Below are 65,569 nucleotides of genomic sequence, written 5' to 3'. Positions count from 1 at the left end.
CACCAAGTGTTCATTCTGAGACCTCACACAGGGACAACAGCCCTCGGTCCGCCAGGAGATGTGGAGTGTTCCTGGGCTCTGTCTGCTCTGAAGGAGACAGGAGGCCCCCTTAGCAGGACGAGGGTCAGGCACAGAGCAGGCCTGAATCATTCCAGCACGGATGAGCAAGGGGGTGCCTTCAGGTTCCACGGATTACTGGCGAGTCCAGGGTCTGGGGGGCAGGATGTTGGAGACCCCTAGGGAGGGGTCTAGGGGAGGATCTTTTCTTTTACTTTCTTGTAGCTTCTGGTGTTGCCATCGGTCCTTGGCTTACAGACACATCACTCCAACCTCTGTCTCTGTCATTGTGTGTCAATGTGGCCATCTCCCCCATCTGCATCTCTTCACAAGGACATCATCATATCGGACTGAGGACCCACTCTACTCCAGCAGATCTCCTCCTCACTTCCTTACTTCTGCAAAGATCCTATTTCCAAATGAGGTTAGGACTAGAGTCCATCTTTTTGGGAGACCCACACCAATAAGCTTCAAACAATAGGTTTGTCCCAGTATTGCCTGAGACAGACTTACTTCTGTCATAGCCCATCTGGGCTGTCCTAACAAAATACCATAGACTGGGGGGCTTAAACTGCAAATGTTTCTTTCTTGCAGCTCTGGGAGCTGGGAAGGCCAAGGCCAAGGCTCCAGCAGATCTGGGGTCTGGTGAGAGCCCACTTCCCGGTTCACAGATGGTTCTCGCTGTGTCCTCACATGGCAGAAGTGGCAAGGTCATCTCCTGAGATCCCTTTTACAAGAGTACTACTTCCATTCATGAGAGAGCCACCCTCACAACTTTAATCACCTCCCAAAGGACCCACCTCCAAATACTATCACCTTAGAGGTTCAGATTTCAACATAAAAATTGGGGGTGGGGAGAGACATAAACACTCAGTCTATTGTACCAACCAGAAATGTTCTATAATTTATCTGAAATTCAAATGTAACAGAGCCTCCTGTTATTTAATCTGGCAGCCTTATACCCAAGTCATATGATCTTGCCCCAAGTCCCACAACCTGGTCCTGGTTCTGCCCTCTAGAAAGCAAACTACTATAAAAGACAGAGGAATGGGGATAAAAATGAACCATTTATGAACAAAAGGTTAGTGTCCAAAAGCACTTTAAAATGACAGAGAGAGGAGAATGAGGTGGAAGGGGCGGGCATGCCTCTCCATGCCCCAGGTCTGTGCTGGGCGCTCAGGACAGACTATGACGGAGGAGCTGGGAGGTGGGGGGATGGGGGGTGCACCCTGGATCTCACATGGCCAGAAGCAGGATCAGAAGGGTGCTGTTGGCACTGCACCCGCCTGGGACCTGAGCACATGCTTGGACAGAACATCTCCCGTCCTGGCATCAGTGTCATGAACCCCTTAGACCCTCAACTCTGCCCTGACAGAGCACCCCTGAGCCCTGTTCCTCAGCCTGTGCCTTTCGTACTGCACCGCCTGTCCTGGCAAACACAGCCAGAGGTCCTCAGTCCCACGTGGTCCTCAAATCCAGTGGGGTAGCGTCTGTGAGCCACACTTATTAGGCTGCCACCTTCCAAGGCCTCCCCTGTAGGTCCCTGTTGAGGACTGAGGACTGGCAGACAGCAGGGGAGACATACCCAGATCCCTCCCCTGGAGGGTGGATGCATCTCAGCAAGGCAAGCCTCAACACGTGACATGAGCTGATTAAAACCTGTCTTAACCTCCCCACTCTGGGTTAGGGGACCACTGACCTCCCTGGTAGAGGTCTTGGGGCTCAGGGACTGAAATTGCTCATCTACTGAAAAGGTGAAACTGAACAGGGGAAAGAGCAGAGCTATGGGCCCAAAATGAAGATGTGAAAGTCAGAAAGGAACACAGAGTCAGCTAGAATCAGCTCACTGACCTCCAGCACCAACAACCTTTACTGAGGACCCACTAAGCGGATGCCAGGATAACTCGGAGCTTGCATTCTCTCTCTAAGGTGGAAGAGTTAGGAGAGGTAGGGGTGCCCAGAATATTGCTTTGCTAAATTAAATGACAATTATCTCAGTGCTAAGGGCGGGTCTTGGGCCAGATCCAGAACAGACTCACGAGACAGGTGGGCGTGGCCTGACTGGTGTGAGTGGGCTGGAGGGCCACCCTCTCAGCTTGGAATGTGCAGAGCAGAGGGGGCCTTTGTAGCTAGGCTCCTGGCAGAGGGACACTGCCTGGGCTTCCAAGCTCTCAGTGGAGACACTGAGACACCTTGCTTGAGACCAGGCAAGCAGGACAGACACAGGAAGTTGGCACTTCTGCCTCTTAGCGCGGACCTGGCAGCTCGTAGAAGCTGATGCTGATGGTTCATCCTGCATCATCTCTCCTCCTGGGTCTCCATCCAACCAGGCCGATTCTGGCTCCTTCCCTTGCCCGCCTCAGACCCAGCATCATGCATGGGCCACATACCCACATATGCACGCGCAATCATGTACTCAGTCCCACCTATCTGCACACACACACAGACACACAGGCCCACAAGGAGGTACACACACCCCTGCCACAGACAGATGCAGGCCTGTGTGCTTGCATAGCCCAGCCCACTACCATACACTGGAAGCTACGGGTTCGAATCTACAGGTTTACACACACACACGGAGCTCTCACACCATGACCGACTTCACAATCGCACCCACAGCACATATTTAAAGCATTTCCCTGGCTCTCTAGTGGAAAATAAATTTTTCTCACTTTCCAGATTTTCAAGCCTCAACGTGGTGCCAATTTCCATTTATGAAATGACACCCAAGAAAGACCAAGAACCTAGAAAGGGAAATGAATCTGAGCCCGACAGGTGCTGGCTTCCCTGCAACGCGGGTGATGCTGTGACAGCCCATCCTCAGAAGCACACGGGCAAAGGCGACTGAACGGGCACACTGACCTGCTTCTGAGGCCAGGCCTCCATGTGTGAGGGTGAAAGGCCCTACAGGAGTCGGGCACCGGGCAGGTGACGTGCCAGCAGGTGGGGGGGAGCAGAGGGAGAGCGGGGAGAGGGTGGCAGGAAAGCCCATGAACAAGCCCAAGGCCATGTGCTATGAGCACAGCCACACAGGTGGCGCCGAATCTGAACAACATAAGACGGGGGGAGGCGGGCTTGGGATGTTGAACAGTTTTCCAGACCGTAGCGTGGCAGCTTGAATTCAAATCAAGAAGTGATTTCTGCTCCTTTGTGGCAGCACAGGTAGTATGAAAAGAATGACATGGCTTGCCAAAACTCAGAGCACTAAAATGAGAGCAAACAGCACCCCAATAAAGTATTAGCGTTCTAGAGCTATGATACCGAAGCACCCCAAACTGGCTGGCTTAAATAACAGAAGGGGATTGACTCAGAGCCCCTGGGTGGCTCAGTCAGTTAAGCATTGCCTTCCGCTCAGATCATGATCCCAGGGTCCTGAGATCGAGTCCTGCGTGAGGCTCCCTGCTCAGCGGGGCGTCTGCCTCCCCCTCTCCTGCTGTCCCTCCCCACTGCTCGTATGCTCTTTCTCAAACGAAATAAAGTCTAAAAAAAAAAAAGAAAGAAGAAGAAGTGGGTTGTCTCACAGCTCTGGATTACAACTTTAAGTAAATAAGTAAATAAACACAGTTTTCTACGAACACTTTAACAAATTTAGTTTCCTACCACAAATATTCAGTCTCAAATGGTGAAGTTCACAGCCCCTTGGAGCTATTAAAATAAACTTTTCAGTATTTCCGGAATACCCTCTGTCCTCTTAGGAAGCACACTTGGACAGAATCAACATCGTGCTGAAAAGATACAGGATAAATACAGACTTCACTTGAATCTCATGGTAACTGTATGTAAATATTTTCTGCACTTCTCTACCTCAATAAAGACTAACGCTTAATCCAGGGTTTGGTGCTCTTGAAAGTGCTCTGCCCTCTCAGGACACCTGCTCCTAAAGCTTGAAGCCTCTGGCCTCCACTTAATTTTAATCACGTCTGATTTTAAAGTGTTTGGAGTTTATAATTTTTAATTCTATATAGCTCCCAGGAAGCGTTCCCAGGGCCCCTTCGTCAGAAGTCAGGGCCTTCAGGCAGTCTTGGGGTGACTTAAGTAAACAAAACCTGGTTCGTGAGTGACGACTTTGGGGCTGGCCTGCCTGGGCTGGGCTTCCTGCTCCGCCATGCACCAGCCACATGGCCTTGAGCAAGGCAGTAAATTCTCGGGCCCTCAATTTCCATTTGTAAAACGAGGAGGAGAATAATACCCATTTCATGAGATCAGGGTGAGAATTCAGTGAGGTCATATATGGGTGGTGGCTGCTGCGGGATGCCCCTGCTCAGAGATGCAAGCCCCACCCCCCAGCTGCAGGCCTTACTGCCGGGAGACACAGCCCTCAGCTGTCAGCCCTCTTGGGGGACTCCTTCAGCTACAGAGAACCGCTCAAGGTCAAGCCTCCTTCCAGGGACGACCTGCATTAATAACAGATCGATGCAGGGGTGTAAAGGCCTGGTGTCCGTGTGTCCACTCAGGCAACTGTGCAGGACCCTCCCAGCTCCCGAGTTCCCCGTGGGGCTGCCTGACCCCTGCCCAATCGTACTCTGTCCCTTCCCTTCCCAGGTATTGATGCCAACACCCTCTCCCCTCCTCCATCACCGTCCTGAGCTATCGTCTTTGACTCAGAGTCTGCTTCCCCAACAAAAACAGTATGTGACAATATGTGAAGTGCTCAGAAAGTTCCTGAGCATCCAGTAAGCCAGATCTAAGTGCCTGTCCAATAAAAAGCCAAAAGAACATAGTGACCACAAGGTGTCCTCTGTGCCTCAGAAGTCAAGAAATATCTGTTCCAAACCTGCCTTAGAAGCCAAGCTCTGGGGACAGGGACAGGGGTGTGTCATAGGACTGCGTGCCTCTGGGCCAGGGGAGTTTCTCACGGGACATCCTGGGAAAGGAGAGAAGGAAGACTTGGGGCTGCTCTACGCCTCCCTACCCTGACGCTGCCTGCCAGAGACCAGCAGAAAGGAAGGAGGTATGGAACTTTCTTCCCGAATTTCTCATATTCTTTTTTTTTTTTAAGATTTTATTTATTTATTTGTCAGAGAGAGAGGGAGAGAGAGCGAGCACAGGTGGACAGAATGGCAGGCAGAGGCAGAGGGAGAAGCAGGCTCCCTGCCGAGCAAGGAGCCCGATGTGGGACTCGATCCCAGGACACTGGGATCATGACCTGAGCCGAAGGCAGCTGCTTAACCAACTGAGCCACCCAGGCGTCCCCTGAATTTCTCATATTCTATTTTAATATAAGATCTCTATACACTTTCTACTATTGTAGCTTGACACTGTCCGAGAGCAAGAACATCTAGGACAACCAGAGAGGTAGAATTCTGACCAGAGTGGAATAGACATCTAGGACAGCCATTAATTAGCCAAAGCTGCCTGGGACGATGTGAATTTTTCATTTAAAACTTACAAATGCCCAGCTTTGAAAGGAGTGTCTCTCTCCCTTGTGATATAGGGCCCACTCCCAGCCAAGAGATAAAAGGACAGCCATGTAGACTCTTGCCACTGGTTGACTTGGACAAATGTCCATTATCATGCATCAAAAGCAGATATCAAGGGCATGAAACTGGTGCTATGCTAAGAAAGGGCTTTACGTGCAGTGGAAGCCCAGTAGGGGGAAGAGATTAACTCTGTCTGGAGCAGCGAAGGTAGGCTTCATGAAGGAGGTGATGTTCAAAGTGGCTTTTGAGAGATGAATAGAAGTTCTCCAATCACAGGAAGTCGGGGGGTGGGGGGGTTCTATCTAGGTAGAGGATACAGCATATCCACTAATACCTAGATACAAACAAGCAGAGAATGTTCAAGAACTGTTTACGGGATTTGGTTTGGCTGGAACTTGGCATGCTTGAGAACAGGCTGGAGTGGAGACTGAGCAATCACAGAGGAACCTAATCGTGGCTGGCTCAGAATCCCAGATCGAAGAACTTGGGTTTTATTCTGAATATGGTGGGGCACCCACAGGTGCTTCTGAGCAGGGGGCTGGCCAGGCCAGGCATGGTTTTTGGAAATAAGGTTCTCGCCGTGAGCATGGGAGCATGAGATGAAAGGCTCCCCTGGCCAAAAGGCACAACTTTCCAGGTTGCACTGCTCAAGCAAGAGGCAGCAACCTGGGGGCTGCACTTCTAAGTGAAAGCCAGAAGACAACCACAGGTCTGGAAAAGTCAGAAGGCCCAAAGTTGGGGAAAAAAACCAGACAGCTGGAGCAGTTCCTTTCTAAACAGCTGTGGTGTACAAGCATTTGGATTTGGCTTGATTATTTAAATGAAATGTACTTCTCACTGCCTCTCCTTGTTTTATATCAACATCTGAGGTGGCCATGACAGTATCCAAATGATCCAGGGACTTGCTCAGCACACAGCAGACACTCAGCCATGAGCCACAGCTGGAGAGCCCCTTTTGCTATGGAATTTCCAGCCATAAAAAGACCCAGATGTTCCAAGATGATTTTCTTGGTACTGAAAAAAATGCCAGGTCTTAGCAAAGAACTGTCAAGGAGATGGGTATCTTAGAGAGGATTCCCTGGAAACAAATTCTCAGGTGGATACTCACATACAGGTTTACTGGGAAGTGTTTCAGGGAGACAGCCCCATCAGGAAGAGAGGGAGACCAGGCTGAGCAGAGGGAGAGGCCCGCCCGCGGTACAGCAGCCGGTGAGGCCCCAGCCAAGGCTACGAGAGCTCTGGAGCTGCGAAGGCCCCAGACTGAGGCAAGGAGGCAGGCCTCGAGGTCAGTGGCCACAGGCTTATCAAGGGGGAGCAGAATGTTGTACAAAGAAGTTGCCACCACTCGAGGGGACTCGCAGTGAATGCTACCCCTGTGAAATGAGGTGCTCAGCAGCTGAGGGATGGGGGGATGAGCCCTGAAGTGGGGAACTGGGCTGAGCACTCGTGTCCTCCACAGCGGGGATCCAAGTCAGCCTCCTAGTTCATAAGCCCCCAAACAACAGACTGTGTACTTAAGAGCTGATTCAGGAACAAGCCACATTCAAAGGAGGGGACCCTCTGCCCAATTCAATGCACATGCTATGGCCTCCGCAGACCTCTGGGTCAGCAAAGCGACCTCCAAGTTCTGGGGCTGCCTTGCTGGACACTTATTCCGGGAACCTATGAGCAACCACAGAGCCCAGGTAGACACCCAGGATGATTGCAGACAGCTGACTCTGCTGTCGGTAATCCACACGGGGGCGGGGGTGGTCCGCCTAGACAAATATCACCAAGTTTTTGATACGGATGACGTGTCTATGAGGGTACCACCAGACTTCCTTAAAATGAAAACTTTTTTTAAAATGCACGCTCCACCCGCACTCAGTTCCTGCTTCTGAACGTCTGAGCCTGGGAACCCATCTATCGCAGAAGCTGCTTGGCGGATTCCAACGTGTAGGCCTCTTTGAGACCTCTCTCCTAGACCAGCCTGGACCAACCAGCGTACAGATCTGGGTCCACCTGGAGTCAGACTCAAAAGGCCCCCAGAGGGGCCTTATAACGAGGCCTCTTCATATAATAAGACAGCCTTACTATATGAAACGAGGTGAAAAAGGCATCACAAACACAACGTGGGAAGAGCCCCCACAGAAAGGGCAATCAGGGCTCCATTCCAACCGACAGTTGCTAAATGGGAACAGGGTCCCACGGAGGCCCCAGCTTTCTAGAGAAGCAAGAAAGCCCGATGTTTATGTGAAATCTGACTTTTAAAATGCTGGCAATTAATTCAAATGTTCTTAAACATTTTGTAAGTTATATAAAACCAATCCGCAGATCTATTCTTGGGGCACCAATCCATGACTTCTGGTGTAGATTAAGCAGGGTGAGGAACCCATATAGAAAAGTATAGACCAACTGTGATGACCGATACGGACAGTTGTGAGCTAGGCAGGGTAGCTGTCCTGGATTTGACAACAAGTGTACTTCTGGATTAAGTTGCATGGACCAGTGAGTGTGAAAACAGGGGTAGTGCTGGGTTGGAAAGCATAGACTATCCTGGATTTGACAGCATGGAGAGTCCTAGGTTGGGCGGTATCCAACCAGTGGTTTTCAGCTGGGGGTAATTTTACCCATTGGGGGACACTGTTAATGTCTGGAGACATTTTTAGCGTCACAACTTGGTTGTGAGGGGCACACTAGCATCCAGTGGAGAGAGGCCAGGGATGCTGCTGCGTTTCCTGTGCTGTACAGAAGAGCCAGCCGCCCCCAGCCCCAACAGAGAACGATCCATCCCAGAAGTCAGTAGTGCTACCGCTGAGAAACAGAACAGACATGCAGACCATCATGGGTGCACGAACGGGCAGTGCTGCGTAGAAATGACAGCCACTAGTCACATACATTTGAACATCTGCAATGTGGCTAGTGAAACGAAGGAACTGAATGTTCACTTTATTTTAATTCAATTTACATTTTATGAAATCTCAACACTAATCAAGTCTTCCCGGTGAAATATTACCACCTGAATTGAGATGTGCTATAAATATGAAATACACACCAAATTTCAAAGACATAACACACAAAAAGGTAAGGTTATCTCATTGATAATTTTATATTGATTATATGTTGGAAATTTTTTTTTATTCATTCAGTTAAGTAAATATTATTAAAATGGATTCCACCTGTTTCTTTTCACCTTTTTGAATGTGGCTACTAGAAAATTTTGCGTCGGTGGCACACACTAGATTTCTGTTGGACGGAGCTGGCGTAGAACATCTTGGATTCTCTTGCACAGAGGGTCCTCGGTTGGACAGAAGGGACCACCCTGACTTTGTCAGCAAGGACAGCTCCGGGCTGGATATGGGGGGGGGGGCGGTAGGTAAGGAGACGGCGTGAGGAGGGGGACGGGAGGGTGGGTCACAGGGCGGGACAGGCTCCCATGAGGAGTTTGTGTTTCCCCTGACCTAAGAGAACAGGGAGGCCCTGGAGGGCTGAAGCACATGATGTCATTGGATTTGTGTTTTAGGACAAGCCCTCTGGCAACAGGGTGAAGAGTGGCTAGAGAAAGACAAGTCTGGGGGTGCCTGGGTGGCTCAGTTGGTGAGGCACCTGCCTTCGGCTCAGGTCATGATCCTGGGGTCCTGGGACTGAGCTCCCCGTCAGGCTCTCGGCTCAGCAGGGAGTCTGCTTCTCTCTCTGCCTGCTGCTTTCCCTGCTTGTGCTCGCTCTCTTCCTTTCTCTCTCTCAAATAAGTAAATAAAATCTTAAAAAAATAAAAAGAAAGAAAGAAAGAAAGAAAGGAAGGAAGGAAGGAAGGAAGGAAGGAAGGAAAAGACAAGTCTGGCTTTTACACAGGAGATGCCGCGTCAGAGGCTCTGACTGCACCTTGTTCCCCATCACATCCCTCGGGTTACCTAGTACGTGGGTGACACTGGATAAATACTTGAATGAACCGAATGATCCCTCAATTTTAACTTTGGTATTCTGTTCCCTAGTTCAAGGTCAGGCAGACAGTGGAGTCTTTTTCTCACCTTCCCAGAGTACAAATTCACTCCTAGCTCCCGCACTCCTACATGAAAACGAGGAGAGCAAAGACAAGGATCATTTCTTGGAAAAAAGGGAAAAAAAAAAAACCTTTCTGTGGCTGTGTTCCCTCTTCAGATTCAGAGAGAGAGAAAGATAAAAAGCATAAAACCCAGCCTCCATGTCCCCTAAACAATCCGCTTCTCCTGTGTACAAAGGGAAGAGAGGGGAGAGTGTGGACAACCACAGTCTCCAGCAGCAGGGAGCGTGAAACTGCAGAGACACAGGGACGGGGTGGGGTGGGGGGTCCCCCAGCCAGGAGGAAACAGAGGCTACCTGGGGCTAGGACAGGGGATGGGGCGGAGCACTGCCCCTGGATCTCAACGCCAAGCCCAGAGCAGATATGCTCTAGGCTGTGTGGCGCAGGGCAAGTCAGCACAACCTCTCTGGGCTCTCCCTGCTCCCCAGGGAAGTTACTTCAGCACAGGGGGCAGGACTCAAGGTGCCCTGGCAGAGGTCACTAGATTCCACAAATGCGCTGATGGCAGGGCAGGGGACTGGGTCCAGGGACAGCAGACAAGAGCCCTGGCTGTGTCCTGGCTCGGGTGTGCAGCTCTGTGGCTCCCTGACTCACTGGGCTCCACGTGCCCCAAAGGAGGGGTGAAGGCAAATACCCCCGAGCTCCCGGCGAGGCCCCACAGACGGCAAGATCTCTGGGAGTGCCAGATGTCTGCAGCCCAGGGGGGCACGGAGAGCTGTGGCTGCCTCTGCTGGAAAGGGCCCTGGGCTCCTAGGAGGCCTGGAGGGACCCCTTTTTCCACAGGCAGACAGACAAGGTCTCCACCCCTTCCTCCATTAGGTCATCGACAGTCGAGGCTGGTGGAAAGAATTTGTCTCCGTTCCCCTTCCCGCAGCCTGGCACTGCCCACCTGCCCTCCACCTGCAAGCCTCCCTAACCAGCAGGCAGAACACGTGCTCCTAGAAGTCAAGGGGAAGGGAGAGCAGCCCCTCCTCCACACAACACAATCTGTGAGAACTCCCCCGGCCCCCGTGCCCCGCCTCCACATTCACAATCCGGGCCCCCACTGCCATCCAGCAGGGCAACAACAGGAAACTCCGCCCAGGGCTCGAGTCAGGAGCAAAGGGCACCTTAAAGTGGGGGGACAGAGAGGACAACATGATGAAGGGACAGGAGAGGCCAGACACATGGTGCCGCACTCAGGAGAAGGGGAAAGACACCCCACACCCGAACACAGAGTCTGGGAGATGCTAAAGGGATCCGAGAAGCCACACCAGCAGCATATGTGATCAGCGGGTGGTGTCCCATGAAACAGGAATGGAAAAAAATGATGTTCTTTCTCTGCCATTTTTGGTGTGCTGGGCCCCGCCCTCCCTTCCAGAGTAAGAGACAAGGCCCAGAGAACATAAACCAAAATATTTACTGAGCACTTCCCATGGGCAGCCCCAGCCAGATTCCACAACAAGGGTCCTCTGCTGTCCTCCTGAGACTGCTGCCTGGCCCCAGAGTCCCCTCCACTGACCTCTCTGCGACCCGCCCCTACCTTCGGCCTTCGCACCTTCCAGAGGCTGCAGCACCCTCTCCCCCGTGCCACGTTCCCACTGACCGATTCCCCACTTTGTAAGACATGTACACAGTGAAAATCCTGGGGATTTGGAGGTTGGTTTTTTTTTTTTTTTTTTTTTTTAAGATTTTACTTATTTGAGAGAGAGACAGAAAGAGCACGAGTAGGGGAGCGACAGAGGGAGAGGTCAAGGGACAAAGACTCCATGCTGAGTGTGGGCGGGGAAGGGGGGAGCGGGACAGGCAGCTTGACACAACCCTAAGATCATGACCTGAGCCCATGTCAGACACTTAACCACTGAGCCACTGAGGTGTCCCTGAAAATCCTGTTTCAATCTTCCTAACAAGCTTTTGAGGCTGACTGTAGCATTAGTCCCACTTTTCAGATGAGGACACCGAGACCCAGGACAGCGACGGCAAGCCTCAGGCTGTGAGTGGCAACCCACTCAGGCTGTGCACTCCTCCTCATTGACGCCAGCGTCTCTATCCCCACCGTCTGACAGGGAAAGGGCCCCCGCGGGCTGGCGTGCTAAGAGGAAAGAGCACAGACTTTGGAGTTAGACCTGTGTTCGAATCCTGACTGACTCACTAACACTGTGAGCTGGTAACTCGCCGCATCGGCCAGGGACTCCACAGTCTCAGCTGCAAACTGGGCTCCTGCCATCCTGGCCCCATCAGGGAGCTGAAAGGAGGTGAGGCTGCTCAGACAAGGCTCCTTGCCAGGACGGGAGAGGCAGCATTTTGTCCTCACCGCTGTGACGGTGGGTCATAGACAAAGAAACTGAGGCCCAGAGCTGCCAAGCAACTCTCCTAAGATACCACAGCAGGCAGCTGAGCAGGGCTTCAGACCTGAGTCTCCTGACTCCGCATTCCAGGTTATTCCTTCTCCCTCTGTTTCTTGCTGAACTTGGTTCCAGAACAAAGCAGGCGGGACAACCCAGAACCCAGCTCCTGCAGAGACCAACAAACAAGGCGCAAAGAAGACAAGGCTGCGCAGAGCCAGTTCTTCTGGCCCTGCTCCTGAGGGACGCCCGTTGGCCAAAGCAGGACTTTGTCAGGGGATTCAGGGAGCCACCCTGCACTGGGCACAGAGGAAGTGCGGGGCATTCTGTACCCACTGCTGCCCTCTAGTGTCCTTGTGAAGAAGGTCAGTAGCTCCCAGGCCTGGCATTCATTGGCCAAAAGAGAAAATTTAAAAAAGGAAGGGGGAGGTGGGAGGAGTAGGTAGGGGGTGGGCAGGGCAAGGAATAAGAGCAGCCCAGGCACTACAGTTTGTAAGAAATGGGGTTGTGCTCATTCCCCTGCCGGAAATCCTCTAGTGCTGCCCTCTGGTGGTGGTTCCCAATAGAGGAACCAGTACTCCCAGGGAGCTATCTGAATTTAAAATAATGAAAATGAAACAAAACTAACCACACTCCAAGTGCTCAGAAAACACACAGAGAAGGGGTGCTCTATTGCACAGCTCAGACACAGAATGTGTCCATCATCACGGCAAGTTCTATAGGGGTAGTGCTGCTCCAACAGTCCCCAGGGTTGGACCTGGGATGGAACTCCTGCTCCCATGAGGGCCTGCAGGTTCCTTCCTCTCCAGCTTCATCCTGGGTCATTCTCTGCCTCCTCATGCAGGTCTCATTAGCCCCATCTGGTAGATGAGAAACTGAGGCTCACAGAGGTACAGTCGTTTTCAGAAAATCAGCACAGCTAACAAATGCTGAAGCCTGAACTTGAACCCATGTCTGGCCCATAAGCCTTCACCATCTCTCAGGTTCCTTATTACCCCCACGACAATACGGAACAGCCCCTCATCCTGCTCTTCCAAGCCCAGCTTGACCACCTTCAGGCTTCTGTCCTGACAGCCGCTACATGGCAGAAGTGGAGATGCCCTTCTGCCCATGACCATGACCAGGTCAAAGGCAGAATACCCAGGATGTGGCCTGGGCTCTTCTCCACCAACAGGAGGAGATTTGCCCTAGCTGCTGGCTTTTATTGGCCAAGAGCCCAGAGTGGACAGAGCAGGGGCAGGAGGGATTCTTTTAAGATAAGAAAACAGCGTGGAAGACATTCCCTGATGGCAGCCCACGTGAACACATGTTCACACACAGGAGCACACATGCGGGCTGGCGCTCACCTGCGCAGTCACACTACATGCTGATGAATACAGATGTACACACTGGCACACGCGTGCGGACACGCGCATACACACACACATACACACACACACACACACACACACACACACGGTTGAGAACATTCAAGCTCGCAGGAGCTTCTTCATATAGATTGCAAGGTCCACACCTGAAGCACTTCAGAAACACAGATGAGAAAGTGTGCCCCAAGTTAACGCAGAGCTGTTTCTCCGAAGCAGCGGCCTTCCAGTTTTTTCTTGGATAAATCTCCAAGCTCCAAACACAAGCCTCCACAGACATGGTTCGGAAGCACACAGAAGGCCATAAAGACGGACTGCAAGTCAGAAACGCAGGGCACGGGGACAGTGACGGGGCAGGAACACCCAGGTGCTAACAGGGGACCCAAAGGTGCCGGTCTGGGTGGGGAAGGGCAATGACAGGACCCAGGGAAGCAAACACACGGCCTGTCCCGCGCCCTGGCCCGCCCAGCATCCCTCTGGGCCTCCCCGCGTTCTGCAGGGGGAAGAGGAGGGGCAGATGATCAGGCTGGGTATGAAACGGGAAGTTCCCAAAGCTCACGAACATTTGCAAAAATGCCCTGGGCGAACAAATGTCAAATGTTCTGACTTCCTATTAGAGTCCCAAACAGGAAAGAACCCAGAATGTCCAGCCACCGAAGAACAGATGGCATATTCCACGTGGAATGCGATGGAATAGTACTCAGTTCTTTCTTTTCTCACTGAGCTGTGCATTTCAGCTGTGTGGCCTTCAGTATACGTGTTATACTCCGACAACTGTTTGACGGGGGAGGGGACATGCGGGCCAGCAGCTGAGTCTGTCAGAGCCCAGGATGCTGGGGGTGGGGGACCCTCCCTGCATAGGAAGGCTGGTGTTACACCTCCGGACCCTGGCAGGGGGCGCTCTTCCCACCAATTTAGTCCTTTCATGCCTGCATCCCTGTGGGTGGGGCGACCCTGAGCCCCAGCGGAAATCACAAAACGGATCCTGTAGGAACCATTCTAAGGGAGGAGGGACCCCACCCCAGCGCCGAGGGGACCCTCAGTTGCTTGCGCTGCACGTGCACACAACACAGCCTGGCTGGGGCTGAACGGCAGGGCGTGCCTTTGGTCTTGAGGAGGGAGAGGATGGTGCATCAGGGTCAGGAAGAGAAACCCAGCCTCTCTGCCTCCGCCTCCTCCTCAAGGCATGCCGCCTGCGGTGTGGCCCCACTTTCCAGTACGGGTCTCGGCTCCACGACCCTGGACTCTACCTGCCCCCGCCTCAACCTCCATGGCTTCAGTTCTGCTGCTGCCTCCTGGGGCCTCTCAGCTTTTCCCACCTCTAAAATAAAGGGCATTACCCCCTTGGCTGTGAGGACACAGTGTGGCCATGCCTAGCCTGGCACCTGGCATAGAGAATGTGCTCAAGTCCACATGTCTGTCCCCTTCGGTCTGCCCCCTTCCCCTGCAAACTGACTAGCGTGGCAGGGCCCCTTGGACTGAGGAAAGAATCATGGGCCTTTATTAACCATGCAGCGTCCTCCCAGGCCCTCCCAAGAGACTGGGGCTCAGTGGGGCTGGGGCACTGTGTTTTCACAAGTTCCCTAGGGACTCCCACATCGGAGGCATCAGGGCAACTCTGCTGGGCAAGACAGAGTCACCAGGCTCTGGGTGGGATACTGGATTGGGATGGCTGTACCTTTCTTATCTGGTTCTTTCAAGGACTCAAAGATGTTACTATTCTGGGGCATGTGCTAGCAAACTTTCAGACCCCTAACCTCAAGGCCAAGCACAGAGCAGGTGCTCGGTCAACTGCTGGAGACCCAGCAATGGATCTAGGCACGACGGGACCAGGAGGAAGGGCCCCCAGGTAGCTGTGCAGCAAGCCAGGGTTGGTCCCCCTCAGGCCTCTTAGGTCAGTGAGGTGCCAGACAGGAGATAAAGGGTCCCAGCAGTGGGGTACAAAGCTTGAGGACAGTGCAGCCCCCCAAGGGGATCCTGCATGCTACCAAAGGAAACTGCCCCTAACTGGAAAAACCACCCCCAAGAGTTCTGACTCCCCCTCAGGCGACCTACAGGCTCTAAGAGGTGTCCTGCCAACTAACACCCCCTGATCTAAGTCTGTTGCAGGCTGAGAGGCGACAAGGGTCAGAGATGCCTTCTGATTCTCACGGGCCCTCAGTGCTTCTGCCTTTGTGGGCGCCTTCCTCCAGAAAACAAGCTGTTAAAAATTTTATCTCACAACTCCATTGGTATAAAGATGAATATAATCTGGTCTGAATCACATTTACTTTTCTTCTGACTTGAAAAGAAATCAGAATAATTTTTTTTGGCCCCGGTAGTCGTCTTCGATTGTTGCTATGACCAGCTGCCATAAATTTAGTAGCTTCCAACAACACAAACGTAGTATTTTATGGTTCTGGAGGTCCGAAGTCCGAAATGGGTCTCCATGGGCTTAAATCAAGGTGTGGCAGGGCTGCAATCCTTCCCAGGGGCTGCCGGGGAGAATACCGTCCCTTGCCTTTCGCAGCCTCCAGAGGCACCCACATTTCCTGCTATGGCCCCACCGTTACCTCCAAAGCCCACCTACTCTCCCGCCCATCTAAGGGCCCGTGGGATGACACTAGACACACACCCCCCCCCCAGGATAATCCAGACTAAGCTCTCTACTTTAAGTGCAGCTCACCAGCAACCCTCCTCTGCAACCTTAGTTTCCCTTTGCCTCATAGTATAACATATTCAGTTTCCAGGGATGAAGAATGAGCATCTTGGGAAGGCCATTATTCTGCCGACCACAAGCCCCCATTTTAGTATCTTAGGCCCTGCACTGTCCCTGCTGAGCCTAATGGGAAAGTCAGCCTTGCGCATGTGTTCCCACCTTATAGTTGATAAAATGGAGGCTCAGAGGATGCAAGCAATTCCCTAGCAGTCACACAGCATGGAGCTGGGATGGCAGCTCAGCCTTGCCTGCCTCGGAGTTCTAGAATGAGGTGCACAGCTGGCGTCAGAATCTAGGGGAAGGTCATGCTGGGGCACAAAAGCCATCTGCACCAACAGCTTCTGGAAGGGCCTGGCTTCAGAAAGGACCGAAGGCTGACCCAGCTCTTCAAAGTATCCCAGTACTCAGGCAGGAAGGCGATGCTTGCAGGCACCGACAGTGTGGGGGGCAGGGGGTGCCGGGGCTCCATGATTCATGACCCAGCAGATGCCTCCCTGTACCAACGTGCTGATTCTTATTAAAACAGATTCATTTATCTCTGACATTTATGGCCAGAGACAGAAATCATGTTGGGGGAAATGCATTACTTTTCAAAAACACATTTTGTTTATTCCTCATCACCTACCAGTAAGCAGATGTGGGTAAGAGTTATTTATTCGAGGTTCCTGTTAGCCAGTAATTTCATTGCTAACGCACTATGAAAAACAGTTACGCAGGTGAGAGCACCCTCTTCAGGGCAGACAAATCAGGCGGCCGAACTGGGTGGAGACCATGCCCCACCTCTGCCGCCTGGGGACGGTGGCCCAGCAAACCCAGGGAGGCCAGCAGCGGGTAACGGGCTGATCAGCAAAGTCAAGGACCCTGCACTCTAGACTGGGAACTGGTGAATTCAAGGGACACAAGAAAGGGGACAATGGATCCTCCTGGCGCCGCAGTCGGGCTAGAAGCAGGACCCAAGTGTGGTGAAGAAGAGGACAGGCCCAGGACATGCGGCTCATTAGTGTGCCCCCCAGAATAGTAACACGTGTTCACAGAGCACCTACTGTGTGCTGGGTACCTGGCAGACAGCACGTTTGAACCCCCCGCAGTGTGATCGCCGTAGCTGACCGGTACTGGTACGCTGAGTATGGGTGGCACTGTCCCTGGGTCTCACACGATGCCTGCCAGAAGTACCCCCAGTTCCCCAGGTGGAAAACCAATTAGTTCACTGGCCCATGCTCACAGCTCGGGGGGCTGAGACTCATCCTTACCGGGGCGGGCACACAGGACAAGAGAGACAGGTGCTCTCCTTGCTCTGCCCGGCAGGTCTGAGCACCCAAGAGTCTCAAAGAGGCGCCTCAGGCTCCCCACTTCTCCCAATTCGCCACATACGTCAGGCAGCACAGCCCGGTCTTGTGGCTGCTGCCGCCTTCCCACCAGCAACGGGCCCGGGCTAGGAGCAGAAGGAAGGCAGCGGAGAGAGGCAGGAATGTCCCCCCTCCCTGGCTGCCTGCCCCGAACCCCTCACAGATCATTTTCTCTGATGTTTACTGCCTTCCCCTTATTTATTAGCCAAGCTGTCTTAAAATTTATGCCAAATCAATGTCGTAGCAACAGCTCAGCTGCAAAGATTGATTTCTTTTATTTAAGGTAAAACCAGTTTAGTTTGGAGGCCCCGAGCAAAATCCTAAATTTACTGAAAAGAACCTGCTTGGCAAGAGGATTCCTGGGAAGAACCCCCAAAAGCTAGAGCACCCCCGGGCAAGCCTTCAAGGCTGGTGGCTCCCAGGGCAGTGCCATCAACACCCGGTGTGTGGTGGGGGGGAGCCCCGCCTCAGCAGGCCGGGAGAGGGGGGAGGGCCTGCCTCCCCCTCGCCATGAATGAGGAAGCTGAGACACAGAAATGCTGAGAAACCCACCCACGCCACCTGGCATGATGCCTGAAGATCCGGGACTTTTCAGAACCTGGCAAGTGAGAGAACTTCCCCCCAAGTAAATTCTCTGAGTTTCTGAAACCACATGATAAAATGAACTGTCATAAAGCAGGACAGGTTTCCCCATAGGAATGATGTAAGATATTCAGCTTGGGTTTCTGATCAATGACTGGGCACCCCGTACCTCATAAATACGACGAACCCTGTATCATAAATACAAGCGCACAATAACCACAAATGTCTCAATAATGAGCTGAAATGTAAAGCCTAAATGGTCATGTAAAATTTGTCACACGTCCTAAAACCTGGGAATAAATACAGTATACCCGTCTGTCACAGGAGAAACCCCAAAGTATTATAAATAACACACGCGGTACGTAAAAAATAGAGTTCTCCCATATCACACGCTCGACTATCAAATAAGAACTTGCCACGGCAGAATTATAGAATTGCAGAGGAAGGAGAGAGCATAAATTGTATTTACCCTAGTCTCCATCTCATGCCGGGATCCTCACCGCCAACGGCCCCACCAGGGTCTTCTGGCCTCTGCTTGCACATCCCAGGCACAGGGAGCTCACTATCAACAGGGCCCCCTGATCTGCTTTAGGCCAAACCTCCCTGTGGCTGTTCCCCATGGATCCAACCGTGGCGTGAAAGGAAGGGACACAGCACTCCCCTCGGGGTCTGGCCAGCGTGGAGCCAGCAGGCCTCAGGGGAGGTCCTGTCACTGATTAAACCTCTGTTGCCAGCTAGCTAGCTATGTGACCCTAGGCAAGGTACTTCACCCCCATGAGCCTCAATTTCTCCACCTGTTGAATGGGCACTGATAGTATCTATCTCCATGTTAGCAAACACTATTGTTAATATTATTATTATTATCCCAACCATTGACCAAGCGTCCTCAGCTTCTCTCATACATGTCGCCCTATCTTGGGGCGCCGTTTCCTGATTTGTTGTTTAAGTGTCAGTGCAAGGCCTTCTCTCATCCTTATGATGTTACCTGTGGTTATTCTGAATCATTTCTCTGTCTCGTCAAGACAGCCTGACCCTGTCACCCAAAGCATTCGCTGGTCCACCAGAGCCGGAACAGCTCACGGTGCAGATTAGCAGAAAATCAAGGTCTTCCTTTAAGTCACTGATGAAAAATGCTGATCTAGATGGGCGTGGGATGGAACCCTCTGGCTTACCACTGAAGAGCTGCCTCTGGGTCAGTGTTTCCGAAACTGTGTCCCACAGAATCTTTATACTTTCCCTGAGATACAAATATGTGTTTGGGAATAAAAGAGCCTGTGATCAGATGAGGCTGACACACAACAGATGTTAAAACATCGCTCGCACGCAAAGCAAAGACACAACATCTACTGGTTAGATGGTTTCCCTTACGGCAGCATGAAGCCTTAGGTCTGTTTTGTCCACCAAGATTCTTCTTTAAAGATTTTATTTATTTACTTGAGAGACAGAAAGGGAGAGTACGTGTTTGTGTACAAGCAGGGGGGAGAGGCAGAGGGAGAGGGAGAAGCAGACTCCCCATGGAGCAGGGATGAGGCGCGATCCCAGGACTATGGTATCATGACCAGAGCCGAAGGCAGACTTAGCTGACTGAGCCACCCAGGTGTCCCTGTCCACCGAGATTCAATTTTATATAAGAATTTCAAGCTGCAAGAAAAGATACTCAGCATCTCTAATCATTTACAAATATGTAAATCAAAACCACAACAAAATCCCATTTCGCACTCAGCAGGATCTTCACTACTAAAAATTTTAAATTTAAATTAAAAAAAAAAAAACACAGACAATAACAAATGTTGGTGAAGACATGGGAGAAATGAGAAGCCACATGCTCTGTCCGCAGAGATGGAAAATGGAAAATAGTATGATGGTTCCTTAAAAAAGTAAAAACAGGGGCGCCTGGGTGGCTCAAAGGGTTAAGCCTCTGCCTTCGGCTCAGGTGATGATCCCAGAGTCCTGGGATCGAGCCCCGCATTGGGCTCTCTGCTCAGGGGGGAGCCTGCTTCCTCCTCTCTCTCTGCCTGCTTCTCTGCCTACTTGTGATCTCTATCTGTCAAATAAATAAATAAAATATTTATTGAAGTAAAAATATGGGCGCTTGGGTGGCTCAGTAGGTTGAGCGAGTGCCTTCAGCTCAGGTCATAATCCCGGACTTCCAGGATCAAGTCCCGCATCGGGTTCCCAGCTCCTTGGGGAGTCTGCTTCTCCCTCTGACCTTCTCCTCTCTCATGCTCTCTCTCACTCATTCTCTCTCAAATAAATAAATAAAATCTTTTTTAAAAAATTTCTATAAAAAAAAAGTAAAAATATAATTACCGTGTGATCCAGCAACTCCACTTCTAAGTATATACCTGAAAGAACTGAGAGTAGAGACTCGAGCGGATATGGGTACAGCTATGTTTACAGTGGTACAGCAACATTATTCACAACAGCCAAAAGGCAGAAGCAACCCAAGTATCCATGGACAGACAGATTGGCAAGCAAATCATGGTGTATACATAGAACGGAGTATTATTCAGACTTCAAAAGGTGAGAAATTCTGACTCATGCTACAATATGAATGAAACCGAGGGTGTCATGATCACACACTGTATGATTCCATTCCTAGAAGCTGCCTGGAGTAGCCAGGTACACAGAGAGAGCAGAATGGCGGTTGCCAGGGGCTGGGAGGAGGGAAAAAGGCAAGTTATTGTTTAATTGCTATGGATTTTCCATTTTGCAAGATGGAAAGTGTTCCGGAAATGGAAGGTGGTGAAGGTTGCCCAGCAGTGTGAATGTACTTGGTGTCATTGAACTACACACTTAAAGTGGTTCAAATGGCCAGTCCCCTGTTGTGTGGCCATCCTATGGAAGCCCTGTGTAGCCACTCCCTCTCATCCTTCCCAGATGCTTTATTTCTCTCAATACCCCTACCAGCAGCCATCAATTTTAACTCATTTCTGTGGGCTCCTCTTCAGACCCTGGCCACCAGCTTCTAGAAGCTGCCCCCCACCATAGCCACTTCAGGTCCCCCATCTGGGGGCACCACCCCCACCCCACCTGCCTCTGCCAGAGCCCTTCCCAGGACCAAGAACAGAACTGCTTGCACCACAGAAATGGAGCACCTCAAATATTCCATGCTTCTCCCCCTGATGGCTGAAACCAGCACCCCCCTCAGACCTAACCCACAGTGGCCATCTATTGAATGAACCAGTGCCCAAACAGAGGTCTGACAGCCCCAAGGCTGGGTGGGCTCGGCTCTCTTACCCCAGTGAATGTCCACCATTTCAGATTTCTCTCTGCTTCCCCTTCCGGTCCTGCCTGGGACCCAGCCCTCCCAGGGTTACAGATACATTTCTGATGCTTGCTAAAGATGGTAGGGCAGACTCTATTCGGGATCATAGCTACAGGGACCACTCCACTGGAGCTCAAGGCGGGAGAGAAGTTTCAACCCCAAACATGCCATGGGCAAGAGGGAACTTAGCCAAGCAAGGTGAGTGGGGGCAATGGATGGAAACTGACTAAGAGAAACGTGAGGGGTGAGGGGGATTCTGCCTAAACTGACCTACCAGGATTCCTGCTGGAGGCAGGCCCAGGAAATGAGACATTTCCTGGGGATGGTGGGGGCAGGGTGTGGGGGGGTGGGCTCTGGTTAAGCTGACTTAGGAGGGTTCTTACTAAAACTAGATTTTATGAAGAAGTGCACACATGGGCTTCAGAGAAAGTTATAGAACTTGCCCAAAGTCTGACCAAGAAGACAGTCCTCTTCCCAAGCCTCTCTCAGAGTTTGCAAAGGGACAACGGTGCTTAAGCACGAGACCTGCCATCGTTCCACTCCCCCATTTCTCAAAAGACACCTTTTGGACAAACCGGCAGTCCAAGTCTCCCAAAAGCATCTGTTTTAAGTAACTGTAAACAGTGGCCTTTCCTCTTTCCGTATGTGTCCCCTGAGAATGAAGTCACTGGAAATCCTGAAGATGCTCATTAGTTCTCACTAATGGCCACTAGATGGCGACATCCCGCATCAGTTAAAATTTTCCAAAGAGCGCAGCAGCTCTGAGCACCAGCACGCAAGTTCTAAGGCAGCAGGAGAAAAGCAATGAATGGGAGGAAGGAGGGGAAGTGGAAAGCAGGGACTTTGGATTCCAGCTCCTCCTCCTCCTGCGTGACTAGGAGCTTCTGCACCGATACAATGAGCTTGTGGGGGGACATACTCCCCAGGCAGTGATTAAAGCCCTGGGTGCACAGTTAGGACCTGCTGGAGAGCTTTTCAAAACTGTGAAGTCCAACCCCTACTGAGACGATTTAAATGACATCTAGGTGTGCCCTTCCCCCAGGTAGTACTTAGAAAACAGAAAACAAACCAAAAAAAAAAAAAAGCTCCTTGGGAAACTGCAGTTGGGGATTGAGGGGAGGGGGAATACTTTAGGGCAGTAGTTCTCTGATTTAGCAGATCTAGGAGAGGCCCAAGAATTGGCCGACGCTGCTGGTCAGGGCTGAGAGCCACTGCCATGGAGGGGAAAAGTGAGCTAACACACACCAAGCTCTGAGCACTACCCTTGGCCAGAGGAAGTCCTCCAACGGGTACTCCTTACTCTTTTCCTTAACCCACTGCTGGGTTTCCAGGCTATATGTGGGTCACGTTGGCACCTTCCTGAGCCCAGCTCTGATGCCACACATGCCGCCGTCTACTAGCTATATACGCAGGGATTAAACTCTGAGCCTCAATTTCACATCTATAAAATGGGAGTGAAAACTTTCTTGCCAGGGTGTGATGTGAGATGATCTGTTTGGGACCTGACACAGGGTAGATCTCAAGAAGTGGTAGCTAATCTTCCTGACCTTGGATGAGGGAATCATTTCTTGGCTTTGATGCCAAAGGTCCAACAGACAGAAGAAAAAATGGACAGGACATAAACTGGATGTCGTTAAAACTAAAAGCTTTTGTATTTCATAGGACAAAATCAAGGAAGCAATGAGAACCCAGAGAATGGGAGGAAACATTCACAAACCATATGTTTGCTGAAGAACTTGGATCTGGGACACATAAGTAAAACTTCCAACACAACAGCAAAAAGACAAGTAACCGAATTAAAAATGGGCAAGTGATCTGAACAGACATTTTCCCAAAGAAGATACACAAATAGCAATAAGCATGATATGATGCTTAAGAGGATTAGGCTTTGGGAAATGCAAATCAAAACCACACTGAGGTACCACCTCACACCCACCAGGACGGCTGTCACTAAAAAGACAGCTATTAACAGGTGTTGGTGAGGATGTGGAGAAATCGGAACTCCTCCACATTGCTGATGCAAAGGTAAAATGGCCCAGCTGTTTGGGGAAACAATTCAACAATACCTCAAAGGTTGAATTCCAAGTTACCATATGATCCAGCAATTTCACTCTGAACTATATACTCCAAGAGAATTCAAGACATCTTCACACAAAAACCTGTACACAAGTGTTCACAGCAGTCTCCATCGCAACAGCCAAAAAAGTGGAAACGACCCAGATGTCTACCAACTGCTGAATGGATAAACACATGTGGTATATCTATACACAAGAACAATATTCAGCCATAAAAAGAAATGAAGTCCTAATACGTATTACGACACAGATGAACCTTGACAACACTATGCTGGGTGAAAGCAGTCAGCCACGAAAGGCATACGACGGACGATCCCATCTGTATGAAACGCGCAGAACAGGTGAGTCCGCAGAGACAGAAAAGAAGAGCAGTGGTTGCCAAGGGCTGGGGGGAAGGGGAACAGGCAGTCCCTGCAAATGTGTACTGGGTTCCTTCTGAAGTGATGCGAACATTTTAGAATTAGACAGTGGTGACTGAAATACAACCTCGTGAATATACGAAAATGAAGGGAAAAAACATTGAACCGCATGCTTTAGTGAGTTTTATGATATTTAATTCTATCTTGATAAAGCTGTTATTTTAAAAATAGAAATATCTATATTCTTTACTAATACTGTTTGTCATGGACAAAATGACTTTCTGATTCCATTTCAGAGAGCTGGAGGGGCTAGAGATTCTTGGGGAGGTGGAATCCTGGCAGTGCAGATGGCCCACGAAAAGGCCCTGTGGCCCAGCAGAGCACTGTGCCTACAGGGAACTCAATTCTCCCTTAGGCCTGGAGCAGAGGACTGGGGAGTAGGGCTGCAGGGGGCATCGGGGTGCTGAAAGCCAGGCTGCGGAGCTTGGACTTAATTTCAAGGAGTAAAAAGACGGCCACTGCCATGCAGGATCTGGTACCAAACAGCAGGATGCTGGGAGCAGAGGCAGGAGGGAGGGCCATAGGAGGGGTCGCGGCTATGAAGGCCCTGCAGGGCTGGCCTATGAGACAGCCCCCATCCAGTCTTCTTAGTCCCAGGACTCCAGACTCTGCCCACCCCCACACCACAAACCCCACTGCCCTGACCCCAGGCCTCCCTCCCCCCAGCCAAGGACCACCATATGTTTCCTGCAAGTGGCCCCAGCCAGGACTCGGAGGTGGAAGGAAACTTTCCCAGAAGCACAAACAAGCCCAGGAGTCCTGAACTGTTCTCAGGATGGTCCCTCAGCCCAAGGCCGAGGAACCCCGGATGGCTGCCAGATTCCCAGGCCCACAGAGATGCAAAAGCAGCCCGAGGCTCTGAAGAGCTGTCCACGCAGACCAAGATCCCCAGCTTCTCCCTCTCCACTGGTTTGGCCGCCCTCCCCCTGCAGACAGGCGCAGCTCAGGAGTGCCCCAGCGCCCCCCTGGCCCTTTCCTGTCCCCGGGCTTGTTAGACCTGCCCATAAACTGAGTGGTAACAGGCTCGGAGACCTCCTGCAAGCATGAGCTGCAGCACAGGACCGGGGAGGACTTCTTTTGACTGGTCAGAGTCTCTCGTTTCCCTCCTGGCTCTCAGTGGCATGACAGGTGGGTGAAGTGGGGGATCTCCAACATCTCTGACAGCCTGAGTGACTGGTCAATCCCATCTGCTTTGAGTTCTCCATGGCAGCTTCCTTCCCCAGGACCAGCTCAGACTTCCCTCCCCGAGCTGGACTATGCCCAGCAGACCTGACTCGGGCCATAGGGGCAGGCAGGGGGACAGGGGACAGAGTGTGCTGAGGGGTCTGGAGACGGTCTGAAGAAGGGATGGACCAGCTCAGGCAGGAAGCAGGCGACCCAGGCTTGCCAGGTTCTGGCCCTGCGGTCACATGGCCATGCCGAGGGCTGGGGCCGGAGCCCTGTCTGTTTGCCCCATCAAGAGCCAGGACTGACCCGCCCCTGACCCACCTTCCTGCCCTGCAGATGGCAAAGGCTCCCACCCATTGTTCTCCGAGACACTTTGACGGAGGACACAAGGAATGTGGGGCCTGGAGACAGGAAGTCCTGGCTTTCAAGGGGAGAGTTCTCTGCCAGACTCAGGCCTGCCCTCCAGACAGGGAAGCAGAAGTTTTAGTCTCATCCTGCCCCAGCTCGCTGGGCCACCCTGGAGCGAGGCTCAGACTTCTCTGGGCCTCTGTAGGAGACAAGGGTATGGAAGGCTTGGTCAGTGGAGTAACAGGGGCAGACAGCTCCAGGTGATGGAGAAGGAAGGTGCTGCCCTGAGGCTGGCCTTCCCTTGGCCCAGCTGGACCCCTCAGTCCATAACACACCCATAAACATGCACAGTCAGTCCCCATGGGCAGCTTCCATGCTCTACGAGTGCTGGAACATACACAGGTAGCCACACCCTCACGTGTATCCAGGTGCCCTCCTCACACACTCACGTGCGCCCCACCATCCACCTCGGCGGACGTCATTCTCATGACTAATGTTTACTGAGCACTTACTGTATGCCAGTGACTGCTCCATGCCATGCACTTTACTTGAAGCTCTTCAATCACTCCTTCCAACAACCCCATGAGGAAGGCATACAATCGTTCTCATTTTACAGATGCGGAAACTGAGGCACCAGGCTTGTCCAGGATCAGTGGACGGTAAGTGGCAGGCATGCCCAGGACATAAGCACAGGCCCCCTTCAGAGCCCTTCCTGGCCACTCCGCGGTCCCCTCGGCCCCACAGCACGGGAGCACTGTTTCCTACCAAACTGGCCCGGATGTTGTGGGAGAAAAGTGAGACACATCTGCGAAAGTGCTCGGCAGATAAGGTATTGTTCTCCCTGTCGGGAATTCAATTCCTGTTCAGCCAGGCCTTTCCTGGCCAAGGGGAGGCCTTAGTCCAGCTCCAGGGACTGCACCTGCACGGCAGCAGTGGCTTGAGGTTCCCTAGTCTGCAGCCTCTCCCTGGCCTGACCACAGGCCGTGAGCCTGGGCCGGGCAATTTCCCTAAAACTCAGGGCTCCCGGGGTCCCTGCCCAGCATGAGGCTCCAGGTGTGCCCTCCCTGAGCAGCTCTCCACCACCTGCCTCACCCCACCCTGCTGCAATGCATCCTAGCAGAAGCTCGGTGCTGCCCCCTATGGGATGGCATTTTTTCCCAAGCAGACCTCTGTGCCTTTGACTTTGCAGTTCCCTCTGCCTGGCTGGTCCTTTCTCCGGCTCTGTGCTTGGGAAGCTCCTGCCCACCCTTTCAACATCTTGGGGACCCTATCCTCTGGCAGCTCCCCAAGACCACCTCTAAGCACCCCCAGCACAGGACACATGAGAGAGCTCACCAACCTGGCCCCACCCAGTGCCACCACCATTGATCTGGCACATGAAGGGTATCGACCCAGCCTGGGTCACTTCTGCAACCCCCAGGCCCAGCACAAAGCTAGGCAAAGCCTGGGCACCATTAGCAGGACATCTGAATAATAAATGAGCACGAAATTATTACACCATGACAGGTTGTCAGGAGTAGGATGATGTAAAAGTGAGTATTAAACTAGGAACAGAAGACAAGGACAAGAATCCTGGCTCTGCTACTTAGAAGCTGGGTGACCTTGGGCAAGCTATTCAGCCTCTCTGAGCCTTGGCTCCCTCACAAGAAAAAAGGAAATATGAATAGTACTGACCCTTCCAGGGCTGTAGTGAGGAATCACTACACAAAAAAAATAGGGGAAGGACCCACTAGGCTTTGATACCAAACAACGGGGGTGTAGGTGGAGTGGAAGCTTCCCGGGGGGCATGATGCTTCCCAGAACGGGAACCTGGGAAGGCTGAATGGAGGGGGGTGTGTCTGAGCTGGGCACTGAAGGGCTCGGACGGTTTGGGCTGGCAGAGGTAGGAGGCAAAGAGCATCAAATGGGCAGACTGTCCTCACACGGTCACCGTGCATACTGACGAGAAAGTACAGGGCCTGGGCAGAGGCGGCACACAGCCAGTTCTGAGTTCACGGCAGCGCTGGTGACTGCCAAAGTCTACCCCAGACTCAGAGCTTATCAAGGGGTGGTCTCTTACTTCCCTGGGTGCCCATCCTGAGCCTGGCACATAGCTGGGCACTCAGCAGGGCTGAGAGATGGACGGATTGACCGATTTGGTGCCTCCCTGAAGCCTTTGGGAACAGGACCCACTATGCGCAGGAATACACCACAGAACCCAGGGGCACACCCGGCCCCCCGCCACGGGTCTGCCTCCACATGCCAGTGGCTGGCGACCCATTTAGTCCCTCACTCATGCATTCTTGCACTCAGTGAGCTCTGCTCTGTGCTCACCCTGGGCACCCAATGCTGAACCCAGCCCTGTCCCTGCCCGAAGAGCTCTCCTTGTTCCCTGTGGCACAGGCTGAGGGAAAGACCACTCCCCTGCTCCTGCTTCCTGCTCCGCTCCCCCCATGGGCTCCGGGAGCCTACCCCACACTGGGAAATTTCCGCATGGGAAATACCCCATGCTATTTCCCCTGAAGGCTGTGTCCACCTTCACCCCCCGCCCCAGCCAGGGAGCCTTCCCCAAACCCCTGCTAAGTGAGAGGGTTCTTCCTTTACATGCAGCCAAGCGGGCTGGCTCGCGAGCCCTCTGTGCTCATCGCTCACGGGCCACACTGCCCTGTCTCCCCTGCAGCCAGGAGCCCAGAGGCAGCCTGGGAGGCCAACACGCTTGACTGTCCCCTTTGTCCCCACCCCACCCCCACCCCACCCCCACCCAGGGAAAGTCTGACCCACGGGTACCCACGCTCCTTAGCTGCTGTGGGTGTCTGGAGCGATTATCTGGAGAAGAGAGGAAGGAAATGAGAAATACTTCAGCAACCAGAGCAGGCTACCGACAGAATCCATGCAGTCCAACCCAGGAACATCCTCGCCGCAAATCCTCACTGTGTCCCCCGCCCACGTGACCCTATGTGCGTGCTCACGGCACCCCGCGAGGGCTCTGCACAGTGCCCAGGTCACTCGGTGCAGGGCTGAAGAGCCCTGCACACCCGTGCGGTCCCTGCTTCCAGGGCTGCAAGCCACGATCTCAAGTCCACTTGTGTGCAGCACTGGCCCTGGGACAGGAACTCGCCACGGACACACAAAGGGGACACGATCCTGATCGTGGGTGCAGGGAGGCCAGATGAGCAAGGCGGCGGGCCATGCAGGGCGTCTCGGAGGGTGCTCCAGGAGCCCAGGGAGATAGCGGGGTGGCAGAGAGGCCAGAGGTCTGGGTGGACAAGGCGATGATAGAGGCTTGATAAGCAGGCCACAGGGCAGAAAGAAGGCAACGCCAGACGTGGGAGAGCATGAGCAAAGGCCCGGAGGTAAGAGGCTGCCTGCATCTCTGTGCAGGGCTTGGGCCTCCAGCACTGAGGGGGAGGAAGGCACAGCACTCCTACTGAGAAGCCCCTACTGAGTGCCAGCCCCAGCGGGGCAGGAGAGCGTCGGGGGCAAGGACGCAGCGTCTAGAAGCAGGCCTGGCTAGGGGCTCCACTGCATCCCTGACAAGCTCTGATGTGGGAAAGCACGCAATCCCCAGCCTCTGTTCCCCCAGCCCGCGATGGAGGTGGTGGAGATGATGACAGCCCCGCCCCCAGGGGCGCTGAGGACTGAAACAGGAGCTCCTGAGAAACAGCCCACCTACTGCCCGCACACACAGGCTGTGCTCCCCAGACCTGAGCACCGGGAGGGCTGTGGGTGTGTTCCAGGCCTTCCGGGGCCCCTGCCAGCCATTTGATTCCACCCACCTAGGCTGAGGCCCAGGAATCTGTATTCTCAGCAAACCCTCCCCTGGTGATCTGCTGTTGTGCTCATGCAATTGTGTCGTCTTCACTTATCTTTGGACAGCCCTGCAAAGTGTGGACAGGTAATGTTTTCCACAGGTAAGGAAAGGCTCAGAGAGGCATGTCGGCTGCTCCAGGTCACACAGCCAGTGAGAAGCCAAGGTAGGTTCTGAACCAGGTCTGTAGCTCTCCAAGCAGAGCATCACGCGCCAAGCCGCCAATCATCTTTGGTCCTGGCAGACGCTAGGTAGGTGTCCCGAGGCCTCCCTGCTACACTCCCCAGTCTGCCCCATCACCCCCACTGTCGCTTCCTCCTCCACTGCTAATCACGTCTCACAGACCATCCCGTTTCCTGCCGGACCACCGGCTGTCTCCTTTGCTCCCAATGGCACTTCCTGGCCTTGTGCCCTCCCAGGACCTCCCCTGCCTACGGAGTGGTTGGAGCAGGGGCTGGGTGGTGGCAGACATTGGGCATGAGATCCCCAGGGACCCCAAGTAGCACTAGTCCTCCTCCTGTGGCCTGGACTACCTCTGCACAGTGACACACCCCAGCCCCGGGGCACGTGCCCAGATGGCCATCCCCTTATACACAGATGACAGGAACAGCAGCCTTCAGGGCAGGGTTGACTTCCCCGTGGACTGGGACCACAAAGGGAACCGGCAGATGGTGCCAAGACAGACCCTGTCCCCATCTGCCACCAGCGCCAAATCCGAGACCCAGCAGGAAGTGATGCACGGCCCCGCCCGACCCCATGGGCACGTAGACCACACAGCCGGCAGCTGGCACAGGCTGAAGGGGTGCGGGGCCAGGAGAATCGGGCCGAGGGACCAGAGATGGAGTGTTGGCCTATCCTGGCTCCTCTGGGGCCACCCGCACCCTCCAGCAGGGGAAGGCAGAGTTAAGCCTGTTGGAGAAGAAAACAAGAAAACGCTGCGCCTTTGTTTTTCCATTCTGCCAAAAGTGATGGAATGTGCTGGATCCTGTGCAGAGGCCCACCTCAGGACCGCCCCCTTCCACAGGTCGCTCTGCCCTCTCCAGCATCGCTTGTCCTCCCCATCTGCTGGACGTTCCCTCAGCGCAAACATAGCTTTGAACACACACACACACACACACACACACACACACACCATTTCTTGCTCTGTTCACTCTAAGTCTTAGGAAGGAGCTGTGATCACACACATCTCCCCCCTTCATCCCCCTCTGCTGACCCCTCTAATCGGCCTTGTATACTCCGTTCCATTTTACCTGCTCTGCCCACAATGGCCCATGACGTCCAGCTTCCAAATCTGCCCTCCCCTCACCCAGGCTGCCCCGACAAGACCCTCTCCTCATCCTCGCCGACTGTCCACAGCCCTGCTCTCTCCCAGCCTTCCCTCTACCTGGATGGGCTCTCCCGGAAGATCTACAAATCTGGGAGTCTGGGATCTCCCTCCTGGTAGGCCAACCCACTCCCAGGGCCTCAGGTTAATAAGCCACAAATCAGCTCGGGGCTTCTGAACCTCATCCCTAGGTCACCCGTAACCACCCCTCTCCAACTGCCAGCCTGGCCTCACCACCTGGGTGTCTAAAAGCCATGTCAAGCTCACTGTGCCCAAAACAGAGAAACGTGTACCTCCCCTTCCCAGAAAAATAGTTTTTCACCCCATTCCCCACCTCCCTACGCACGTCCGCAGGCCGTCCCAGGGCCCTTCTGAGCAAGACGCTCCCCCTCTCAGGTGTCTGTCTGCCCCGTCCAATAAAGGATCACGAGTGGGACTTCCCGACCACTCACCCATGGGAAACAGAGGCAACCACTGAGAGGACGGATTCCCAGTGCTCACCCGGGGAGAATCCCAATCAGCTGAGCTGGAGTGTGGCCCGGGTACCCGCAGGTTACGAAACATCCTCCTGTGTCTCTGAGGGTTCACAGAAACTGAGCCCTTCCTGCCCCCAGTTGCTTGGTTCTGATGGACTGATCCCACGTTCGGACTCACTTGGCTCCTGTGGCTCTCTCAACAGTCACGCGAGGCTGAGGCTCTGATTATCGCCATCTCCGGATGCGGAAATGGTACATCGGAGGACACGACTGGCTCCACAGTTATGTCAGAAGCAGAGCTAGGGCACCTGACTGCACTAGATATTCCCACACCCAAATGCCCCCCACAAACCCCAGCTGCTACCTTAATTCTAGAACCCATGTCCGCCGCCACCAGGGAAAAGGCAATCTGGCCCCCCAGAGCCAAGGGCTGCTGCCTGCTTCCCATCTCCCACCCAGCCCACCCCTGAGACCCCTGAAACCTCCCCATCGCCCGCAAGTCGACCCCTCTCAGCAAGTCAGGGGGCCACCTGGGAAGATCTGGGTCTAAGCCCAAGCTGGCCCAGGCTGGATTTTTGGCTCTGGACACCCCAGCTGGGTAGATAAGCCCCTTAAACTCAGAGTCTCAGTGCCCTGAGCTATAGAATGGGGTGATGACACCTGCCCTGAGCATTACGAGGAGGATGAACTAAGGACCTTGGCGGGTGCTGGGCCTGGGCCCCAGAGCTGAGGCCTGGGGCCAGGGTCTGAGGTGAGCATCCCGGGCCAGATCCAGGCCTAGGCCTCTGTGGGGAGAGCCTGGCCGGGCCAAGGCAACCGCCCACCACAGAGCCTGCCTATCTACAGCCAGCCCGGCCCTCACAAAGGAACAATAACAGGAAACCATCCCAGGGGGAAGTGGGCCAGGGCCAGCTGGAAAACCTGAAGGGGCGGCAGCCGGGCCTCCCTAGTCGGCGGGGTGTGGCTCTCCTCCAAAGGCTATCGGCAGAGCTTCACACACTGCACAGCAGCTCAGCCCCAGAAGGACGGTCGGACGGAACGAGGACACCTCTCAGCCCACGAGCACAGTGAGTGACGAAAGCCCGCACCCCACTTCACCCTAAACCAAACTGAGAGAGGGTGCTCGGCTTCCCCGTGTATAGTGCGGTTGTTGTCGGGGTCCCAGGCGAGAGTCATTCCTTGGGGACAGACCAGGTCTCCTCCAGGCTCAGAGCAAGGCCAGGAGAGTGTGCCTCGTGTTGGCGGCACAGGCACAAATGGGCCTTCTCAGGACTGGGGAGAAGGCCGTGCTCTCCCACAGGGAGACTCTCCAACTCCATGTGACTTGAAGGCCCACTGGCTTCCACGGCGCCATGATCGGAGAGGGCGGGAGTCTGTCTGAGTTGCCATCAGAGGCAGAGGATGGGCACCAGGCCTAGCCTCCCCTTGTGAGGCCCTCCCCCATGGGAGAGGGCTTACCAAGGCCTGACATCATCCCTCCTGCCCAAGTTCTGTGCTGGCCTTGGGCTCTGAGGAGCCCCAGAAGGGGAGCCCTGAGCCCAGGGCTCTGTTAGCCACTGCCCCCATTTTTAGAATAGGCAGCTGAGGACCGGCCCTCAGCACCTGAGGCCCTGCCTACAGATCCCTCCCCTCTCCTCCCTGCCTTGGACACTGCGGGGGCCAGGTCAGAGCCATGGGAGCTACAGTCATATGCCCCAAGGTTGGGATCCCACAGCCCTCATATCTCAGGGAAGCCCCCCAAAAGACTTAAAGGCAGGCAGTTTAAGGTGAGATCCCCAGATCTACCCCTCCTCCCCATGTTGCTTTGGGAAGATTACTCAGCTCCTCTAAACCTCCATGTTCTCGCTGGAACAATGGAGACAGGGACTCATGGCGCCAGCCATTACGGGAACTGGAGGTGGTAAGGTTAAAGGGTTCTAAAGACGGAGCTCATGATTCTACCACTGCCAACGAACCCATAAGTTTAGATGCATCCTTTCTCTGCTCCGAGGGGAGGACACTCGGACAGGGCAGAGTAAGATCGGGAGTGGGGATCTGAACCAGGACCGGCACCCCAAAGCCCAGACTCTTTCTAGCACCAAGGATTTCTTCCATGTCTCAGGTTTCTCATCTATAAGCCAGAGGAAAGCAGCCTTTTCATGAGTCAATTATAGGAGGCCGTGTCCACACCCAGGAATGGCTCACGGAAGGGGGTCATCAGGAAATCACAGCTGAATGTAGCCGTTACCCCAGAGCTGTGAATGTCATCGAGTTTTTGATCCCTGAGGTCAGTCAGTCCCCAGCAGGTGGGGGGTGGGGCTGCGGTGCACATGAGAGGCTGTGGGCTCCGCTCTTCCCCTGGCAAGCTCTCCGGCCGAGCTTGTTCCCCAGCCTGTGGACGATGCTGCTGTGTGAAGGGGACAGACAGGACCCCACAAGAGAAGAAGGGCACTCTGGGGGAGGCAGGGTTTAGGAAGGCTGCCGTGGCCACAGGGTTTTTTGGAGCAGGAAGTGCCAGGAGGGCTGGCGACAGTGATGGCCATGAATGCCAGGACCAGGGACTCTGGCTCCCCTTCAGGTGGTGGGGAGTAGCAGAGACCTGCCATCTTAGGCCCCAGTCTGGGGGGCAGCAGGTGATCCCCAAGGGGCCCAGGCAGCCCTGCCGATTGCCGCTTACCATGGTAAGGCAGTAGAGGAGGCATCCGCTGGCCTGGCAGGGGTTAAGCTGCCCACCCTGCAGTTTCAACCTGACCAATTGTGCTGCGAAACAAGGGCCGGACGTGGGGGCAGGAAACCAGAGGGGCCACATGTATTTTCTTCCAGAGCTGGCTGACTCACAGCTCTGCTGCTGCCTTGGGGACATAAGGTGAACACGGCGGCCACTCACTCTAGAACAATCTTGGGCTTCTTGCCTACGGGGATCCATCCCAGTTACTTCCAGCACCTCTCCCCACCAGCCCCTTCCCCACCATTCCTGAAGCTACTAAAAGAATTCCCGTTTGACAGAGGGGACCGCGGTTGCTGAAAGAGACCAAGCAGGCAGTCCCAGGTTACACAGTGAGCATGAGACGGGAGCAAACTAGGAGTGAGGCCACCTTTTTCTGACCCTGTAGCCCCACCACACTCCACAGTGAAGCTCAGAGAGGGGAAAAGTCAGGGAGGGTTGAACCTGACAGTTTAAGCCACAGAAGAAGCCATGAGAATAAGTCAGGAGCCAAATGATGCTGGAAGGAATGTTCTAGGAGCCAGGTCCTGCCCTGGGGAGCTTGGGTTCTGGCTAGAGATTCTAAAAAGTCCATCCTAACCCAAGTCCAAACAGATACTGGGTGGAAAAATCCCAGAAGGCTTCCTAGAGGAGGAATACTGAGAGGTCTTAAGTCTGCTCTCTGACCTTCAGTCTTCTATTCTCTCTAGGGCAGGGGATGGACCAAATGGTCCCTAAACTCATTCAGGGACTTCCAGATTATCTGTCTTGGGTCACAGTAACCGTCAGATCCTGGCAGGCACAGATATTGGGAGGAGGGGAAACATGGAGCCCAGGGCCAGGCAGGCAGTGAATGAGATTTCCTTCTGGAGAGGAACAGAGGGGTATAGGAGGTGGGCCCAGGGAAGAACCAGGAAGTGAGGTCAGGTGTGAGTTGGCCAGCCAGGCCCACTGCCATCAGGCTGGAGTGGGTGGGTAGGAAAGAGTCAAGACAACTGCATACCTACTGAGCACCTACTGTATACCAGGCTTCACACCGATGATCTCATTTAATCCTCCTGACCAAGGAGGCAGCTACTGTTGCCTCCTTTACAGATGAGGGATCTGGGGCTCAGAGAGGCAAGGGATGGGCCTAAGGCTACACAGCTCTTGGGCAGCTCGGCCAGTACAAATGGCAAGCATGTGAGGCAAGCATGTGAGGCTCATTCTGTTGCTCCCAATGATTGTCTCAGAGCCTCAGTCAAAGTCAGGAAGCCCAAAGATGACTGGAAAAACCTCCCTGCTGGGGGGTGAGGGGTGTTGTCTCCTTGAAACTTGGAGCTGCCCCCATTAGAAGATGGGGGGGGGGGGAGACTGGATAATCCTAGAGCCCAGAAACCCAGCACAAAATTGTTTGAAATCACAGACGAAGTCTGGTGAATTGCTAGTATCTACTTATAAGATTTTACTGAAGATTCAGGGACTGAGTTCAAGTTCAGTAGGAATACATACTATAATACTGTAATCAGTGATGTGTGCCATGGATATGGAAAGGGGTGACAGCCTGTGAGCTCTGTCTGGCCAGGTCTACATAAAAGGTTTCTTGCATAGGGAATGTTCATCAGAGGACACAAAGAAACTTGTCCTCAAAGAATCAAAATCCTACTGGTGGTATGTCTAATATGATGGGCCACTAGCGATGCTATTTGGGGAGGAGATTCTTTTGAGCTATACCAAGGGTTGCACCCGCTCTGACCACCCAAGGTCTTGCCTTTAAGTATGCGAATTTGTGTATTAAATCCTGTCAGTGAGGAGGGAAGCGTGACAAGACCAGAACTGGAGACCAAGGCAGGCTGACAGGGAGCAGTGGGGACACTGACACCTCAACGTCCAGGGCCTTGAGTTCATGTAGCATGATGCTGGGTCAAAGTGGAGACCAGTCCAGAACCCACCAGGTCGGAGACACTCAGGCCAGGAGGCAGAGGCTGTGCTAGGGGCAGGAGTCAAAGAGACCTCATCAAAGAGGCAGCCTGGGGCTTGGAAAGAAGTAGAGCATTCACCCAGGGGACACAGCAAAGAGCATTCCATACAGAGGGAACAGCCTGTGCAAAGGGCCTGCTGGAGAGAGGAAGAGCCACATGTGTTCCAGAAATGTCTAGCTCTCCCCATGGCTGGAAGGGGCACGGAGACAGAGAAGAGGAGAGCCAGCAGGATGGGCAGGGGCTAAGCCATGCTGGGCCCTGAAACCAGGCTCAGGAACTAGGCTTCATCCTGCAAGGTGTGGGGTGGAGGAGCCAGGGAGGAGTGGTCAGCAGGGGAGTAGCACAGTCAGCACGAAGGGGAGTCGAGAGAGGAAAGCTGTCAGCAAAACCCTACAGGAAGGAGATTAGGTCTGGGACCCACAGGAGCTGGTCCCTAGCCTGAATTAAGCCACAAACAAGGAGAAAGCCCAAAGGGGTCAGTTCACAGCTGCTCAATCCTGTCCCCCAACACACCCCATCCCGAGGCTCCTAGGGCTTCACCCTTCATCCTCCCAGTACCTAACAGCTGCCAAGGCCCAGCTGTAAATGCTGGGCATCCAGTGGACAATATGGGAATCCAGGGATCACTGGCTCCAATCTCTGTCCCAGACTGAGGCTCAAGGTGGTGGCGTGGAAAGCAGTGAGAAGAGCCATCCAGGGCCACACAGGGAGCAAGGGCTCAGCACTTGCCCTTCCCATAGGCACAGCCCCCATATGTTCTGGGCCTTTCCTCCCAAAGTCTGGCCCCAAATCCCTGACCCAGGGCGCCTGGGCTAGAGTCCAGAGCCTGTGGGAGGTTGGGCTAGGAATGATCGTCCTGTCCGCCCTCTGATGCTTTGCCTGGGGCTGGGTTCAGCTGCCCGATCTTGTCCCGGCTGGAGGGGGTGTACTGCATGAGAGCAGAGGGGCCACTCTTCGGGGAGGGTGGGTGAGTGGGGACAGGGGTGTGTACTTACAAAGACTCCGTTGATGGTGTTGTGCCTCCATGTGTATTCCTGACCCGCAAGCTTCCTCTGCCCCACCCCAAAAGGCCCTCCACCCTGCCTGATAACCCCTTCAGGCCTAGACTCAGCCCCTAAAGCCTCAGGCTTGAGCATTGCTCTGGTCAGGTCAAGGGCTGCTGGTACTGGGGACAGGGCTAGCCCAGGGTCACCTGCCAGGCCAGCCCACGGAGAGGCTCCCAGCGGGGTCCAGGCTTCCTAGGGTCTTTGTAGCTACAAAAGGAGCAGCTCTAGCTCTTCCTTTCCCCTCCCTTTGTCTCCCTCTGTGTCCCCCGAGTCTTTTTTAAACTCACAGAGCTGAGTAGACTTCACAGCGCCTTCGAGACCAAACCTCAGTGACAGATAGAGGCCACAAATAGAAAGGGACCAAAGGGATGTTTGCCTGATGTCCCACAGTAGGTCAGAGAAAAGTAAGACTCCCACCTGGACTGAGACCCTCAGAACATTCTAGGGTCTGCTGGCCCCCACCTCCAGCTTCTCACTCTCCTCCATCAGCACACCACACAATTTAAAACTGGGTATTTTTTATCAAACGGTTAGTATCCTTCCCCGTGGGGGTACAGACTGCATTGGCTCCCCACATGTAGTTTGGTGCGGGGCCCACAGCAGGTGCTCAATGAATGTTTGTTGAGCGCTAGAGAAGGCTTCCGAAAAGTGGGAACATGGGCCTAAAGTCCAGGCCGAAGAGAGAGAACGCCAAGTGCAGAGGCCAGGAGGCAGTGACCAAGCCTGGTGGGTGTCAACGTCCTGCAGGCTGGGCTGCTGCCAGAAGCCCACCAAGCAACCCCAGACCCACAGAGGAGACAAGTGAGAGGAGCAGATGAGGCACAGGTCCCCACACTTGGCTCAACCTTCGGAGCACCCCTCAGTCCTCAGGCTCAGCCCAGGCATCTGGATGAAGGGCCCCACCCGCTGTGGACAAAAACGTGGAGCCAGAGCTTTCCCCAGCCCCGACTTCCCATCTGGGCATAGGTGAGCCCCGCTGTCCCCCAGATTCTCTGAGGCTCCTCGGCCCCTTCTCCTGGGTTCCATGCCTGCTCACTCTGGACCACACACCCCGTCCTCTCATTCTGGGCCCCCCAGACCTTCCCAGATTGACCAAGGGCACAGAGGGTCCACCCTCCTCCAGGAATGCATTTGGAGCTGCCCCCCAAAAGCCTCTAGCAGGGCTCCAGGGGTGGGGCCGCACACAAACCCTGCATGACAGGGACCAGGCCAGGCATCTGGCCTCTGTGTGGAGCTGCCAAGCAGGTCCCCTTGCCCCTGAAGGCTGTTGTCAGGCAAGTTCCCGGGGCTCCTCAGCTGAGACTTTCTGAGCAGAGAAGTCACTTCCAAACTCCTCAGATCCTCTGCTCATCGGTCATACCCCAAATCCACCTGGCAGCATTCTGATCCCTCCGAAAACTTGGTGAAGATAAACAGCTTATAGCAAGGTGAAGAGCTAAAGGAAGCCTGACCCCGGCTGCAGCTCAGACCCACCTCCAGAGGTGTGGCCAAGGGCAATTCTGCTTCCAGCTGTGGGCACGGAAGGCTGACTTCCTCTCCAACAGCAGTAGGGGGAGAAACAATCATCGACAAAACCCTTCCTCTTGGCCTGCATCTTGGAGGCCAAATTTCTAACACAAAAGGTGAAAGACCCAAATAAATGAGGCTTTTCAGATAGAAAAATCCCTCAGGCCCCTCTGAGTTTGGGTGAGGAAGGAGCCCAGGATTCAGAAAAAGAGCTAGGTAAGGGTTCTAGACCTGCCACTTCTGAGTTGTTTGTCTCCGTGCCTCAGTTTCTCCCTCTGGGAATTGGGGGCAGTAATTCCTACGTCCTGGGAATAATATGAAAACCAAATGAGACAGCATCTCCGAAAGCTAAGCATGGACAGCTGCTTATCATCATTACACGCGAGTGTCCCCAGCGAGAGGGAGGCGGTGCAGTGTGGAGAGCAGTATTTGGGGTGAAAGGCAGCCTCCGTTCACATCCTGGCTCCATCTCTCACCGCCCTATGAGCTGGGATGACGGGGTGTTAAGGAATAAAAGTGGTAACTCGACGACTCGGTGAAGCAGACTCCTGTGACAGAGCATTCGTCCACGTTTGGGTTCACTGTTAGCTAGTGTTTTTTGCAACTACTTCGGAATTCAGGCCTGAAAGCCACCCTGACAGGTAGATGCTAGTGCTCGCATTGTACAGATGGTGAAAGCAAGGCTCCGGGCAGTAGAGCGTCCTGTGCACAGTCATGCAGTGGTGCGACAGTGCAGCTGAGGTGCAAGAAGCCCACTGAGCCCGCGACCACCAGCCTGCGCCGCCTGAGCCTGAAGAGGAAAGATCCATGTGTGACTTGTGGCCAGCCTCGGTGGGGGAGGGAAGACACAGATGAGGCTCGATGTTCTCCAGGAAGGAGAGGGAGCTGTGATTCAGGACTGCAGCGGGGCTGGCCATCAACACTGGGACCAGGCCCAAGCTTGTGCTGCAGTGGGGGTGCGCTGGGAGAGGCCAGGATGGGGGACCAGCCCAGGGACCCTTTTCATCTCTCCTCTATGCCGTGCTCCAGCAGGTCCCAGTCACTCCACCTCAGAAGCATACTCCAGGGCCCTCCCCTCCTCACCCCAATCTGGGTGACAGTGACCGCCAACCTCTGGGTCTCCCCCTCCCAGCCTGTCTCCTCACCGCAGCTACGACCTCTGCAAATCAGACCATGGCACTCTCCTACCCTCTTAAGGAAGAGCTCTCTCCCCAGGCTGCCCCCACACAACCTGATGGCACCCATTTCCAATGGCTGAGCCAACAAACTACCCCAAATGTGGGACTTAAAACAACACAAGTTATTTCCTTTTCCTCTTACAGTTCTGGAGGGGCCAGGTCTGACCCGGGTTTCAGTGGGCTAAAAATCGGGGCTGCGTTCCTCTGGAGATCTAGGGGAGAATCTGTTTCCTCACCTTTTCTGGCTTCAAGAGGCCGCTCACATTCCTTGGCCCGTGGCCACATATCACACCAATTTCTGTCTCCACTGTCACATCTCCTTTTACCTGGTTCTGACCTTCTTACCTTCATTTTTTAAGGACACTCTAATTATATTATGCATAACATGGTGCACATAATCCAGGCCCACCACCCTCTCTCAAGATCCTTCACTTCATCATATCTGCTCAAAGTCCTTTTGCCATAGAAAGTAACATATTCACAGATTCCAAGGGATTCAGACATGGACCTCTTTGGGGGGCTTTCCCTCAGCCTACCACACTGGCCTCATCACCTCTTCCTATGTCTCACCCCTTGTTGCTCATTTCTACCTGACCCAGGGCTTCTTTTGGTTCTTCAAGCACCCCACCCATTTTTCTACCTCAGGGCCTTTGCACATGTTAGTCCTTCTGCCTAGAAAGACTTTCTTTCCCCTGGTACTCCTAAGACTAACACTACGGTGCTGGTTTAAGTGTCATCTCTCTGAGAGGCCTCCCCTGACCTCAGCTAGCCACCCTCTCTCTGAGTTGCACCCCCCAGTGTAACACTAGCTGGCGTTTTCTTAACTTGCTTATTTTCCTGGTGTTCCCACTACAGCGTGCACTCCCTGAGGTCAATCCCATGTGCTTTGCTTACTGCTGTGCCCCAGTGCCCATTATGGAACCCACGTATAGTAGGTACTCAGTACCCATTTGGCTCAGTGCGTGGGTTCGCACTCCACCTTGTCTAAAGGCCTGAAGATTCTCTCTCTGTTTCTCAGTTTCACTTCTGTTTGTTTTACTTTTTCATATTTGAGTCACCTCTCACTTGGGAGGAAGAAAGAACCAAGACTCGAAGTCCCTTTGTAGGCAGATAAGGAAATGACCCGCTAGGCCTGAGTCTGGCAATGTTGGGGCAGAGGCATGCGGGCCACGTCCCCTGAGTCAGGACCAGCTTCCTGGCCAGCACTCCCAACATCCCCAAATCTTTCATCACTGCCTTCCTCCCACCTAGAGGGGCTATCCTCTCCATGTCCTACCCTCAAAAGACACCAAGCCTCCTTCAGTTCCACCACCTCATAACTGAGGAACCTGAGACCCAGAACCTCTCCCCAGGCACATGGCACATTCATTCACTGACAAGCTCCAGTGTTCTGTCCCACCCAAGCCTGGGAGCCTGCTTCCTCCTGGGCCAGCAGCAGGGACCACAGGGTGGGGGCCTCAGATGCTAAGATCAGCAGACCCAGAGGCGAGGCTAGCCCAGCGCAGACATCCCGGGCTCTCATTGAGGACAGCCTGGCGCCAGCGTCTTAAAAGAAATGTTACTAGAGTTTACAAAACTCCTATAATGTGCAAAATCCAGGCTCTCCCTTGGGCCAAGATGGGGGACAAGCCAGGTGGCAGCCTCCTATCCAGGATCCTGTGGTCCTTGTCTCTCTCCAAGCAGGAACCCTGGTTCCCACTCCCACCCATATGACCTCTGACCCTGGAATTACCCAGGAGCCACAGATGAGTGATGCAGAGACCCAGCATGAGTAGACTAATGGGGTCAGGGTTGAGAGAGCACAATGATAACCAGAGTCACAGCCTTCACCAACCACAGGGGATTGGGGGAAAACCCCCCTTCCTGGAATTCAGGATGAAACCAGGCTGTGATTTCTGGGTGACCCAAGATTCTGGTCCAGGCTGATTTCCTGTCCCAAGAGGTGCCATTTAGGGTCTGCAAGCACACTGGGCCCTATTCTTAAGGCCCGTTTTCATGCTCTTCTATCTCTATCTTGAAATTCTTAATACTTTTTGAACAAAGGGCCCCACACTTCCATTTTACACTGGGCCCCACAAACTATGAGCCCAGCTTCTCAATCCCCCACCTTCCCCCACTCCTGTCCTTGTAATAGTTACTAAACTGATCACCAACGGGGAGCTCTGGGCCTGGTGAGGGCCTGACCCTCCAGGTTAAGACACTGGGGTTTCCTAAGGACTTTCTGAATACAGCATCAAAGCAAGAGTGCCACAGGGCTCTCCTGCTGGCGGGGGTGGGGAGGGCATGTTTGCTCAGAGGCGTCTTGAAGTCCCACCCCACAGCAGCTGTGAGGACAAGAGAGGGCAGTGGGAGAAAACACGACCTTTGGGGCCAGGCAGACCTGGTTCGAGTCTCACTCTGCGGCTCACAGTCTGGGATCTCAGGAATGTTCACTAAACCCCTCTGCTCCTCAGCTTGTTGGTCACGTGAGGGTTATAATTAATCCACTTCGAGAGTAACCAGGAAAATTAAATGAGATGACACACGTAAAGCGCAGCTGCACAGTGTCGGGCTTGTAATAAGTACTTGATAAGTGATAGCTGTTGAGGTCAGACACGGAGGCTCCATCCCCAGCCCCACCACTTGCTCCGGGGGGGATCTTAACGTCTTGTGTGTAAAAGGAGGGTTATGGGGTGTCACAGCACAGGGCTTTGGAAGCTCCCATCAGCAACCACATCACCCTCTCCTCCAGAAAAACCTTCCATCCAGCCCTTCCGGGGGGTCCCTTGGTCACTGGCACTCCCTCCAGACCAGTGCACATGAACTTCAGGAGAAGGGTTTCTGTGTCTGCCTCCCTCCCCCAGACCTGGAGCGAGTGGGGGCGGGGCAGGAACAGTGTCTGGTTGTGCCGGTAGGAGCAGAGAGGAAAGGACCGCAGAGTGAACCTAAGGGAAGTTCCCTCAACAGCAGGCAGCTGCTCACACGCCGGAGTATGACCGCCACGCCTTGGCGGTGTCCCCCCTCTTTCCCCAGATCGGTGCCTCTCAGAAGATGCAGATGCTCGTGCTGCTGCTCGCCTCGGTGGGCACCTGCCTGGACCCGCTGGTGGTGGTGGCAACAGACCCCAGCCCTGTCCGACCGGACCCCCCCGGCGTGCTGCGCATCCACCAGCGCCAGAAGAGAGACTGGATTTGGAACCAGATGCACATCGATGAAGAGAAAAACACCTCACTGCCCCATTATGTGGGCAAGGTAAGCCTCGGGCCCCAGAGCAGGTGCGGCATCAGCAGCAGGTGGCCCGCAATGATGGTGGCAGCGGGACAGCTGGTGACACACTGTCCTGGCAGCCAGGGGGCGGCCGGTGGCTGTGAAGGTAATGCTGGTAGAGCAGACAGAGCTGGTGGAAGGGGTCACGACACTGAAGGGAAAGGTGGTGGTGGTGACAGGGAAGGGAAGGTGGTGCCCCAGCAGCTGGGGGTGGGGCCGGCCAGGGAAGCTCCACGCACAGCCTGCCCAGACCAGCAGGCTGACTGTGCCCACGGGCTCCTCGGGCTCCCTAGAATGGCTGGGAAATGTCAATGCCTCAGGATGGCCTCTCAGAGAGAAAGATGCTTGACCAGGGTCACATGATGAGACTCAGACAGAGCCCGAGGAGAACAAACCCCAGGAAAGCGCAGGGTTCCTGACTTCCAACACAAACGTGAACTCTGCGTCACAGAGGAAAATGTCATCAACCCACCTACATCTTTCCCAATGGGATAACTGTGCCATGAATCAGCCACTGATGAGGATGGCCAGCCCCGAGGAAAATCTGCGGTGCGAGGAAGGGAGAGCCCGCAGAAAGCGGAAGCCAGCTGGCTCATGGGTAGCCAGCCCTGACATGGAAACCTTCAGAAGGCTCTCCTCTCCCAAGGGTCTTCAAGCAGCAGGAAGAGCGTCAGGCCTGCCATCATCCGCCAAGAGTGTTCACTTGGCACCTGGCATTGGGCCAGGGGACAGAGAAGCCACAAGCAGTCCCCACCCTGGGAAGGAACAGGGTGCCTGGGAGAGGCAAGGACAAGTTTCCAAGGATCACCTCCTGGCTCCCAAAGACGTAATCTGAGGGAAGGAAATCCCTGTTTATCAAGGCCACAGTCCGGAGCCTTTGTTTACAGACTGGTTGGACAATGGGAGTGAGCCCTGAGCAGCTTTCTGAATTCATAAATATAGGTCAGCATGGCTTTCCGCATTAAGACGTTATATCCAAATATACTGATAATTAAAAAAGAGAGAGAGAGAGAGAGAGACCGCTCCCAGAAACCCATACTCCCAGTCTGACTATGAGGAAAATATCAGATAAATTCCAGTAGAGAAGCATCCTACAAAATACCTGACTAGTACCCATCAGAACTGTCAAGGTCATCAAAAACACTGAAAGTCTGAGAAACTGTCATAGCCAAGAGGAACCCAAAGAAACATGATGACTAGATGTAATGGGGTGTCCTGGATAGATTCCTAGAGCAGGAAAAGGACATGAAGCAAAAACTGAGGGCATCTGTATGAATGATGGACCCCAGTCACTACAAATGTATTGGTCCTGGTCCACTAATGAGAACAAAGGCACCATACTAACAGAACATCACCATAAAACGTTGATAATCATGGAAACTGGGAGCAGGATGCATGAGAACTCTCTGTCTTATCTTCTCGGTTTTCTAATAAAGCTAAAACTGTTCTAAAAAATAAAGTGTTGGAGGGAAGGAGCTTATACGCCAATGGAATCTTGTGCAGAATTCCAATAAAATAGGTCAAAGCTCAATCTCTCCCCACCACTAACCCTGCCCATGTGGGTCCTAATGCACCAACCCCCCCACCCCGAACCAAGTTTGGAACTACCTACTAACCCTAAGCAACTCGCACAGAGTTCCAGACTGTCCCTTCTCCTTGAATCCCCACTATTCCCCCGAGCCACAGGCTGCAGAGCTGGGGTGTTTGCTTCTTGCCTCCTGACCCACTGTTCATCATACATCCTGGCCCCTGGGTCTTGGGACCCCCTCATGAACCTGCCGGGCCCCAGTACACCGGGTACCCAGTACCCGGCTCTGCTCCACCCAAGGCGGAGGCCCTCACACCCTGTCTCCACTTCCTCACCTTGCAGACTTTTCTCCAAGCTGTCCTCTGGCTTTCCACCCCACCCCCCGCCCTGATGCTGCTCTCAACCAGGGTGCCGGGGTTGCACTGCTGCTCAATCCGAGGGATGCCTTCTAGCCTCACGGGATCTGACCACACCCTTCTTGACACTCCCTCTTCTGTCTTGACACCCACTCTTTCTTGGTTCTCCTCATCAGACAGCAAGGCTCTTGCTCCCTGGACCCACATGGCCCTGTCTCGGAGTCTCAACCCTGGGAGCAGGAACGGGGTCTGGATTACCCCTGTGTTTCCAGCGTTCTGCCTAGCAACTTTTAGGCAACTGATTTATACATTTTTAATGGAATTGAACTGCATTTTCTTAAATATTCTAACCATCTATGAGAGTACCACTTTACATGCATGAAATATGATTCTCTTGTGTTCCTTAAAGTCTCTGTTTCTAAGATTCTATAAATGAAATGTTTAGCACTTCTACCCTAATATCTTTCAACATATGGATATACCATGAATAATAACATGTATTTATTGAGAGCCTGTGCAAATGGCTTTACGTACATTAGCTTCCAAATCTTTTTCTAAATCTTCTTCTTGGGGCGTCTGGAGGGCTCCAGTCAGTTAAGCGTCTGCCTTTAGCTCAGGTCATGATCTCAGGGTCCTGGGATCAAACCCCATGCTGAGCTCCATGTTCAGTGGGAAGTCTGCTTCCCGCTCTGACCCTCCCCTATCTTGTGCGCTCTCTCTCTCTCACTCTTTTTTTTTTAAAGATTTTTATTTATTTATTTGACAGAGAGAGATCACAAGCAGGCTGAGAGGCAGGCAGAGAGAGAGGGGGAAGCAGGCTCCCCACTGAGCAGAGAGCCAAACGTGGGGCTCAATCCCAGGACCCTGAGATCATGACCTGAGCCAAAAGCAGAGGCTTCAACCCACCGAGCCACTAAGGCGGCACTCCTCTCTCTCACTCTCAAATAAAGAAAATCTTCAAAAAGTTATTTTAAAAAATAAATTTTAGTCTCTAGGGCACTAATACTATGTGTTACAAAGGAAAAATGTTCTTATTACAATGGGAAATCCTGAGTTAAAGCTCATTAGTTTTCTTCTATAGGGCTATGCATTGTAAATCTCCAAGAAGAGAACACTTTATGTACCGTACCAAAACTAAATTGACTGGAATCAGTGGTTTGCTGATAAATGTCTGACAACTGGTTCTCCAGGAAAAAAAAAAAGTCCTGATTCACCGCATTTGCTCATTTCCATGTGTAAATACTTTCACTATGTCTGCTTCAAGGTCCTAACTTAATGGCACCAAAGACAGAGTTGTGAAAAGATACATATTAACACCGCACCGTGTGGTATTTCCATCATTCAACACAGATATAACCTCAAGACCATAGTAAAATGTAGTACAATCATGAGAAAGCAATGAATTTTGAGTAGGCTATCTTTGCTTTAAATAGGATTTATTTAACTGATAAGTTTATATAACTGAACTTTTAAGAACGGCTGTGTTGAACACTAGCTCACAAACCTTCCGAAAGATGTAAGTTGGCTAGCCGGTGCCAGCCATCTCCCGGCTCACTGGAACGGAATTTTCGTGTGGAACAGCAAAAGACATCAGTGCTTCCTGGAATTCACTTCTGAAAGCACCGTTCTGCTCAACAGAGGAGCTCAACATATAGACGCGATATTACCTCCACTTTACAATGAGGTTACCATGACTCAGAGAGCTTAAGTGACTAGTAAGGGGCAGCATATCCCTTGCCTCCCATTGGCAACATTCTTTCCCTCGAAAATCTTTTTGTAAGCGCCTACGACGTTCCGAGTGCTGTTCTGGGAGTAGGAGGGCAGCAGGCTGGACAAGCCCCGTGGGTGTAGTGTTTGCAGGGACCTGGCTGAGAACACGCACTAAAGACCAGTTGGAGACACTTGTGAAAGCTGCAGGTGCTACACTTAGGCTCCCTGGACAGCACCACACACGTGTACACTCACAGGCACAACCGTGCAGGTGCGCATGTACACACCGACGTACCTACGTGCATCGACTCGCGCACATAGCCACCCCGCCCATCCTCCGCTCATGGCAACTCTTTTTTCCTAGATCAAATCGAGTGTGAACCGCAAGAACGCCAAGTATGTGCTCAAAGGAGAGTCTGTGGGCAAGGTCTTCCGGGTCAGGGAGGACACAGGGGACGTGTATGCCTTCGAGAGGCTGGACAGGGAGAAGATCCCTGAGTACCACCTCACTGCCCTGGTGGTGGACAAGAATACCAACCAGAACCTCGAGTCTCCTTCCAGCTTCACCATCAAAGTTCACGACGTGAATGACAACTGGCCTGTATTCACGCACCGGCTGTTCAACGCGTCTGTGCCGGAGATGTCCGCTGTGGGTATGTGCCCTGTTTTTACAGTCCCCTCCTCTCCCGCTCATCCGCGGCCTGAAGGCACTTCTCCCATCCGCAACTTCACTGCCTGGGGTCAGGGTTTAGTGAGTTCAGTGAAACTGCTATTTTACGTGGCTTGAAAGAAACACTGGCCTGGCCCCTAGTCATGGACTGAGCCCTGATCCTGATCATGGACTGAGTCCTAACCCTGATCATGACTGAGCCTTGACCATCAGAGACACATGTTTCACTACTCTTCGGAGCAAAGCCCACCCCCTGCTCTGGCTCAGGACTAGCACTGTAAAAGCATAGCCTTCACCCAGGAAGAGTACCAACTTAGCCACCACAGTAAGAAGTCACCTCTAGGAGCCACGCAGGAGTGGAGGGGGGAGGACCACAGCCCTCACCCCAAGTGCAGCACCAGTGTACCCCAGGCCTCTCCAAGTTACTACTTCCTCAATTCTACCCTCAGCCTCTAGTAGGTACCAGAAAAAGGCTCCCTTCCCCACTGCTTGGTCCAAGGTTCCCAGCCAAGAACCTGGGAGATCTTAACAGATCTTCTGGTAAAGTACGGAGATCTTGGAGTTCAAGAGAAACAGAGATGTGGCACTCACCAGAGGGACACCGTCCCATTCCTTTGTTCTCCACGCCACTCTCCTCTACTTCTCCTCATGAACCCACCTGTCCGTCCCCTCCCTCATTTCTCCCACGACTAAAAACCACCTGCTCTCTGCCTCCTTCAAAGACGACCAAACTTGACCTCCAGCACTATCAGCACTCAGTGCCCATGCAGGCTCCTAAGAACATAAAGCAGCCTTTTCTCCCAGCCAGGACTCTGGGGGAGGTGGGTTCAGGGAACAGGCTGGGCCCCCTAACTGTCCTCATCTGGGAACAGGGCGAGGGGCTAGCAGACCCAAGGCAATAACCCTTGGATGCTCTTTCCTCAGGGACCTCTGTCATCCGTGTGACAGCCGTTGACGCAGATGACCCCACTGTGGCAGACCATGCCTCTGTCATGTACCAAATCCTGAAGGGAGAAGAACATTTTGCTATCGATGGTTCCGGTCTGTGTTACTAACCCTCTGGGGCGGGCACTGGCTTGGGGCGGGGTAGGGGTGGATACTCCGGGTGCAGCCGCTGAGGGATCTAGTCACAGAGGTGTCACCTACCACCCAAGCACACCATCCTACAGAAACGGTTGCTTATACCCGTTTAGACAAGGTGGCTGATGAGGGCAGAAGGAAGCAGACCGCTGCCCAAACACGGACTCCAAGCCAGGAAACAAACACAGGACCCAGACATAACACAAGAAGCAGAGAGAATGCTAGTTAGCAGCTCTGTGTGTAGGGAAGGACCCATCCAGTTTCCCAACCCAGTCCTGCTACTCCAGCTCACACCCTCTAAGGAAACCTCAGGCAAGTCAACTAACCTCCGCAAGCCTTAGTTCCCTCATCCTGAAGATGGGAAAATGTATATCCATTTTGCACGGCAGCTGTGAAGTTTGAATGAAATAAAGTATAGAGAACACATGGCCCATTGTAAGTATCCACTCGGGGTAACTTTAAAAACCGTGAGGACTGAGTTTGGGGGGCAAGCCAGAAGTCCAGGTGGTCAGGCCGGGGCACACTATCTTTCGGAAGGAGGGCCAGTACAACACAGCACAGAGACCGCCACAACCAATGATCACGGCAGACCCCACTAATCCATCACGGCACTCCTCCCCCTCGAAGCCCAGCCGTGCCCTCACACTTTCTCAACACCATGCTCCACACAGCTCGGACTCCTTGGGCAGCTTTGGTCCAGCAGTGCCGGGTGTGAAGGGTTGGGGTGGGGGGTCAGCCAGTGGATCGCAGCCCTGGCTGCACAGTGAAATCACCTGAGAGATTTTAAGTCAGGGGTGCTCTTCGGAGACGGCCCACACACCAGTATTTTCTAAAACCTTCCAAGTAACATGGCTCCTGCTGGGACACTTTTTGCAGGACTCATTTTCACGACAACCAAAACCCTGGACCGAGAGATGCAGGCCAAGTACGAGATCGTGGTTGAAGCGCGAGATGCCCAGGGCCTCCGTGGGGAGTCAGGCACAGCTACGGTACTGGTCACTCTGCAGGACATCAATGACAATTTCCCCATCTTCACCCAGGGTGAGCTCTTCCCCGAGGGCCCTAGGGAGGATGAGGGCTGGGAGAATCCAGACTCAGTGACCGCAGTGTCTTGTGGAGAAGCCCACAGTCCATCTACCTCTCCCTTGACCCCAGGGGGTGCCCAAGCCCAGTAAAGTCACTTTGGTGCTGGCAGAGGCTCTGCTCTGTACCCCTGTGCACATTCCCAAGGCTATCCAAATGCCATCTGCCACAGTGCCCTCACAGGCCCCAGGGAAATCACGCTCCCTGCTGTGCCCACCCCCCCCCACCGTGCCCTGAGTGAAACTGTTTCACCCAGTTTCTATGGGCTTGGAAAAGTCCAGGCCCTAGCTAGAGAATCCCTGGGAGCTGGTGAATAGGGGTCCGGCAAAGTTCCATATCCAGAGCTGAGGCTGAGCCCTGAGCCCACCCACAGACTGGTTCTCTCCCCCGAAAAAAGTGCCTGACAAGAGCTTTTCCAATGCCCTGGTTAGGGCTTGGGAGGAAAGTCAGACGGTTCATCACTTATACCCTCCAATGCTGACGTGTAATTCAGAGGCTCGGTCATCCCAAGGATAGCCTGAAGTGGCCTCAGTGTACACGAGAGATGCTTGCTAACGGTATGACTTGTCTCTCTTGTCAAATGACAAGCCCCCGAGCACCTGGGTGGCTCAGTGGGTTAGAGCCTCTGCCTTTGGCTCAGGTCATGATCTCAGGGTCCTGGGATTGAGCCCTGCGTCGGGCTCTCTGCTCAGAAGGAAGCCTGCTTCCCACTCTCTCTCTGCCTGCCTCTCTGCCTACTTGTGATCTCTCTCTGTCAAATAAATAAATAAAATACTTTTTAAAAATTAAAAAAAAATGACAGGCCCCTAGTAGAGTACCTAGCATACAGTAGGTGCTCAATTACTGTTCGTTAAATTGATGGACAGAACAGAACCTCTTTGCCCTGGGACCCCAAATTCCAGAGGTGCTATTACTATTATTATTTTATCGTGTATAATTCCTGTATAAAATGTATTAGGATAGTATAAGGGACATTTACCTTGTCTATCTCATTAACTCAATGCCCTTGGGGGCGCCCTATTTGCATCAGCCAAGTACACATTTGCCGTGCCTGAAGACATCCGTGTAGGCAGCTCCTTAGGCTCTCTGTTCGTTGAGGACCCAGACGAGCCCCAGAACCGGATGACCAAGTACAGCATCGTACAGGGTGAATACAGGGACACCTTCACCATTGAGACGGACCCCAACCACAACGAGGGCATCATCAAACCCATGAAGGTTTGTGTGCATGCAGCTGTGACATCAGATGTGGGGTTTGGGGTTCCATGCATTCCCAGGACTCACCCAGGGGCTGCTCCAAGGTCGGAGGTCATCAAAGATGTACATTCTGGGTCAGCTCAGAACTGGCCATGTGCTCTTAGAGCTCATGACACTAGAGCTGGGAAAGGGGAGCCAAGACAGAAGCCCTTAGGCTGGGTTACCCCAGCAGCAGACCTTAAGGCAAGGATTTGGGATGTAAATAATTTACTTGAGAAGTGACGCCAGGAAGGCCTAGGGGCAGGGCCACATAAAAGGAAGAACACGGGTTCTTTAACTATCAGGTTGTCACTGTGGGCAAGGGGGACACAGTCCCACTGGGGACATCTGTGGAACAGTGTGGAAGAAGCCTCAGAGCTGCAGGAGCTGGGGTTGGGGGGAGATGCTGGGTCAGCTGAGGGCTCCAGGGGGTGTCCACTCTTGCACTTTCTGGCTTGCCCTGACTCCCGCCCAGCCCTAGGAGTGTTACAGTCACTTGCAGCAGAGAGTGCGGGAGGATGCGGGTGGTCACTGGCGGTGGCTACTGCGGACAGACAGAGCAGTCAGAGCAACTGAATCTGGAAGAGGAAGCAAGGGACACAAAATGCCTCTAGAATACCCATGCCGAGTACTGGGCTACCTGGGCCAGGGACGACACAACTCAAATGGGACATTCCAGAACCCCTGAGAGCCTGAGTACAGCCATTCCCCCAGGAGCACTCTCCTGAGGCTGTCCCTGGTCCAGCCCTGCACTGGGAACTGGAGGCCCCCAGGGGAATCACACAGCCTCCCCAGCAGCGAAGCTCTGGCAGCGAGTGGGGAGACGCACATAGACAAACAGGGCAGCCTTGAGTAAGTGCTCCAGCTACCCAAGCGGGGAGCAGCTGCCTGTGTCGGGGGGCAGGATGGGATCTGAGAAGATGTGATGACCTTCAGATCTGGCTTCTTGGGAGGTGAGTAGGAGTGTGGTAAGCGGGCAAAGGCAGGAGAAGCATCTTGAGCAAAGACATAAGGAAAGGGCCCATGCTTAAGGAGCTGTGGACTGAACTACCAGCTGTGATCCCTAGAGAGGACTGTGGCTCACCCACTGTGTGTCCTCAATACTCAGCACAGGGCCAGTCACAGAGTTAGGTTGGGGGGCAGCCAAAGACAGTCAGCCAGCCCCTGACATTCTCTTGATGACCCTAGAAATATCTCTTGTCCAGGCCACAAGCTGTAAATGGGTAAAATGTAAAATGGCTGTAAAATGGGTGTCATCCTAGGGCAAACGTGCAGGGTTGCTGTGACGATCCTATCACACGGGCTTGGCTCAGAGCAGGTACTCGCCACATTTATCCCTTCTGTAGCCTCTGAACTACGAGGACATTCAGCAGTACGTCTTCACCATCGAGGCGACAGACCCCACCATCAACCTCCACTACCTGAGCAGCATCTCCGTCCGGAAAACTGCCCGCGTCATCATCAACGTCACAGATGTGGACGAGCCCCCCGCCTTCAAGCAGCCCTTCTACCACTTCCAGCTGCGGGAGAACCAGAAGAAACCTATTATCGGCTCTGTGCTGGCCATAGACCCTGACGCAGCTCGGCGGAGCATCGGGTAAGGGCGTAGAGCGCGTAAGGGTGACGATGACCATGACAACCCCTGCGTGAGGTCCTCCACACCGGCTGCACTGACACCATGACCCAAATGCAGCAAAGGGCTTCTCCGGGCACATATATGGGACGTGGCAGAGGCAGGACTAGAGGTCGGGTGGGATCCTGTACTGCCCAGGCAACCCCAGCCCACGTGGCCCTGGCCATAAGAGCTCCCCATGGCTGCTCCACCGGCAATGGTCTCCACGGGTCCATCTAGGGAGAGCTGATGGCCAAGAGGGAAAGCAACTGAGGATACCCGAGAAAGTCCTTCACTTTATAAGCTGGCCTTCCCCAAACCACAAAAGTAAAAGGTGTTCATTTCACAGTGAAACAACACAAAGAACTACAAAGAAAACATCAGTAACCCCCACTCCCAGGCAACTCACGTTCACAATTTAAGGCCGTCCTGTCCTGCCTTTTCTTCATGACCACACAAACACGAATGTACACTTATGGTGGATTTGATGTCTGTCTGTCTGTCTGTCTGTCTGGGGGTTTTAAATGCTTTCACAGTTTTTTGGATCACACCACGCCCACTTCTTCACCACCTGTTCTATCTCCAGTAGACTCCTCGCCTCTGCCCTCAGGGATGAAAAATATAGCTCTACCTCATACATTAGAGCCATCTAACGGTTGATTTTAACCCAATCTCCTTTTATTGCAGAGGAATTGTGCTAGCACCATTTATTAAATAAGTCCTCATTTTCCCACCTTTGTTATATACTATACTGAATCTATTTCTGAATCCTCTGTTCTGTCCACTGTTGTGTGTGGCAAAGCCATTCTGTTTCATTGCAGGGGCTAGAACTTTGTAGGTACAAGCCAAGTCCCTCCCCCACTGTTTTTTTACTTTCTCTAGCTTTTACGCATTCTCAAACATTCACCCTTTCATACGAACTATAAAATTCTTCTGTTTTCTTTTTTTAACATTAGAATTCTAATGAGAATGAGAATATGTTATACCAGTTCAGGGAGAACTGATATTTCTAGGGTACCAGGTCTTCTTATTAAAGTCAAAAAAACATGTCCCCAAAAATGGAGAGTTGGGCCACATCACAGGAGCTCTGGGACTATTACAGTTCTCATGACCACTCTATTGTAAACAGACTGTAACAATAATCTTTATTTCTTTACTGATCCGAGAATTTATTTGAGACACTGATGTTTATACTTTCTTTTACCAGTGGTAGGGTATTTTTTGTTTTTGCTTTAACCTGTTCTGGGATATAATACAACTGTGTTTGCATTCATTTTTTCCAGAATCCCTAAGATTTTGCATTACATATTTTAATTTTTCTATTCACAAGGGTTGACAACTATTTTACCTTCATTATGACTTGTAACTTTTATCCCTATGAAATTATTATATTTGTTCTGCTAAACATTTTGCCTTCAGCTCAATACTGCCTGATGTTAAGTTTGCTGGTCCTGTTTTCATATTATTTGTCTTTGCATGATAGAAGTTTTCCAATCTTGGGGCGCCTGAGTGGCTCAGTGGGTTGAAGCCTCTGCCTTCAGCTCAGGTCACAATTTCAGGGTCCTGGGATTGAGCCCCGCATCTGGCTCTCTGCTCAGCGGGGAGCCTGCTTCCTCCTCTCTCTCTGCCTGCCTCTCTGCCTACTTGTGATCTCTGTATGTTAAATAAATAAATAAATAAATCTTTAAAAAAAAAAAAAAGAAGAAGAAGTTTTCCAATCTTTACTTTGAACTTTCTTAACTTCTGCTTTTCACCTGGCATTAAGTTGTCTCTCAAAAAAAAGAAGGCAGTTGGTTTTGCTTTTTAATCTAAACTGAGATGCTTTGGGTTTAACCTATTCACATTTATCATCATAAATGATACATTTGATCTTGCTTTTTTTTTTATCTTGTTATACATTTCTCATTTCTCAAACTTAATGGTTTTTTTTCTTTTCCCCTATGTTTGCCATAGAGTCTATCTTTTTTCCATTTTTTTTCTCCTGGATGTTTGAAAGGAATACCTTGATTTTTACTTCTACCAATGAGACTTACTTCTACCTGTAAAATTAAAAATGTTTTCTTGGACATTTTCTACTTTAAAATGACACACACACACACAAACACAATTGCTTTCCTATGTAAGATAAGGAAATAACTCATTTTACATTAATGCCTCCCAAAGAAGGCTTTTTCTTTATATCTCTACATTTCTTAGTTGGATGAAGTTAAGTTTTCATAAAAATCAGGACCCATCTCTATGGGTGACATACTTCCTGAGTTCTGGTATGTTTACAAATACCTTAGTTCCTTTGCCTTCTTATGTTAATAACACCACATGTGCTCCTATAACCCTCAGAGCAGGGGCACTTCACTTCAAAAATACTATCAATGTTTCTAGCATTTAATATTGTGGGGACATCTGGGGTGAATCTAATTTTTTTCACAAGAAGATATTTTTCTGTCTGGACTCTGTTCATTGCCTCACACAACCTTGAAATTCAAAAGTGTCATCAGAATATATGTAAACGTTGATCTCTTTTGAAAATTACACCTGATATTAATGATCTCTCTTAATCTGTACAGTTGAGCCTTTCTTAAGATCAGGAAAGTTTTCTTTTAGTGAATCTTTTGTTATTTCTTCTGTTCTATTGGTTCTGGGATTTTCCTCATTAGCAGCAAATACGTATGATATTTATTACATTTTCTATATCTCTTACATATTCATGTCTCATTTCTTTACACCTTTTTCTTGAGATTTGGAAGAACTTTCCAAATTTTTACTTCATAAATTTATTTTCTATTATTTCCTATCTATTCCAGCTCCTTTTTTATTTCTTCCTGGCTCCCTTCTAGCTATCTTTTCTTTTTTTCTTTCTTTCTTTCTTTCTTTTTTTTTCTTACTATGTTCAATTAGCCAACATATAATACATTATTAGTTTTTGATATAGTGTTCAATGATTCATTAGTTGCTTATATCACCTACTGCTATTTTTCATCAATCACAAAAACCAAACCCAGCTCTGGCGCACTGGATTACAGAGCCTCCTGCCTCAGCTTTCAAAGTACTCCGACAGAGTCTCAAGGCCCCACCTTCAGCTCAGCCAGAGTAGCCCTGCTAAAATCAAAGGGATTATCCCCCCACCTCTGAATCCCTCTGGGAGGCAGAACACAATGAGTGGGGAGAGGAGGATGGAGGGGCTGCAAAGGATAGTTGCGGAAGAGCCTCATCAGTCATGCTGAGAAATAAATATGCACTCAGCAAATAACAATGGAAAACCCTGATTTCTCTCCCCTGGCAGATATTCCATCCGCAAGACCAGTGACAAGGGCCAGTTCTTCCGAATAACCAAGCAAGGGGACATTTACAATGAGAAAGAACTGGACAGAGAAATCTACCCCTGGTATAACCTGACAGTGGAGGCCAAGGAACTGGACTCTAGTGGTGAGTGGCCCCATATGCCAGGAGCCCTGGGCTTTTCTTCTTCTCATTCTTCTAACTTTTCCTCATTCCTTCAAAATAGGCACAATGTGTCATCTCAATCTCTAGAGGTATTATAAGCGCCCGCTGAAGCCCCACTTGGCTTCAATACTAGAGAGCCTCCATCCCTACACTGGGCATGGGCCAGCAGCATTCACGTCACCTGAGACTTTGTGGGGAGGGTAGAATCTTGGGCCACTCCCAGACTGAATCAGAATCTCATGCACATTCCAGTTTAAGAAGCACCATCATAAAACAGCCTGCTAGACATTTCTGTGATAAGAATCACCTAAGGCACCTTTTAAACATAAAGCCTTCCCTGGAGGTTCTGGCCCAGTGTTCCAGAAATGGGGACAAGGAGTGGGCATCACTCAAGTACTATGTGGTTCTCATTATCATGGATGTTTGGAAAAGACTGTTAGCTGGGAGGGGAGGTGATGATTTATATGCCGGTCAGTGGGTTGAATTCAAAATCTGAAGCACTTTCCAGCTTCAAGGTCATTAGGTTCTCCAGCTTAGTATAACTTTTGCCAGAGGGAAAGGCAAGTATTGGACTTTTGCATCCTTACAAAACTTGACATGAGAAAAATCGCAGCTGCCATCCAGGATGCGGATTAATATTCCTGCCTTACCCAGGAGGCCACCAGGGCCCAGGGGAGTGGATGACTTGACCAAGGCCCTACTGGTGCTACCCTAGAGGGGCCCTGCCTCCTGCTGCATCTCTGAGACTCATCAACCCCCTCGCATGGCAGCCAAGCCCTGACTGCGATGCACTCCCGTGTGGTTTCCAAATCAGTCTTTGCCCCTTTCTTGCTCATCTAATCTCATTCACACAATTTTTAAACTTTAAAAGTAATAGTTAGTTGTTCATTTTAAAATATGAGAGAAAATATGGAAAAAGAGAAGAAAATCATCCCCTCATAATCCCACCACACAGATAATTACTGTTAACAATAGTGTACTTTTTCTGGTCTTTTTTCCTAAACATATTTTTATATAACTGAGATCATAATATTTATATAAAAATCATACCCTGCATTTTTACTTAACCTTATTCCAGAACCATTTTCTCATGGTGCTAAAATATCTTTTCCTTGGGGCGCCTGGGTGGCTCAGTGGGTTAAGCCGCTGCCTTCGGCTCAGGTCATGATCCCAGGGTCCTGGGATCGAGTCCCGCATCGGGCTCTCTGCTCAGCAGGGAGCCTGCTTCCCCCCTCTCTCTCTCTGCCTGCCTCTCTGCCTGCTTGTGATTTCTCTCTCTGTCAAATAAATAAATAAAATCTTAAAAAAAAATAAAATAAAATATCTTTTCCTTATCACATTTTAAAAATGTGATTTCCACTGGCATTGTAAATGGCCACACATTCCATTCTTTTAAAGTGGTTTAATTTGTTAACCCCATCTCGCTTAGGTTGTTTACCTTTTAATTATTTTGTGATTAATGAATTTTATTGGTAATTACTTAAACTATTGGATCAATTTGATAATTTGTCATATTAATTAAAACCTTCTTTAATTGGCTTGCATTGTTTACTTTTTTTTTATTCTTACAAGTAACTGTTTAGTAAACATCCCTCTGCGTGAATCTTGATGTCCACCCCACTCCTCTTTCACCCTTTTCATCCAGAATGTCATTCCCCGGACTCTCTTCCAGAGGCCCCTCTTCGTGCAAAAAGGGCACCCCTCCAGGATTCCCCACCCACATACCTTCTATCTTTGCAGCTGGCTTCATGAGCTCTTTCCTCCCTGTAGGATACTCCACAGGCAAAGAGTCCATTGTGCAAGTCCACATTGAAATTTTGGATGAGAACGACAACCCTCCAGAGTTCGCCCAGCCCTACGAGCCCAGAGTGTGTGAGAATGCTCCCCAGGGCAAGGTGAGTCTGGCTCCGGTGGGAGGGCAGGGCATACCCCATGAGGACAGGCTGAGGGGCAGCACCTTCTTCCACCCACGGCCAGCCGGCATTTCACTGAGCTTAATGTAAAAGGCACAACAGCCTTGAGGAAAGGTGTCGTTATCCCCACAGCCCCACTTTACAGACAGAGAAACTGAGGCTCACAGGGGATGTGTGAAAAATAGACTGAAGAGGAGGGTGGTCCAAAGAGTGGCTTTGTGGAGACCATTTAGGTTAATGTTACAGGTGAGATGCAGCCATGATCAGGTCTAAACCCACAGTCACCACCACTAAACTCCTGGCCACCCCAACACCACCACTGACTACCCCCCATTTTCCATACTCCAGCTGGTCGTGCAAATCTCGGCAACAGACAAGGACATTACACCACGAGACGTGAAGTTCAAATTCTCCCTGAGCACCGAGGACAGCAACTTCACCCTCACAGATAATCACGGTATGCATCAAGGTAGTCAGCCTTGGCTACTGGCTGGGGCAGAGGCAGGGGGATTCGGGTCTGGAAGCACCAGTGCCAAAGACCAAGCCAAAAATCGGCAGGGGGGGAGGGGGCAGTTACAGGATATTTTGCACAACTCCTTACTGGTCTGTGCTACAGTCAGAGCTACCCAGGCCAAATTGCCAAGTCCATACTCCCCAGAAGATGTTCAGGTCAGCAAGGAACATAGAACAGATACAGAGTGCAGAGACTTGCTCGATTCACTAACGACCCAACAGACTCCTTCCCACACTGGATCTCTATGCTCAGCACAACTGCAAATTCTCTATGAGCTCTGAGGTCACTACCAAAGAGTCTAAATTGGAAATGTGAAATCCCAAATGCCAAGAATACAGTGAACTTTGTCTTGATTCAGCCACAATGACTACTTACCACCAGGTGGCCCCAGGACAGCATCTGGTCCACTCCTCGCAGCCCAGGGTCTGTGATGTCAGTAGTGGCTGATGAGAGCTTCTGACGAGGATGTGCTTACAAGAGCGATGATGCTGAGGTGGCTGAGCTCCCCAAAGTAGACAGGCTACCATGGCTTCAGCTGCTTCCTGAGAAAAACAGAGAAAAATCCCTCCTGGGTCTCAACAGAGTCATCCTTCCCCCCAGCACAAGGTAGAGCTAGCTGCCTATCTCTAGTGGGCCAAACTGTGGTGCATGAGGACCCTGGTGCTGAAGAGCCATTGTCACCTGTGAGGAGAGTCAAGGCCCTGAGAGTGTGAGGCAGACCCAGGGGATCAGCCACAGACCCACCCTTAAGGAGCCTTCTGTGGAACTGGAAAGGTGGCCATGATGTGCCGGCAGTCAATGACAGACCAGTCAAATGCTCAGCTGTCTTTTCGCCGTAAACTATGTGGCAAAATACCCATCACCCCATGCCCCATGTTCACCTCAATCCCACCTCAGAAGGGGTCTGCACTGGGATAGAATGCTTACGAGCCACCTCAGAAGCACCCCCTGTACAACCAGGAGGCAAGCCTGTGGGTGCCACATTCACTTACAACCTGAATGTTCTATTATGAAAGTAAATGAGTATAGTGAGAGAACTCTCATTTCTCTCATAAAATATCAATGGCCAGACAGCTATTATTTTTTATTATAATAGACATGGTTGCTTAATAACAAAATGTAATTAGCTTTCATTTGAAATGTAAATAATGGTCTCCTGTGCTTTTGGCCAGCTTCCCGAATGAGCTGATCCTGCAGGGCTAGATAAATCCTGGAGCAGGGATCCCTCAACCCTCTGACCACAGGCACTGTAACTCCCCAGGAGCCTGCAAACGTAGACACTATCTGGCCTCTGCCCAGGGCCAGTGAATCTGAAATGGGGGGGGGGGGGGCGGGTGAGGAGAGGAAAGGGATCTGGAGGGAAAGGGAGAGTAGGGTTCTGAAAATCAGCATGTTTAAATAGCTCTACAGGAGATTCTTCTGTATGTGGAACCACTCATTGAAGCTGGGAGAGAGAGCCAAAATTTAGGCCAAAGCACATTCCCAGTTCCAACCTGCCCAGGAAATCCTCAGTTACACATTTCCTCACTCCCTCAGTGCCTTAGGGAACATGTGCATTGTTTTCACTTTCTGGTGGACTTTTAGGAATAGCAGAAACTGCCATCAAAGTTAGCCCGGTGCTAAAAAACATTTAAACACTTTCTTTTCCCCCATCATCAAAGCTTGAAATAATGCATTAATTGAGCCAAAAGAGAACCACCTGTTATTACAATGGGGTTAAGGAAGAGGAGGTGGGAGCCAGACGTACGGGTTGCTCACAGAAACAGAAAGTGAGGATTTTACGTTTTGGCCAAACCATTCTTAGGGGCTAGGTCGAAACAGCTGCCCCAAATGTCCCCTCTCTGGAGAAACAGACCCACACTCAAATGGCTGGAACATGAAGCAGGGGATACGAAGAACAGAGAAGCCCCCCAGTCGGCCCCCCAGACTGGTATGGTCATGGAGGCCTCCCTGGAGGAGGCAGGCCACAGGTGAGTGTGAATGAGCAAAGAGGCACTCTGGAGAGTTGAGCCTGACTCTGCAGCCCTGGTGTTTCCAGATAACACGGCCAACATCACAGTCAAGTATGGACAGTTTGACCGGGAGCGTGCCAAGGTCCACCACCTGCCTGTGCTCATCTCAGACAACGGGAAGCCAAGCCTTACAGGCACCAACACGCTGGTCGTGACTATTTGCAAGTGCAATGAGCATGGCGAGTTCACCTACTGTGAGGAGATGGCAGGCCAGGCAGGCGTCAGCATCCAGGCGCTGGTAGCCATCTTCCTCTGCATCCTCACCATCACAGGTCAGTGCCCAGGAGAATGGGGAAGGGACTGGTGGGGAAAGGGAGTTGGGGTTCACAGGAGGAGGAAGAGACCAGAACCAACCCTGCCTCCTGCCCATATCCCACCTTGGGTCTCAGGGTTCCATAGTAGAACACAGGGATAGAAGCTCTGCCCCGCTGGAATGCCTAAGGGTGGGGATAGATGTGGGGCAAGGGAGAGTTCAAGGCCCTTCCCCGACTTTAAAATACTTCACATTTATGACATTCCTTCATTCAGTTTATAGATTTTGAGCACTTAACTACATTCCAGACACCATTCTAGGCATTTATTGACATGAACCCTATTCTGAAAAAAAAAATACATATATATATTTCTTTTGGGGGAACAAGAAAAAGGAAAGTTTTTAAAATTCTAGCTTACCTCACCTCCAGTGTCTTGCTTTCCTTTTCTGAATCCCTCCAACCTTGATTTCTTTTTTTTTTTTTTCTTTTTTTGGGGGGCCCTCAAAAATTTTAGGAGTATTTTAGTCCTTGCCTTGTTTTGAGTTACCCAGGGAGCAGACCCTGGGACAAGGATTGGGGTACCAGTGATTTACGTTAGAAGTTCTCCCAGAAAGCTCTAGAAGGAAGAGGGGAGTGAAACGGGGAAGGGAGGCAGCTGACGAGGGGAGAGTAGTCAATACAAGTTGTCAGTGTGGGCCAGGGGAGCCTTCTGCCTCCTGGGACAGGGAAGCAGTGGGGCACTCACAGCAGATGTTTATCCAAACATGAGCTCCCCTCAGCTGACCTGTGGGGGCTTCTCCCAGGGCAATAAATTCTCCTGCACTTCACCAGCCCTGAAATGGAGCAGGGACCCGCCCTTAGAGGAAGGTTAAAGATCGCCCTGGGGACTGAAATAACCAGCCCTGAGGGATACTATGGGAGCACCTGCATTATCTGCTCCAGGCTTTTTCCTGCCAGTGGCTCCCCCCTTAGAGACCCCCTGGGTGTGCCACCATCCTGGCGTTTCCCTGGTGGAGAGTCCAGACTCAGACCCCCTTTTTAATAATAATTAGTGATAATAATGACAATGACATCACCACCACAATTACACTTAACCTCCCAACTACCTTACTCAATATAAAAAGCACTGAAGTCATCCTGGGTCTGTCCCACGGAGGTGGGGGGAGGGCGGCTGGCCTTGACCCACGGAGGGTGGAGGAGGGGGCACGCGCGTACCCACCAGGTGTCTAGACCGAACCAGCCTCTGCGTTGGCCCGGGTGCAGCTGCAAGGCTGGGGGGGCTCGGGAATCTCCTGGGAGGAGGGGAGGGGAGGGCGCCGGGGAGCCGCAGAGACCGGGCGCACCTGGCCAGGGCCGGGTCTGACTGGCTCTGCCTGGCTGCAGTGATCACCCTCCTCATCTTCCTGCGGCGGCGGCTCCGGAAGCAGGCCCGCGCACACGGCAAGAGCGTGCCCGAGATCCACGAGCAGCTGGTCACCTACGACGAGGAGGGCGGCGGCGAGATGGACACCACCAGCTACGACGTGTCGGTGCTCAACTCCGTGCGGCAGGGCAGCGCCAAGCCCCCGCGCCCCGCGCTGGACGCGCGGCCGTCCCTGTACGTGCAGGTGCAGAAGCCGCCGCGCCACGCGCCCGCGGTGCACGGCGGACCCGGGGAGATGGCCGCCATGATCGAGGTCAAGAAGGACGAGGCGGACCATGACGGCGGCGGCCCGCCCTACGACACGCTGCACATCTACGGCTACGAGGGCGCCGAGTCCATTGCCGAGTCCCTCAGCTCCCTGGGCACCGATTCATCCGACTCGGACATCGATTATGACTTCCTCAACGACTGGGGGCCCAGGTTCAAGATGCTGGCCGAGCTGTACCGCTCAGACCCCCAGGAGGAGCTGATGTACTAAGGGGGGGCCATGGGCCTCTAGGTCTGGGGACACAAAGCACTGCAGTTCGGGCCAGCCGGACACCAGCCACTGAGCCCGCAAACTGTAGCACGGACACCCCAGTCCGGCAGCCCTTCCTCGTGGGCCCCAGAGACTTCACCACCTTGGGTAGCAAACTCCAGGTCCCTGAAAGGTCCAGGAACATATTTCAGTGACAGCTACGCCCTAAATGCTGGAAGATCCAGGCTGGGGTTCTGTCTGGACTCGGATACCCATAACCCTGTTGCCTGGAACCACGGGTCCAACTCAAAGCCTTTCTGTGGCTCCTCAAAGCAGCTTATGTTCAACTGCCAGGGGGAGATCTTCCCTTGAAATCCTCGAAACCCCTGGTGAGGGTGGTGAGGTCAGGGAGGTCCTGGTGCCTCTCTGCCTGGACGCAAAGGGCTGCACAGCATGGCCTGTGGGGCAAAACTCTTTGCAGCCCAGTCCTGTGGGAGACTGGAACCATCCATCAGCCTACCCTGCTTCAACTTCCTCCACTCTCCCAAGTTCCCCTCCACTCCCAGCCTCTTCCCAGGTCTGTCAGGAAGGAGGAGAGGGCCCCTTGACAGCTATGGAAGGTGGGTCCTAAAGGGACCTCACTGGCCTGCCACGCCCCTAATTTCTGTACTAAGCACTGAAAATTCAACCAAAGTCAGGAAAATGGCTTGTTGAATTCTGAAGCAACTGTGAATCCATCCTGGAGGGACAGTGAAGACCAAGTGTGACAGATCATATGGTGAGGGACACCTCCACACCCACACCCTTTGGAAAGAGCCTGCAATAGCTGTGAGCCCATTTTGAGACTCATCGACAACCCCTCCAGTTTTTCCTGGGAAGTGGAGCAGACGTTCCCAGAACAGAAGACCTCTCCCTGTATACGCCTTGCCTAGTCACTCATTCATGCTCTTTCTCTTTTTCTATCTACTTTTTAATCTCTTGACTTGAAGGCCCTCAAGATCTGACCCTCAGCCGTTCTGGCTGAAGTGCAAACCCAAACATGACTGCACTATAAAACTGTGCCATTTGATTTTACACACCTCATTGTTGTCACATCTCAGGAAACCCCTGCAGGGTTCCATCCCTCAGGCACCCCCTGCAGAAGTCACCCTGCCCCGCCCACGTCCTGTGGTCATCTGTGCATCTCCCACTTTCAGCCAAATATGGACCCTTTGATTGCAAACATGTCCTGGGGAAATGGCATCACTCAACAGGAGGGGGCAGGGCAGGAGGGAAAATCCAGCTCACCCTTGGTCATGAACTGAGGTTCCCCTCTGGACAAGGGCCCTCACAATTCAGGAGATTATAGGTAACACTGACTTTTTTTTTTTTTAAACCAATATCTAGCTTTTGTACTTTTTTGTTTACTAATAATACTTACATATTTCTAGCGCTCACCAACATATAGAATAAGGGTTTTTGCATAATAAGCGGGTTGCTATGTAGGTTAACAACTTTAATTCAGGGTTTTTAGTTGGATGAACAAATTCCTGTAACCTTCTTTTTCTTATCATTGTAGTACTTACTGTAGTAATAATGATTATATGTAGGCCACACTGGTGCATGGGATGTACTGTATTTTTTTAATACCTAAATAAAGAAAAATCTTGAAATTCTTTCATTTCTAGAGCTGAGAAAGCTCATGTGAAACACATACAAACCACCACCACCACCATCATCATCAAAGGAACCCTGGACATGGGGGGATATTTGCAATTAGGATTTCAGAGACACTCAGTCTGCACTGCAGCCGAGAAAAAACACTGGACACCTAGTCCAGCCCCCTTTCTTCCCAGAGCTGAGTGTGCTTCCCAGTCCCACTTCCACCCTGCACAATAGGCAGGGCCTCTGGAAGATGGAGTCGACACACCATTTACATTTGGCAAATGAGCCAGGGCGGGTGAGATTCATGAACAGCGAAAGAGGAAATCAACCTCTACTTAGCTGGTTGACAGGAGTGAGCAGTGGGCACGTACTGGGGTGTGTAGCCCCAACATTGGAGTCCTGCCTAGAAAATCTCATGATCAAAATGAGAAGAGGAAACCTCCTTGTTAGACTCAGGTCTGGAGTTGAAAAGGTAAGTGTTATTCACGTCAACAAGGCTCCTGCTCTTTGACCCTACCAGCAGGGTTTCCTGGGGACTATGGTCTCCAAGGGTGGTGTCTGTAAAGCTCTCGGGTCAATTTGTCTTAATTCCAATTTTGTTCTAACTTCCTTTGTGATTTCCTTTTTTATCCACTGGTGATTTAGAACACATTATTTAATTTTCACATATTTGTGAATTTTTCAAATTTCCTGCTGTTACTGATTTCTACTTTCATTCCCTTATGGTGAGAGAACATAATTTTTATGATATCAAGCCTTATAAACTTATTTCAGACTTGTTTTATGCCTTAATGTATGTTTTGTCCTGGAGAATATTCTATGTGCCCTTGAGAGGACTGTGTATTCTGATGTTGGTAGTGGAGTATTTTATAGCTATCCGTTAGATATCACGGTTTGTACTGTTGTTCAACTCTTATTCCCTCACAGATACATTTAGTTTGTCTATGCACTATTAAAAGTGGGGTGCTGAAATCTCCAACTGTTATAGTTGAATTGTCTATTTCTCCCTTCAATTCCATCAGTTTTTGCTTCATGTATTTTGAGTCTCTGCTGTTAGGGGCATATAGGTTTCTAATTGTTATCCTAAAGGACTGACCCTTTAGCATTATAAAATGTATTTTTGTATCTGGTAACAATTGGCATCACTCTGTTTCATCTAACATTAGTATAGTCACTCTGGCTCTCTTTCAGTTAGTTTACATAGTGTCTCTTTTACTCTCAACCAGTTTGCATTTTAAGATTTTATTTATTTATTTATTTATTTGACAGAGAGACAGAGAAAGAAAACACAAGCAGGAAGAGAGGCAGGCAGAGAGAGAGGGTAAAGCAGGCTCCCCGCTGAGCAGAAAGCCTGATGCGGGGCTCGATCCCAGGACCCTAAGATCATGACCAAAGGCAGAGGCTTAATCCACTGAACCACCCAGGTGCCCCAAATTTGCATTTTTTAATAGAAAGTGTGTGTTCTGTGGACCAAATGTAATTGGATATGACAGTTTATCCACCCTACCAATCTCTGATTTTTGATCGGCATGTTTAATCCTTTTCCATTTAATCTAATAAGGTGAGATACATGTCTTCTATTTTCCTATTTTTTTCTACATCTTATATATTTTTTGTTCCTCTATCACCCCATTACTGAATTCTTTTATGTTAAATAGATATTTTCTAGTGTACCATTTTAATTCTCTTGTCATGCCTTTTACTTTTTTTTTATTTCCTTACTGGTTCCCATGAGGACTATATTTAAAATCTTATAACAATTCAGTTAGAATTTTTACTAACTTAATTTAAATATTGTACAAAACTTTGTTCCTATATAGCTTTACTCCCACTCACCTTTGCATTGTTATACATATTACATTTTCATACATTGTATGCCCATCAACATAAATTTATAGTTATTGCTTTATATAGTTGTCTTCTAAATCTGATAGGCAGGGGAAAGTTACACACAAAAATATGCCTATTTAATTTTTACAGCTACTTATACAGTTACCTTTACTGCTGATCTTTATTTCTTCATATAGATTCCTTTGATGATTACTGTCTGTGTCTTTTCATTTCAACCTGAATGACTCTCCTTGTAAGTTTGTAGGGAAAGTCTGGTTGTGAGAAATTCTCTCCCTTTTGTTTATCTGGGCATTGATTTCTCCTTTATTTTTCCAAAATACAGAATTTTTAATGGATAACCTTCACCTTTCATCACTATGAATGTCATTCCAGTGCCTGGCCTAGCGGGTTTCTGATCAGTAAATTGCTGTTAACCTTATTGAGGAAACTCTGTATGTCATAAACCATTGCTCTCTTACTGCTTTCAATATT

The 65,569-nt window shown here is 51.7% G+C and overlaps 1 protein-coding gene across 1 annotated transcript; it reads left to right on the top strand.

The window, feature by feature from the left end:
• Positions 1-31,619: 31,619 nt before the first annotated feature.
• CDH5 (cadherin 5) lies at positions 31,620-63,258 on the top strand. Its single transcript, XM_082711999.1, has 12 exons — positions 31,620-31,761; positions 42,081-42,299; positions 46,273-46,561; positions 47,503-47,619; positions 48,535-48,699; positions 49,772-49,959; positions 51,324-51,574; positions 54,870-55,012; positions 56,801-56,925; positions 57,292-57,400; positions 59,496-59,741; positions 61,107-63,258. Exons 2-12 carry the CDS (start codon positions 42,099-42,101, stop codon positions 61,622-61,624), a joined length of 2,352 nt encoding a protein of 783 aa, XP_082568125.1. The 5' UTR covers positions 31,620-31,761; positions 42,081-42,098; the 3' UTR covers positions 61,625-63,258.
• The last annotated feature ends 2,311 nt before the right edge of the window (positions 63,259-65,569 follow it).

This window comes from Mustela nivalis, assembly GCF_964662115.1.
Source record: "Mustela nivalis genome assembly, chromosome: 18".
Lineage (NCBI taxonomy): Eukaryota > Metazoa > Chordata > Mammalia > Carnivora > Mustelidae > Mustela > Mustela nivalis.
The sequence above is the reverse complement of the archived record's forward strand: the minus strand, read 5'-3'. Positions and strand labels throughout refer to the sequence as shown.

Coding starts and splice junctions, on each gene's coding strand:
- CDH5 (XM_082711999.1), top strand. CDS start 42,099: ATGCAGATGCTCGTGCTGCTGCTCGCCTCGGTGGGCACCTGCCTGGAC. Junction 56,926..57,291: donor AGAATGCTCCCCAGGGCAAG/GTGAGTCTGGCT, acceptor TCCATACTCCAG/CTGGTCGTGCAAATCTCGGC. Junction 59,742..61,106: donor CTGCATCCTCACCATCACAG/GTCAGTGCCCAG, acceptor GCCTGGCTGCAG/TGATCACCCTCCTCATCTTC.